A 72,089-nucleotide genomic window follows, 5' to 3' on the forward strand; every position below is an offset into this window, starting at 1 on the left:
ATCAACTCCAAAACCTCTATATCACTCCTGAAATCTAAACAAATTAGACCTGAAATCTCAGTCTTCAATATCAGTTCTGAAATCTTAATCAATCTTAGGGTTTTTATATCAGTCCTGAAAACTTGAAATCTCAATATCAGCCCCGAATTCTCTATATCAATTCTGAAATCTAAAAATTAGACCTGAAATCTCAGTAGAAATTCAAAATCAATTCTGAAATCTCAATCTTAGAATTTAGATATTAGTGCTAAAATCTCAGTCAATCCTAAATGTGAATAATAGTCCTGAAATATCAATATCAGGACAGAAAAATCAATCCCATTTCTGAAATGTCAACATAAGTCCTATAAGATCTTAATATCAGATCTGAAAGAAATATCAGCCACAAAATCTCCTTACAAGTCTTGAAATGTCAACACCAGTCCCAAAACTTCAATAAAAGAAGCCCATGAGGCAATTACATTATTGAACAAAGGCACATGGGAAACTTGGTAAAATGGACAAAAGAGGTCACGGAAACCAGACAAGGTTACCACACAATGGTATTTGGAGTTTCTTCACTGAAAACATTTGTTTCTGCTTAATTTCCATTTTATTCTTCTCCCAGCCTCACAGTCCCCACACATTCCTTCAGGAAACCACTGAATTAGCCCCGGCTACCCGGGGAGTCCGCTGTAACTAAATGGAGTTTCCTGGGAAGAATATTCATAGAGGAATCTCAGGGGCTAATTATAGCATTAAGCTCAAAATCCTTGAACTGGTTCCAGCACCCTGGGGGGTAGCGGGTAGGGGGTCAGTCCCAGATAGAGCGGTCCGGCCCTGGTGTGATGGGCAGGTGAGGTAGGTTTAGAGACCAGGGTAAATGTTTGTCTCCAACGAAGCGGAGAGGCCACAGCCCAGTCGACCTGCATGAGCCAAAGTGTGTGTGTATGGGGGGAGGAGGGGTTACTGATTTACGATGTTGCATTTGCTTCCTATTGAGCGCAATTACACAGTGCAAGAGCGCGTACAAGCAAGGCTTCGGACGCAGGTCGTACCATTCAACTGAGGGGCGGGGGATGTGTGTAACTGGTACGAGCAGGAGGAAGATTTATAGCTTTCCACTGGCTCTAAATCTCATCCTAGGTTCGCTTCCTAGCAAATATCCTCAGACCAGGAAGCAGCTCACGTAATTAAAGAGCAGTGTGAATGTAAATACGCCAATTATAGTCTCCATTCTCTCCTTTTTCATACTGCAGGACAGCTCTAATATAGCTCGTCTCAAATCAAGTACTAATGTAGTGTGCTGACCACTTCTAGTATGTTCACACTGGTGTCAAAGTTCTAGACTCTAACAGACAGTTAATGTCATAGCATTGTGTTAGCTCAAGGTGTGACCAGCAGCAGTCTTCACCAACTGAAAGGCTAATAGAATGCATTGAACAGTTAATGTTCACATAATAAAAAAGTTTTAATTGCAACCAATCCCTCACTGTAGTCGAGACTTAGGAAAAAAGATCATTTAGTCCTTAAACTGCAAGGGCTGACCAGGGCCCACACTACACACTCTCATTTTAGCTGAATCAAATGCCCGTAGGTTAACAGGTAAAGTTACCTTTTTGGCCTTATAGGGACTTAGTAGCTTATCTAAACTGAATTCTCTCGTTCCCAAGCTGTACTAAGTTGTGGCCTTGACTTTATCTTGTTCCCATGCCTAAGGTGTGGCCTCGAGTTAACTAGAAAAACTGAATTATCTTGTTTTTGTGTCCTACTAAGTTGTGGCCATTACCTAATTATTTTGTTCCCACACCATACCAAGTCATGGTCACAACTTAACTATCAAAATGAAAGGATCTTGTTCCAATGCCTTACTAAGTCATGTCCTCAAGTTAACAACAAAACTTGAATCATGTTGTTTTCCACGTACTAAGTCGTAGCCATGACTTGTCTTGCTCCTATGCTCTGTTAAATCGTGGCCACAACTTAACTATCAAAACTGAATTATCTTGATCCCACATTTTACAAAGTTGTGGCCATGATTTAACCGTCTTGTCCCCCTGTCTGTCTAGGGCTATGTTCAGACTGCAGGAAAATTGGATTTGTTTCTCAAATCAGATCTTCTGAGATGACTGTCCACACTGTTATTTGCAAGTGATCAGATCAGATTTATGTATCTAGACATCACCAGCCTATCTGCAGGGTTGCTGTGGTAACAGCTCAGGCATCAGTAACTACGTAGCTACGCTGGATGCAGATTTCAAATGCAGATGCAGGAGAGATGGAAGTGCATCATCTCACCTTCCAAACTCTTCAAAATTCTCTGGCATAAGCATGAATTTCGGCTGCTTTTCTTGGGTCTCAGCACTTACATCACTCTGGATTTGACATCGTCGTTGTTTGTTGTGTAGCGAATGTCTTTGAGATCCAATTTGAGGGGCCAGAGTGTCTAAGATGAATCTATAAAATTTGATTTCAAACCAAATTTTATGTGTTTTTTGCTGTCTATGCTATCACAAAATCAATCTGGATACAACCTGGACATGCCAAAAATCAGATTTGAACAAGTCCTAAGTCCTGGCCATGACTTAACTCTTAAAACTGAATCATCTTGTTCTCATGCCTTACCAAATCATGACTGTGACTTAATTATTGAAGCTTAATTATCTTGTTCCCAGGTCTTACTAAATAATGGCCTTGATTGTCCTCTTTCCCACACCTTAATAAGTTGTGCCCATGCATTAGCATCCCTTTCCCACACCTTAGTAAGTTGTTGCCATGAATTATTTTTATTAAGAAGGGGCTCTATAATAATGTTATATTTTTCAGCAAAATATTTCTAATGAAGAGGGTACATTTCTCTCAGAGAAACAATTTATTGCATTTTTCTTGCCTCCTATCAGCTGAAGAGCTGTATTTTTGCATGTGGCTGAGTGTGTGCGTTGGTGTGAGTGAGAAAATATATCCGTCAGTCCATTGTCAGTCAAGGGACATATATATAGTGTTGTTTGTGTGCTGTAGCTGTTCCTGTAAGCCGGTTCGGTGCTGCTGCAGCTCTCCTCTGCTGGCGGCTCTCTGCAAAATCCAACGAGCGGATCAAGGCTCTGCCTGAAAGTACAGAAACACGCTCATTCACACCAGCAAACAAGGGTGCTAATCTGCGTGACTGCAGCATGTCACACGTTCCTGACCCACGCAGCAGCACAAAAGGAAATGACATACGCTTTGACTGTCCAGAATAATCCACTGACTGTCTAATGACTTGAAGGTGATCCATAAGGAAACCCTATCAGTTTTTGCTCAATGCCCTTCTGTCGGAATTCAGGCACTATATTCATACTCTATACACAAGGTACTTCACTGTAGGCGTATTTCAGCCACAGGAACTTTTGCAGAAACTTTTAAGCATGTTTCCACAAGAAGAACCAGGCCCAATTCAAGCTCCTGAGGTGTAGTTTCAGGGATCTTTTTAGATTCTACTGACTGATGACCAGAAACTATGGGAGTGGAGCTTGAGGTGTTGGTAATAAGGGGTGTTAATAACTTGTTACACTAAGTTTTCATTATTGGAAAAAAACAAGGATTTTTATGACTCTGTGGAGAACTTGAATGGAGTTTAGTACTATGTAGTGATTTAAATAGTGTAGCAGGCATCGTCATGACGTTGCATGCCGGTGACTGGTTCAAATCCCTGCATAGATAGCAATGTTAGTGCTTTGGCTCCTTTTGGAAAAACTCAACACAACATTTGGTTTTATCTGGAACATAAAGGTTTTGTTCCTCATACTGTTTTAGATACCCTAATGCAAGGGTAATGAAGCACTGCATTTGGCATAATGGGTTGGGTGGACAGCAAAGCATATATTGTCTAGCTGTACTGGACAGGTCTAACTGGATGACAAGCTGTGATTCAGCATAAAACTGAAGTCAAACCAAACCCAGTGACAGCAGCGCTTGCAGACGAAGCAGAGTGAATTCCTCAACAAAAAAATGCCACACAAATACAAAACCACACTCAGAAACTATTCCCTATTTGCCCAACCTCAGTAAATGCAAGAAACCGGACGGACATGCTGTCTTTCTTCCCTTAAGTCTTGAGAAATATTCAAGGTTGGGTGGCATTAATAAATCAGAAAGCTGGAAATAAGTGTGAGGAGCAGCCACATATGAAGCTGGTGAGAGATATGATGATGACGATGGGTTCAAGGTGGCAGAGGTGGGGAGAAGATTCATGCTAAACGTGTGCAGACTGACAAAGAACGAGAGTATTCAGGCGCTCTGCGGGTGCTCCACTCAAATCACCCTCATAAATTTTCGATTAATGCCAGAGGAAAGGAGGCCTGCTTCTCTCTGCATCTACGAATACAATCTACGTTTGGCCAGTTCACATTTCTAATAAGCAGGAGGGGACGGTATGATGATATGTAATTGTCATCATGATTAATTTACATCACACTTCTCTGAGTGGATCATAGTTTGTCATCATTACTTCTAGAACACTAAACAACTACATTCACTGTAAAAAACACTTAAGACTTCATAAATTGCATAGTAACAAGTAGCTGATCAGATGTCAACCAATTTTGTTCCATGTTTAGTAGTTTATTTTTGCAAACTTTGAATAAATAAAATTAGTTTAGCTTTTTGAAAATGTGACACTACTATTTTGGTGCATTTTGTCTATTTCAAGTTGTCTGCATGCTGTAAAAATTGACTGTAAATTGACAACAACTTAATGGCAGCAGAGTTACTATAATTGACAGCTCTCATACTGTAATGTTTACAAAAAATGATGTTGTACAGTATGTACTGTATTTTAAAATGCATTAGCAACTTGTATTTATGCATGACCATGCATTGACAGCAGTATATTACTGTGATTCACAATATCCCTTTTTTCTGAATATATACGCACACACATTAGGAAATAAAAAGAGTTAAAACAGGAGTAAAATTACTCTTTGGCTCTTAATGAGTCAAATATCCTAACAAAAGAATTAATTTCAATTAATTTTCCAAAAACACAAACAGCTATTCCTTCAAAAGCGAACAGGCTAACAGGTCCTCTAATAATACTCACAGTTAGACTTTTAGTTGAATGATTTACTGAAGGATTAAAAATGGATTCTAAATTGCAATATATAAAGTAAAAATAAGAGGCATGCATGTCTTGCCAGCTCTGAAAGTCAGTGTGTAAGCTAGAGCTCTATGGTATTTCTTAGTGCTAACATGACATTGCAAATCCCATAGAGACTGAAGAAATCCCATAGAGGCCGGCAGAAAGTAGCATTACCATAGCAGTGATAATCAGATCAATTCAAAGAAAAATAGAACCTTACAGAGGGAAATTCCAATTTATAATGACGTAAAAAAATGCAGTCATCATAAAAAAGAGAAAGAGAAACAACAACCCATTTATGCCTAAACAGCATAATAAGAAGTAGCTGATTGTATATCAGTTTATTCATTCCAATTTGTTGGCAAACCCCCAAAAAACTCAATACATATATTGTGTATATCGTGTCTAGTGCAAATGTCTCATGACATCATATTTTTGCCACCCTTATCAAAACACAACACATCGTACTCACGATGTAAACAAGAGGACGTGCCCTGCTTTCGGCGTTTCAGGACGGCACTTAAACTACAGTAATGAATATTTAGGAGTTTTTTTTTTTAGCTAAGGCTGAGTTAGACACCTGTGGTTGCTTTAAGGGTGCCATTCCTGGAGCTTAATACAAGAGTGTTAGCAGGAGACAGAGAGAAAAAGATGGGGAGCGAGGGAGGAGGGCTGCTTTAGATCTGACTTCACTTTAAACCTCTGGAGATGTGATTCTGGTGGGAGGCAAAATACAAAAAAAAAAGTCAGAACAGCTTTTGTTTCCTTTAAAAAGTGAGAAGTACCTGTCAAATTGTACTTTGTATGAAAAAAGAGTGAGAAAGAGAGAGAGAAAAAGAGCATGAGAGAGAGATACTGGTGGACTTGAGCGGTTCGTTAGCAGCCGTCAGTAGCATGCAGCACGCCTCTCCCCGACTGCGTTTCTGCACTCCATACCTCGCTGATTGCCAGGTTTCAAAGAGCTCCTCTGCCATTTCTGTGCAAATTCCATTTCTATTAAAAAGTCATGCCGACAACAAAAAAACAAATGTGAAAGATAAGAAAGTGGCAGCTCTCGTCAATTAATGACTTGGTTTTACAGATGCTGCATTCAACCACAGTCCATTATTATTACCACGTACCTTTAAAATGCGTCAAAAAAGTCGAGATGTCAAGGAAAATTACAACTGTTCAAGAAAAAAACAATCCCATTTATGATGGATGAAAGAAAATGCAGTGCACCGCAATCCAGTAACTTAGCGGTTTCATTTTGTTGAAAAATGCATAATTAACATAATTTCTTTGTTGAAAGTTTGGCTATAAGAAGTGATTTGAGGTCAATCCAGAGATAATTATAATAAAAACCACCTGCATGGTACCGTGGTACTTATATTCTACTACACTTAATTTTGTCTGGATATATAATGCTGTACCATATTCTATATATCTATAGCTGGTGTTCTAAAAATTATTTAAGAAATAGACAACATGGGGCTCCTAACAACTACCCGCACAACCTGGTAGACCACCAAAAATGTCACCATCAGATAAAAAGGACGTATAGCTTTCATCTTTGAGAGAGAGGAGAAAATCAAGCTCCACTCTTGCTTCGGATCTGAAAAAAATTCAGAGGCGTCTTCCACTGTGAGAAGACATCTCAGTGCTATGGGTCTGGAAGGATGTGTAGCTGTCAAGAAGCCTCACTGAGAAAAGGATAGTAGAAAATTTGCAAATCAAACAAAGACACTGCTGTTGTTTTCAGAACAATGGCCTGTCCACCCCAGAGTCCAGACCTCAACATCGTTGAATGTGTTTGGGATTACTTGGATTGTGAGAAGCAGAAATTACAACTTCTAAGACTGAACTTTGGAGATGTGAGAAAATATTCCAGCAGATTTCTTTGAAAAAAAATACTATATTTAATTTTTTAAAAAATCTATTCATTTTTTTTTTTTTTTAATTTGTACTTAATGGCCATTTCTGAAAAAAAAGAAAAGTGGCCTCTAATTTTTCTATATTAGTGTATATAAATATTACAATAAAAAGTAAAATAAATGCAAATATTATGTTAAAATAAGAGTAAATAGTATAGTGTTGGTGAAAATACTATATATTACACAAGTGTATAGGAATAAATTTGAGCAAACAGTATGGCAGAATAAAACTACTGACCTGGTGATTGTTTGAAATGGTCTAGGAGCAATATTTAAAACCAATAACATATAAATATCATAAAAAAATAAGAATAAATAGTAATAAGTGTGTGAAAGAATATAGTAAATACTGTAGCATTCACCGTTATTAAATGGGATGCTTTATTAAAGGCTTTATTCGACCATACCCTCGCCGTACACATGCTCTAAGCCTAGCTACGTGTTGCTTCTTAGGCAATCAGTGATTGACTGACACAGTACTTCCTAATCTATCGGAACACAATAGGGCCAGCTCTGCTTTCACAATAAAAGTCAGTGTCAAAAGAGGCCAGAGAATAAATCCTAAAACTATCCTAAAAAAGCACATAGTATGAGAAATAAGAGGAAATACTGTAAAGAGTCCAGGAGTAAATACTTTACAGATATAATGGAAAAATAAGAGAAAATAAAAATGAACAGTCTAAATAGTAATAAGAGCAAAAATGATCATATTAGAACATGGGACTGAACGTACAGAGTATAATAGTAAATATACGAAATGTAAGACAATATAGGCAAATAAGCAACTGCAAGAGTAAAAGGGAAGATAATAAATAGTATACAACAAGAAGAGCAGCGGGGGGGGGGTTAATTATATCAGAATATGAGACTGCTATGAGTAAACATTATAGGAGTAAATAAGCCAGATGTATGACAAAAAAATAGCCAAAGCAGATTGACAGCTTCTTTAATTTCATCCCAGTTTAGTTAGAAGATGCAGCTGACAGGCCGGAAAGCAACCGATACGACTCAATATACCCATCATGTCAGCGCTGTGAAAGGAAGGCAAGTCCAGCTCATATTTACCCTCCACTTATTGCCTCCTTTGGGTCTTTTGTTGGCAAGTCTTACCAGAGAGTTGGTTCAAAGTGCAGAGATTGTAGAATATGAGATGCTTGGGTGCTTCATCCCCCTAAAAAAAACATTGTTTATGCTTGCAGTACAAATTTACTAAAGTATAGATGTCAGAGATAATGCAGCTGTGCAGTCGAAAGCTGTGCTCTTTCAACGAAAATTACGAAGTTCTGGAGGCTGCAATTACAATAACACTCTCAACAGGATGCCATCGTCTAAAATAATCGGTTCCGTGTGCGAGAGAGAAAATTGCATCCTGAAAGAAATTCATGATACTAACAACGGTGATGTTATTTCTGGTGTTTGATCCTGAATGGTCTGTGACCCGGAACATTGCTATGTGTACGCCCTTTTGACCTTTGTGAGATTAAGACCTTTAAAAGTCCTGACAGAGGTGCTGTAAATGTCACGCACAGTGGGTCCAGACACGGACGAAACCTAGTTTTCAACAAAGGAAGCCATGCTTTCGGCTGTAATTTAATCTGAAACCAGCCAGAAAGTCTACAGAAATAGAGTCAGGCTGGGCCGCAGTTGTCATTTCTGCTAATTACTTGCGGTAATAATGAAAAGACACCAGCAGAAAAGGAGGGATTTGCCAGTTCCTGCACAGTATGGGCTGACCTTCTCTACGCCGCCGAGAGGCTACTGAAGCGTTTCTTTGAGCGGAACATCTAAATCCTCTCTTCTCGCGCAGCTGATGGGGACGTTTTCGGACTCAGCCCACTGCACTCTGGATAATTCCGTTAGCCAAGCGGTTACGGCAAACTCCAATATGGAGGCTGTCGGTTTGTCTCATTCCAAAGGAACCTTAATCTCTGCTGCTCCAAAATAGCTGGGCCAATCAGTTTAGTGCACCAAGAGCCATCACTTAATCAGGAAATGAAAGTGGTCAGTGAGTGTTAATAATGTGAGTTGGAGATCACAAGGTGACCCTCAAGGTCATTCAAGTCTCTCCATTAGGCAAAATGCTGGCCAGCCATTCCTCCTGAGGAAACTCTGCTTAAACTTAATCAGACATGACTAAGGGCCAGATGTAGGTACGGGAGAAAGTACAGAGGGTAGTAAGCATGCATGCGGTCTTTTTGATGCACCTGAGTTTTTTGGTTAATTTACGAAGGCTTTAGCTAACCATGTAAATTGCAAAATTTGCTATAAAGGTGTAATTTTATTCTGCCTCAAAAATAGATTTTGAGAAACAATAGCAAGTTACTGTTTTTGAGGCACTGCTGCTCATTAATGCCTGGTTTTATGGGGTGAGAAAAAAAGTCCCAAGCAATACTGGCCACTTTAATATAGCCTAGGATACATAACACAAGTTTTAAAATGATTAATTAGGGCTTTGAAAAGGCTGGGTACCCTTATTTTCTGGGTGATTTCCATAGCTGTTTATGGTGACTAGGAGACAACAGCATAGCAAACATTGCAATTTTGAACCTGCAACAATTTGCTGCAGCTGTTTTCTCTACTGTTTGTGCTGACACAATAATAGAAATGGTAAATCACATTTATAATGGGGTCCAAAGGTCTGAGACCACTACTGAAAATGCTTCTATTTTGCATTTTGTTTTCTAATTTAACACCAAGTAGTTATAAATACAAAACCGTCTGAGGGAAAAGTACAAACTTTGAAATATGTGCATGAATTTGAAAGTTTCTTAGTATTTTGTTTGTCCTGCTTTTGCCTTAATGACAGCACTCAAGCTGACATGGACAAAAGCCTCCGATGAGTAGATCAAATCCACCTGAGAGTCATCTGAACATGTGCTTCACTGAATATTGACCTAGAAATAGAGCAGAATCTTCGAAATTTCTTGTCCCAATTTTCCTTGTTGTAACTTATGAAGAATTTTCAAAATACCAAAACTTTCTGTTGTGTATTTTCAGGTTTAAATGAAAAAAGAAATCTCAGATTTTCAGTGTGGTCTCTGACTTTACAACCCCACTGTAGGTAAAATGATGGGTTATCAGAATGTGGTATTTCTTGGAATTTACATTTAACAGGTAATTTTACTCCTGCCCTATGCTCAATTAATTAAAAAGCTCCACTACACATGGGTATGTTTGCTATTTTTCTTTACTGACTTACTTCCTTTGCGAATATGTTTTTGAAATCCCTTTGAGATTCGAATCTTTGGCTACTATAAGGTACTAGATGTTATCCAGATTCCAGTCAAAAAAATCAAATGATTGATTTCTTTGATGGGTTTGAAATCGGAAGAAAATCTCCTTTTCGAAAACAACTGTTGACTCTGACTGCCCCAAAATCTGCAGAGTAGAGCCAAACAGCGTCCACCTCAAATCAGAATTGGGGGGTAAAATTGGGGTAAATCTTATGTAATGAAATTCATCATAAATCAAACGGAATATGTAATCAGAAATTCATCATAAATCAAACGGAATGTGTAATCAGAATATTTCCAATATCTCAATCCAATTTTCTTGATCCTCCTACATTTTACCCAATCCTCCTTCAAATGCACATGCCACATAAACTGCATGTTCAAGTTGTGTGTGGGGGGGTGGGGGGGCATATTAAGAGTCCTCCTTTGCTGCAGTAACAAATTCTTCTGGGAATGCTTTTCACTTGATGTTGGAACATTGCTGCTGGGATTTGATTTCAGCCACAAGAGTATTAGTGAGGTCAGCATTGATGCTGGCTGATTAGGTGTTCAATGGAGCTGCATCACTCCAGCTCATCCCAAAGGTGCTTGATAGAGCTTCATTACTCCAGAGAACATTTCCAGTGGTGGGACGTTTTATGCTGCTGATGTCTGGCATTGCACATGGTGACCTTAGGCTTCACCACAGTGTCCCATTCCACTGACAATGCTCCTGGGCGTCTGGGTACTTTTGGACTGTGCAAAAGTTAGCCCACCCTTTTAAATTTCTAATTAAAACAGCCATTGAGTTCTTTATTTGTCAGGATAAGGATAAAAACAGAAAACATATTTACGATGAGATTATATAGAAGCCATAACAACTGAATATAATATCAAATCTTTCAGTATTTAGTGTGTCGGCTCCGGCTTTATTACAGCTTTCATTATTTCTTGCTTTTAGTTTTCGAACGAAATCTGCAGGGATATTTTCCACACCTCCAATATTTTTAGAAGTTGGGTGCACTTTCTGCTTCTCACAATCCAAGTAATCCCAAGCACATTCAGTGATGTTGAGGTCTGGACTCTGGGGTGGACAGCCCACTGTTTGATTTGCATTTTTTTTCTACATCCTTTCAGACTCACAGCACTGTGTTGTCTTCTCACAGTAAAAAAGAACACCTGTGGTTTTTGTCAGCAAGAGTGGAGCTTGATTTTCTCCTCTCTCAAAGATGAAAGATTTAAGTACTGCTTTGGTGGTCTACTGGGTCTTGCAGGTGGCTGGTAGGAATCTGATTTTCTTCATATCTTTTAATATTTTTTTTTTTTAACTTTTGAATTTCACAAGATTATTATCTCATATCTAACCTCCTCAGAAACATCTCCTGATAAATGAACAACTTGTAGTAATGGAAATTAACCCTCTGGAGTCTAAGGGCATTTTCTTAGGGTTTGCATATATTCTTAAATGCAACTTTAAAGACACATGCATACAACATGATACCCACATATTATATATCAAGGTTCAAAACAATCTCAGCTCTCTCTATAATGAAGCCCTCTTGACCTGGAGACCTGGACCTGAAAAACTGAAATCTGATTTCAGAAATTATTAATATCTCTTGTGAAAACAAATGAATAAAATAGTAGATAAATCTTATTCTTACAGCTACTTTTTCCAAAGCTGCAGCAACTTAGCCGCAAACGTTTTACACACCATTTCATGTCTGTTTCTGAGGTGACTGAATGAAAATTGAAAGGCTTCCAACAGGATGAGTAAGTTGGTAGTGATTTCCTGAGTGTCCACTAGTCAGTGTAATGCAAAATATAGATGGACACAGGAATCCACCAATTACAGGCGAGAGGCAGATAACAGACACACAAATCCACCAGTTGCACACAGTGAAAGACAGAAGGTGTGTATCTCAACCTGTCTTCATTGGCTCATAACTTTGGATGTGAGTCATGTATGAACTCATAATATGGTGGAATGGAAAGGGCAACTCTATGGATTCAGGAACTGTTTGAACTGTTTTTCTGCACTGTATTATCACAAAGATATAAATAGAAACGCAGAGCAACACTTAATTTGACGCGCTGGGGCGTTTGTTGACCCCAGAGAGTTAAATAAATGATAGATGGTCTCTGCCTTTTACACAATATAGGGCAGTTTTCCTATACCAAGAATATAAATAAGCCTAAGAGTTTTTAATGGTCAAACACTACTGATGTAGCAATTTAGTCCAAGATTCAGCTTAATCCATGTCTGAGAAACTGACCCACAGCATAGAAGCAGATGTCTGGCTTTAACAACAATGAGAACGGCTGCTTTGAAGAGACAGAGCCACACTATCCCTAAACTGCACAGTCTGGGAAGTCGATGTGAATGTGGCCAGTGCGGATGCACACAGACACACAATTAAAAACACTCGGGAGACTTTGGTGTTGATTGTTTCTGTGTGGCGGCATAGAGAATGGAAATCCCGCGCTCCAGATAAGACATCAATCTTCCTCAGTGGGACGCGCAAATAAATCTGATTAGGGGCAGAATCATTTCCCCTTCAGGATTGTTTTATCTCTCCTCTCCATGCCTCGGCAGCAGATAACTGTGAAAGCACCCGCCACACGCGCACACATACACCTCTGAGGTGGCATCGCAAGGCCCAATGATGTCATATTTGGCAAAGAGGAAACATGTCAATCAAAGGCAAAGCACCTGACAATTCGCGGCAAGAGAGAGAGAGAGACTGAGAAAGCAGGAGATTTGCTTTTCCACAAAATTCGCAGGCATTTGAATACAAACGACTTTAGTTCCTTAGAGTGGTCATCTCTGGATTTGATCAGATATTTCATTACGAATGCACATAATAAACACGCCTCTCTGCTGGTCGGCCCGCATTTTCATAAAAGCTCTCCGCGGAGGGGACACGCACACAGAGTCACGGGCAAGCTGTGTGTAGGCAACATTGCAGACTTTCAATACGGCATGCAAACAAAGTGACAAAGCAGACTTTTAAAAGCGACAAGATAAAGGACTAATTTGTTACAATTTTACCCCAGGGATGCTTATCTCTGAATTCAAATAAGGTTCAACGAGGGGAAAAAAAACGAAGCCACAGACAAAAACAGACAACAACAGTGGATGCTGAAGAGATAGGAGACAGAAAGGCAAAGCAAAGCATCGGAAGGCTCTGGGAAATACATGAGTAATGGTGCTGATACCTGATGGCCTGGTCACGCACCCTTTTTGCCATTTACCTTCACAGCAGAGGGAATAAATCAGCACAATAAAGCAATAAAAACAAGAAATTCACCAGTCGCTCTTATCTGACCGCAAAAAAAACAGAAGAAACCGACAGAAGTGAATATTCTCAGTAGGGGCTCGTCTGGAAATAAATAAACACACATATCATAAATCAGCAGAGACATAATCAAAACAAACCCTGGCTATTGTCTTTTTTTTTCGAACATCTAACAGCGGTTCGAGTAGAGACAGTACCACTTTAAACGAAAGAAAAAACAACAACTCAAAAAAATCGTAGTTTTCACATTTGCCTCGATTGTCTGCTAGTGATAGGATGAAAGAAGAGCGTTTTGCACTGCCACAAGGCTTCCGAGGTAGTGAATGAGTTTTGAAATGAAGCCGCCAATAGGGTCGTCCCTCAGATTAGCTGGATGATGCATTTTGACAATTACGGTTGAAGTAGAAGGAGGAAATGCTCTCCGTCTTGGAAAACACAAAACATGCTTTTTCTTACGCAAACAGAATTGTCACAGACGATGCTGGATTCCCCATTTTGTGGTCTTTCGCATTATTTTGGGAGGATGTTGGCATAAAGCAGTACAGCGGGGTATAACACGAGATCATTAGGGCACATTGACCGAGCGCAAAACTGCACTGCCAAGCATATTATGGCCATCTTCTCATGTGGAGTTTGATTCTGTTGCATGGTTCACTGGAGCGTTTCGAATAGTCCATCGTATACCTTTATGTCCCATATTAAAATGATTTCTGGGGACACAATTGGCAAGATGCATGGTTCAGATGTTGGCATGCCAGTTTGCTTTCAGCAGGACTAAATTCCAAACATCTCAAGCTCCAGCATTGCCATGTACTATCATCTGGTCCAAAATCTTTAGCAGATACCAGAAACCATGCAATAGTATTATCTACAGTACTGTGCAAAATTCAGAACCCACCATTCACTTACTTAATTTTCATTAAGAATGGCCATAGAGTACAAGTTATTCATTTTTTGCAGAAAACACTTTTTTTCAGTATTTAGTATGTCCACTCTTTGCAGATTCATAGTGCTGAGTCATCTTTTTACAGTGGAAGGATGGACAGAAACACCCATGGATCTTTTCAGATCTGAAGCAAGAGTAGAGCTTGATTTGTTCTCAAGTATCAAAGCTTTAAGTGCTGTTTATCTGATAGTGGTAGTTTTGATGGTCTATGAGGTCCTGCAGGTGGTTGTTAGGAGTCCTATTTTCTTACAATCTTTTAATTATTTTTTGAACTCCAGTTCTGGAAACTTTTCATTTTTCCTTCCTTCTTTTTCTTTGACTTTCCTCTTCCATATGCAAATGGATTATCTTACATCGCCTCAGAAATATCTCATAAAGAGTGAATAATGTGATTACTTAATGGCTGACTTGACAGGAAATTAAAAGGGACATTATGAAAAACTCACTTTTTCAGGGCTTGTGCACATACATTTGGAAATCTTGCCTACCATGCCTACCAACCCACAATCTGTGAAATAAGACAACCCAGTAATTTTTTTTATTTTTTTATTTTTGTGGGCTGCCTAGGTTGGAAAACACAGGATTCAACAAACCATTCAGATTTGGCTCCCTTTCCTACATCAAGTGCGGGCTCATTAGAATTATACCACCTCCGTCTGTGTATCTCCACCCACTGCTTGAGAACTACCTTTGCAAAGGTGCACCTTTTTTTCTCACTAGCGCCAGACTGGCTAACATTATGTGGAAACTATGCACTAAGCACAGGGAACTGCTCTGTTGTTGGCTGTACCTGAGTAGATAAAGTTTATTTTTGATGATATCATCGAAGCTACAGCTGACAAACCCTGTACATTGTGCTCACCACTTTGTGTCTGACACGGAGATGAAGTAAACGTCTTGTTTGTCAGCTTCTTCTTCGAATTGTCCTGGGAAAATTTGGACAAGAAGCTGGCAAACAGGAAGCCAATATATCTGACTGCTCTTTCAACCGGGGTCAGTACAACGTAGGGCTGGCAATAAAACTTTTACTAAAAGAGGGATCAATATCAACTGTCCGTGACAAAACTGCAGATGACGGGAATACAAGTATTAAAAAACTAATTATGCTATGTGTTTCTTTGGCAGTTTAGCACTAGCTAATGCTAACAGCTAAGGTAAAATATTAATGTAGATGTAATATTTTAGAAGGCTTTTTTTATTGCCATTACTTGCTTGCTCCACAATAACATGAGAGTAAAATGAGAGAATGGGTGTAGATGTCTCCAAAGTGCTTCTTGCTTTGGCAGCATGAAGCTGTACCCATGTTGGCATGCGGTGGAAGAGGGGGGTGGGGTCAGCAGTAGCTTATTATCATATAAAGGGATTTTACCCTTTTCTTTAGTGTGTTAAATAGCTTTTTGTGCATTTACCAGTCTGCAAAGTCACAAAGCTCAAAGTACACACCAGAAGGAGTAACTCTTTCCCACAGAAACTAATTTTCTAAACTGTCTCGAACACCTTGTTGGAATTCCAGGTCTTTTGCTTTGTTTCAAGATGACTCAATCTCATAACACAATTCTTATTGCCCACCTACTGGCAAGCTTGGCACACCCTAACAAAGGAGAGCTATGAAGTAAAAATGTACCGCTCTGAGATATCCTGGTCCAGTCTAGCTTGTGGAGGTGGATCAGGTCTACCAACTTGTTTCACCTGACATTCGAGATTAGGCTCTGGCTCAAACTGATACGGCAGAAACTATGCCATTGTAAAAACAGCCACAGCGGCACAGCGATGGAACACTGGAGCAGGATGCCACTCTGGTGGCTGACCAATCTAAACAGAGTGAGCAAGCTGACCAATCAAAGCACTCTGAGCTCATTCGGAGATAGGGCTTAAAGACAAAGACAGAGCATTTCAGACAGAGCGTGAATAGAGAGGTATAGAGTGAGGAAAAATGGTGTTTATGGAACATTGAAGCATAAATCTATTCTAGTAGACCCCAAAAATAAAACCATAAACATAAACAAAAATAAGCATTTTTGTCCCCTTTAAAGGAACAGGCACTCAAACCAGCTGTTCTGACCAGTGCTGTTTAGACAGGGTGAGAAGGGAGCTGTGGCGCTTGATCCTTGTGGTATTTTAACCACAGACCCCAGGGAACTGTGCTAAATTGTGGAGAAGGAGTATAATATGTCACCTTTAAAAAATGAAGGGTGCTCTCTGACTTTTGCACAGTACTGTACATAGATTTCTATGGACACAATTGCTGAGATGCACACTCAACATGGCAGGATGAAATGCTAAACATCTCAAGCCTTGCTATACTCTGTAGTCCGGGCCAAGATCTTTAGCAGATGCCATAATCCATCGAGTGCTCTCTGACTTTTGCACTGTACTGTACATAGATTTTTATGGACACAATTGCTGAGATAAACACTCGACTTGCAGGATGCAATGCCAAACATCTCAAGCCCAAGCCTTGCTATGCTCTGTAGTCTGGGCCAAGATCTTTAGCAGATGCCATAATCCATCTGGAACAGATTTCACTTGTGTTTTCCACATTCATTTAAGTGCTGATGCTAGAGCTAATCAAGAAACTTGGAATCCACTGAATTTGATTTACCTCTGTTCCACTGTATGGCCAAAAATAGATTACGGCTCATTCTGGCGCAAGTATTACTACATGTATGAAATTACTGTTGACATGTCACAAATTCCTGGCAGGGAAGCGAAGGCCATGAAGGTTTGTAAAGCTGTTAAAAGATCCATGTCCTACATAACTGCCAGCATAAACCCATATAAGTATGATAGTGCTTGTGCTCGAAATGTCATCATGCTTGCTTGAATAGGTACCCAATATAGCAAAATAAAGAAATGGCTAAATAAAGAAATAAATGGCTAAATAAATGTCCCCACTGGAAGAGATAAGCAGATTTAGTAGTCTTCTCAGAAGAGAGACATGGATATCGCTGGAGATGGCAAACCTCCTGATGTTTCAGAAAAAAAAAAAATACATCTGAAATATGTGATAAGGGCTCATCTGAAGCGAAACAGCTGCTGAGTTGCAGCAGAAAGGAAGACTGCTACCCTTGTAGAAATCCCTCATCTAGTTCTGGACTGGATGTGGTGACCAGCTGCTTAACTAGGATCTAGTAGGCCCCAGTCCTAAAACATAACATTCAACAACTACCTTTCCAGAAAGACAGAGATGGACAGAGATGACAGGAAAGAGACACAGAGAGATTCAAGGAGAACAGAGGTAGCGGTGATAACGTATCATTTATCAGTAGCTACAGCCTGGCCTCTTGTGAAGTATGAAAACACAACAGTAATGAAAAGCCTATCGATTGCCGTCTCTTCCCGTTAAACAAATCTCCCTGTACTTTCAACAGGTTCGGACACAAATTCTGTCACCTGGAGAGACAGGAGCACTGCTGATGAACAAGCGCAACAAGGTGCAATGCTGGAAACACATACAGGCTTCAAAAAATGTAGTTATATTATAACTGAAGCTTGAGGGGAGGAACATGCCTGAAACTCCTCCATCTTCCAATCTAATGCCCTATAAATTCGCATCCTCACCTTGCGTTCCCGTGATGAAGGGTTCGCAATACCCACCACCACCCATCTCCTCCCTGTCCCTCAGTCCTACATCAGTCCTACTACAGCTATGAGGGGGTCTGGCCTTCTAGCCACAGGCAGAAGCTGCCCAGAACTCCAGCCCAAGTTCTCAGAGTTCTCCCCCTCCCTCAATCTTCCCTCAGTCTTCTCTCATACTACCACCACCATGTTGAACGATCTGAACTCACATACACACTTTATAGTTATAAAAGACGTTAACCTGTGTTATGGGCATACAATGCCTAATAGAGATATGACTCATATTCTATGACTGTTACATTTGTGACATTAGCTGACAAATACCTCATTGACTGAACTGAACAAAGTAATGGACTGAATTAATTCCAAATTAGTAAAATACAGCATTGCCCAAAAGGTTAAATGGTGTTTTTTCAAGCAATTAAACAAAGTTCAAACCATTTGCTTAGGTGCATTTTTCACGTATCTCATCCACACAATTATTTAAAAAAGAGAAAAAGGTAAAATTGTGATGATGTGAAAATGACACAGTTCAATGCATCACTTTTTTCAGTATATAACTGCAATTTTCATAAGATTTTATTTGCTACTATAACACATTTAAAACACACTAAGTTTTTTTCATTCTGCAACAGACATATTGCAACCAATGTTTTTTTTTTTGGCCATTTCAAAAAGACCAATCATGTCAGTAGATCATGAGTTGGGAATCCAAGACAGCATAATTGGCCTTGTTTTCTCTGGGTGGGGAGGATGGCCAACCCCCTGCCCCATCCCTCACCCTGATGCTTGCCAGTGTGGGCATCTGTTAGCTGACCTAACAGAATTGGCAGTTAGTGTTCTCCTCCAAGCATGTTGAGCTGTCCAAGCATGTTGTATTAGAGGCAGTGTCTTGGAGAAAGCACATGCTAGCCTTCAGCCTCCCAGCTTGGTAGCACTGTGCGATAGGGGTAAACTAAGTTAGCAGGGGGAATCGGAAGTGCCTCAATTGGGGAGATGTACAATTTCAGAGATATTATTTTTCTTATTATTTCATATACAGTGGAACATACTCAAGTTGATCTCTAGCAAGGGGGCAATTTACATTATAGTTCTAATAACATCTCCAGCTGAACTGTATATGTGTTGACCTTAGGCCTGACACTGACCCCAGGCTCCATAATACCCCAGACAGAGCCAATAATTACAGCTTCCTGAACACATTCTCTCCTCAGCTCAGATAGACAGACATGACTAGTGAGGCTGGTGTTCATTTCAGCTGGAGAAATTGAGGGGGCAGGAAAGAGACTGAGAGAGAGAGAGAGAGAGAGAGAGAGAGAGAGAATGAGAGGGGCCATTAGACAACACAGACACAGAGAGAGGCAAGACAGACGAAGACTTCCGACACCCATCTCACCTGGCAGTGGCCCCGCTGCATTTTTAAATTAAAGATAGTGAGATAGCGAGGGGGGAACCCAGAGTTAGGAGCATGGGTGGTTTATCGGGCGATCTGCAGCACATCTGGAGGTGAAGGGGCCCCCGCAATCCTGTTCCTGTTATTACGGCACTGTCCTGTTTCATCAGTGCGTGTTTCAGTGAAGAGACTTACTGCAGTAAGGTAAACACTCATTACTTTCAGATCCTCCAGTTCAGTTTTTATCAACTCGCCTGAACGAGGCTGTGCTTCTATAAACACAGATATGGACTATCAGCAGTGGTTAAACCACCAAAGAGCATGAAGCAGAGAAAAACAAAGTAGAATCAGCCTACCCTATAAAAGGCTTTTATGCTGAGAAAAGGGTTTAGTCTGTAGATGTTGGCTTCTTTCACAAGAATTTATTGTGGCTAATAAAAATTCATTCAATGCAGAGGAAAACGATTACTTCTTCACTTCTTCTGGTCACCAACGTGAAATGCTATCCACTTACATGCCCAGTGCTTTGCTTTTCCTTCCCAAAATCACATCAACGCAATTGAAATCAAATTCAATTAAACAACAAAGGCCATTTAATTTGGACCGAGCAAGCTGTCTCCTGGCACACTTCTGATGTGTTTTTCTGAGAACGGAATCTTCGGCTGGTGCTTGAAAACATCTCAAACGCCTGTTTCTTGGGCAGAACAAAGAACGTGACACAGAACTGCTGACCAGACATGCGATCAGTGTTATTCTCACACAGTATGCTCACAAAAATAACAAGTGACAGCCTGAGAAAAAAAAAATAAAAATAAATATTCAATTCACAAATCAAGAGGACACATATGCAGGCAGATGGACTGAGCTGTAGAAGGCAGTGGACGTACAAGGCACCATGTTCCAAAAACATGTTGAAATAAGCACTTGGTAAAGCTAGTCAGGCAGCAAATGCAGGATTAGAGTGTTTCTGCGGGGAGCTGGGCAAGAGATCCTGGCTGAAATAACACGATAAACAGGCAATAACAAGACACCTCAGCTATGGGGAGTATTACAGGTTATATTAAACACAAAACAGCAGGAACTGGATCAGCTCCTCAAGGGAGTGGACTTCACTATCAGACAATAAGGCTCCAGTGAGTGACTGGCCTAGAAAGCTCCACATTCGCCAAAAGGTTACTAAATTTGGACAGAACACAAAGCTGATGATCACTGACAGGTGTAGTATCACTAGCAACCAAAATCAGGAGTTGCTTGATCTAGTATGAGGCCCAAAGGAAAGTCTACATTGAGGGTGTGCAATGTAGCAAAATATAACATCACCATGCTTGAAGGCATTGTCACAATATGTATAACTATAATTCATTTTTCTCAAGTTGAGCAAAACATTAGTGTCAAGCTAATTAAAATTGGCATACTGGGCTGATATTCAATCAGCTTCTTGTTACTATACAGTTTATGGAGTTTCTATTCTTGTTCTTTATAAGCTCTCTATAATTGTTTTTTTTTATGATCAGTGCTCAAGCATTATTGATGATATACTCTGTACAAGGTTTATGTTAGCTGGTAAATACAGGTATTCAGAATAAACTGTGCAAGATCGGCAAATTAAAATCCTACTAGACATAAAACATTCATCCAAATAGCATATAAAACTCTGTGAACATGGGGAAGAGACTGTTTTAGAGGGTCCAATCACCCCTACCCCACGCTACTTGCCCACAACTCCTTCTGTCAAAAAATGCTCATTTGTAATGCACGTAGAAAACAGTAGAAAGAAAACAAGTGTTGTTGTTAATTGTAGCTGTTAAATGTAAATGTAGCCAATAGCCAGGCTAATAGTAACCACGGCAGGTTATGCTATATGTCCTCATACATTTATGCTTTATGCTTTAAAATCTACATAGACTTCATTTTAACTTTAATTTATGAGTGGCATATCATGTTTACAATAATCTGAGGTTTATAAAACACAATTGCTGATCATCTATTGTGAGAAAAAAGCCAACAAGCAGAGTTATGGAATAAATGAAGGTTGAGAGGTGGACCATGTTTGAAGCCCCGACTTCCAATTTAACGTCCTATAAATTTACTATCTCTGTCTTCTAGTTTTTGACTCATATCCTCCCTATTCCACAGTTATATCTGTAAGTCCTACTACTGTTCATCAAAAAAAGGGAGGGGGTCCAACCTTCTAGCTAAAAGCAGAACTCCAGCCCAATTTCTAAGAGTTCTGTCCTCTTTAGTCAAACAGTCTCTTCTCAGAAAATGACCATAAGGCATTGTCTGAACTTGAAAAATATGTTCTTGTTAGCAAAGAGGTTTTATTTTAGGCTATTTGAGAATGTGAAACGGTTAATGTTTGAACTAGCCTGTCATATGAACATATTTATGTGCAACAACCAATATATTACTGGCATTTGACCCATTCGTCTGGCAATCCTGACCTATTCCTGGCCACTGCGAGTGGCACTACAGCTTTTTAATGGAAACTTTGGCTTAAAAAAGACGCATATCATGTTGTCCACCCCTAGTCTACAGACTACAATCAAATGCTAATCACTACACTGAATTAACTATTGAAGCTGACAAGAAGTTCAGACCATCTTTCTAACAAAGGCCCAGTTTTTTAATGATACTTGCATTTGGTTAGAGAAATCAGTGGAGGAGATCCTGATTACTGAACAAAGATGCTTGTTTCAGATGTTGTCCTTGAAGATGTGAGTGCATTGGACACTATAAGCTAGAAAGTTGTAGAACGAGGAGAGTGCAAAAACACAAGAGCCGGTTGAAAAAAGACAGCCCGCTGAGTAAAGCATCAAAACACTACTCCTCAGAAGTGCTGCTCTTGCTGTAGCAGAAACGCACACAGCATCCACAGTGACCCCTGATGGGAGTGCTAGCACAAAGGGTAACAGCAGACTTTATTAGCCGGCTTGTGTAGACAGACACAAGTGTCGGACCCTGCACTCAATCATAGTGAATAGCATAAGATCTGACATCAGTGCAAGGAACAGTACATGATGTGCGTCAGCTTTCAGATGGAGCGCATAGCAAATGTAGAAAATACCAAGAATGAGCAGTCGTCTTCATAACAGTCATGGAAGGCACTGAAATATCCACCTTGGTTATCCTCACTCATCTCATATCACCCTTTTACACTAGACACAATATAATGTGTTTCTTTGAAGCACTTGATTGAGTCAATGGTTTTAGGCTGACCAGTTAAAGCAAGAGATGGACAACGGAGATGGACCTGACTTATCAGCACATCACATGGCTTCTCTTGCAAAATTATTTTAGAATCAATTAATAAGTACCACTGGAAAGACTCTGGAATGTTACCAACAGTCAGACTGACATTAACCAGACAATCTGTGATCAAAATGTCAAGATACATAAATTAAGTTCTACCGCTGGACATTGTTGCTGGACTTTACTACTGGTAACAAAACATGCAACAATTTATCAGAACACGATAAATGATTAACCTTACCAATTGTTTGATAGTTTGACCCTTCCAACCATCCATAGTTTCAGTCTGAAGCCCAGCTGCTGATGCACTGCTGCTATGGTTGCACAATTATAGCCCTCTCGTTCAAATACAGCTTTTAAATGGCAAATTCCATTGCCATTTCAGTGCTGTGAATTTGTTTATCACCGAAGCACCACAAGTCTGAAGAATCATTTGCAAGCAACACAGATGGATGATGCCAGCAAAATCAGTAATATCAGTAATGTCAGCATCCTAAGTGGCCTACACTGGACAGTCATCGAGAAAGAACTATGGATATATTAACAAGCAGCAAACTAGCAAAAACATAGTAAAAAGATTTCCCTTGAAACAAGATGTACCATAGCAACATAAGAGCAAGGGGTCTACAATAGGGGATGAACATGTTGTATCCAGCCAGTGTTGCTCTCATTGACATGCTCTTGTTGGTGTTTCATATTCATCCTGCATTTACTTGGTTCATATTACTGAAGTTAATATGTTCTGACAAAGCTTATTCTACAAAATGCAGAGCTTTTGTAATGGAAAATATGTATTTCTTTATGGTCAAATTAGAGCAAATAAGAAAAAAAAATGCAATAATTCAAGACACTGCTGTGTGGGTGGCAGCCTGTTACAGGAGCTGCAGTTACTTTGTAATTGCATATTTCTTCTTTGCTTGCTGTAGTTGAATCTATCTAAATCGAAGATCTCTTGCCAACAAGATGAAGAAGCTAATAACACCAATAAGAAGCCTGTGGGAATAATATGTGCTTCACTGGTTGGTTGAATCGACAGGTTCTCAAGGTTAGCAATGCTAGAGTGTTTCCAGATGATGTGTATGGATTCAAAGCATGGGAGGGCAATAAAATGAGAGGATTTGGTATGACGCTTTTGTGAACCATTGATGGAGTTATCCAAGTCACAATAAATAACAGCTCTGCACCCCAGACACTAAGCTACTAGCAATTAGTCTGTGGACAAAATAGCTATCTTGGGAGTTCATGCTGTTATTACTATGTGAGGCACATGCATGTTAGTTGAGGTTCCTCATTCTGCTGACACAACCTTATTCACGCCAGAGCAATAAGATTTTGAACTAATGCCAAAGATGCATATAGTTCCTTACTATTCCCATTTCTTGAGAGAGCTGACCACAGCTTTGTTTTTCATGCCTCTGTTCCTACAAGAACCAATGACCACCAAGACAGTGGGGAGATGGTGAGTTGAGGCTAGCAGTGGGCTTTATAGGAATCTAATGGGGATGATAGTGATGAGGTTTGGGGTTGGAGAAAGGTTCTCCAATGAAAAACCTTGGGCCATTGAGGACCTTCCTGAAGCAAATGTTTTGGGCATATTACAATACATCTTTAAACTGAGCCTCAGAGGAGAAAGTTTCCTAAAGCTATTTGAAATGTCTTGCTCGGTGCATTTCACGTGATGAAGACTCTTGGACACCAGTAGTGGTCTCAAACACTGGTTCTGGAGAGCTACCTTCCTGCAGAGCTTAGCTCCAACCACAGTTTGCTACACCTGTTCCAGCTAATCAACTCTTCCCAAGTCCCTGATTGACTGGATCAGATGTAATAGAGTTAAGAAAGGGGTGGGGTAGCTTATTAGATATAGGTTGGAACTAAACCCGGCAGGAAGGTAACTCTTCAGGACCAGAGTTGGGAACCACTGGACTACAGTTACTAGGTGAGAAGTATGGGTTCCCAGAGAGGACTGTACTTTGATCATTCCTGTTACCTTCCACACTTTGAACTTTAACTCTGAGGCATGTCTTCTGTAGAACTCAATCCTGAATCAAAAAGTACATTGGGAATGCCTGGACAATAAGCTGGGGTGTGCTGTTAGTATGGATGCCCTGCATTAGAAAGGTCAAAGCTGACTCTATTTTGTTCAGGTCCTTTGACATCTTATTTAAAACACTTACATATTCCGTGAATCAGGAAGGCAGCATCAAGATAGGAGATGCAAATGGCCTATATAAGGACAGTATATACTCATGTTCACTGTATGAATGTCTCCTCTATATATATTGCAGCATTTATATCCTGTAAAATTTGCTCAATTCTACATTTTTATATTTGCACATTTCCATTGCTGCATCTATTGCTACTGTATTTACTCATTTTCTGTGGTGGTTTCTGTACATTTACAAAGCCTGCATGACTGAGTAAATAAGACAATTTTTTCTGACTTACATTGCATTGCAATTTATTGTGAATCATTGCCTATTTCTTACTTTAGTATACAAAGGCTGGAAATAGTGTCACATCAGATACTATTCACTCATACAATGTTCTTTTGATCTTTTACTTGAAGATTTTGCATTTATCTAGATCTTTTAATGTCCAGTTTGGATCAGATTTCCATTGTAATGTAGATTATTCAGACATTACACAACAAACTATCTGTAGATAGAGAATAGATACAGTAATAAAACAAATAAATGAAAAGAAACAGATCTGATTTAGTTTTGGATCACACCTGTAGTGACACACAGACCATCTCAGGGAAGATGCTGGTTGTCTTAGAGCAGACAATTTAATGGCTTACTACTTCTTATTATCTCTGACGTATGTCAGGGCTAATATGCAAATCCGCTAATGTGTAAGAACAGTAACAACACAACATCAAATGAGCAAACAAGCCCATCTCATAACCCAATTAGCACAGCTTGTGACAGCTATTGGAGATCTTTATAGGAAAATCATTGACAGCTATTACTGAAACATCCACCAGGATTGCAGCAAGAGATGTGAAATCCCACTAGGTGGATTGGGATCGGAGCCAATCCCAGCATTTTTTCACGAATCGAGTTTTGGCCTCCCTCTGTTTACTTTTTTTGTTTCACAAATTAACCACTATGGTGCATTTTCAAAGTGGTCTAAAATGCCTGCAGTGTGGAACAGTTTTACTGTGAAGTACATTTTAGAAACATGGACAAAATACACTCCATCCATGTTTTCACTCATGAGTTATGTCTGGTTGAAACCAAAATTGGGGAATGTTCCACCTTATTGGCTGCATGATGCTCTTGGTTTTAAATTGCCATTAGTAGAAACAGCTCATTTAAATCTGGGAGAAATCACAGTCTATTCCTAACACTACAAATTGGGTATTTCACAGAGATAGTCTACAAAACCAATTGATATAAATTCAGAGTATGTACCACTATACACGCAGCGAAAATGAAGTGATGTTACTGTGCAATTTTAAAGCAATTGGTAACCAATTCATCAAGGACATCAATGAAATTGACATATAAGGTCATATTAAATAGACCATGAAAAAGCACGGTAAAAAAACAAAACCAGGACAGATTGTCACATTATTTACATATTAAAAATAATATAGTGACTGTAGTGTGAGTTAGCAGCCACACATATCTTACCTAAATGATTGGCTGTATTATTTATGGATATAAAGATATTGGATTGGATTGGTAGCGACCGATCAGATGGGGGGGCAAAAACTTGCATTCAGTTCCATGCAAGATCAATCCTGGTGGTACAAGTGAATTTCAGCTCAGCCACTGGCCTGAAATCTAAACCAAAAAAAAAATTCAAATGGAATTCAGCTGAATCCTAATGTGCTGTGATGGAAGACTTTGACCTTCACGTTCTGACAACTCACTATCAAAATATAAGAACAAGCCTCTGAGTATTAAAAAAGTGTCAGTCATTTAAGGAACTGGTAAAATCTTTACTAACCAGGCAGATTTACAGACGAATTAGAATATCTCATTGATGTCAGGACTTGCTGATATGAAAAGTGGAGAAGCGACATTTTTAAGGCTTTGTGAGAAGAAGAGTTTTGTGAAGAAAAAGGCTTTGGAGGAGGAGCAGCTCGTTTTAATGACTTACATTTGGAATTAACAAAAAAAAACATTCTAATATTTCTTCATTTGTCTTGCATCCAAGAAATGCAGCAGTGAATTTATTTTTTTTTGGTTCACAAGATGCTCAAACAGATTAAATTCCCTGGCTGGGTGTGCCCATTTCTACACGTTTGAGTAATGAAGCTTTTGGGCGTTTTGCTACAGGAATTAGCGGATTAGGGCCTTAAAGCCTCAAATCCCTCGGTTCCTTCTCTTTCGCTCTCTCGCTTTCTTCGAGCCATGTCTCCATGTCTGAGGCCACACCTTTTGTCTATGATCACAAACAAAAAGAGGGAGAAAGACATCCCTGCCGAACTTGCCCTTCCTCCCACCCCGCGCTGTTTGGAAATGCCATTAGCAGCTTGCTAGACAGTGATGAGGAGTGACAGCCAGTGACTCCTCTGGTCAAGAAAGCAGCCTGGAGCCATAAGTGTGTCACCAGCCGTCTCTCATGCCATTGCCTTTTCCTCTGCCTCCTAGGACTCACCTTTGTTCCAGCTCCTTGAAAGCGGAACAGCTAATTGTGGGAGTTAGACAGAGAAGCGTGGACTGGGGTGGGAGTGGCCGGGCAGCCGTGGTCGCCTGACTAGCGCTGTTGCTAATGCCAGTTTCTCACTCTCTCGCACTGAAACACTCACGCGTACTCATGGCTGGCTGGATAGCGATGCTTCACTTGTCAAACACACTGAAATTAGGGGAATTGTGCTCACCTCCCTCTCTTCACTGGAAGCGACAATTTTTTTGTGTTCATAGCTATTGTCAAGGAAATTAAGGCTAAGTGAAATCCATGCAGACATTCCAGCATGGAGGCTGGCTAATATGATAAGACAGTGACTACAAGGCCTGGAAAGGACCGATAGTGAGAATTCAGCGTATATCAAACACCTCAGGGTTTGATTACTGCGTTGTCAAATAACACCTCCACACAGAACTGCAGACAGGAATAGCAAATAATGTAGAGACTGAACTAAAACATTCGTGTCTTAGCATCAGCATCTAGACAAGTGCTGTTTTTTTAATCACAGCCAAGACCAACCCGCATCATGCTTTAGCATCTCACTTGACCAACAGCTTAAACCTTATGGTATGTGTCCAATGTGGAATTCTGTCTCTGCTTCCTTTGCCATTTGAGGGGTGAGTCCGCTTACAATGCAGGACGCAAATGAACCTGTCAATCAGTGTGGATTTCAGATCATTTTCAAAGTAAATTTTGTCTTAAGTATTCTACTTTTGTAAACTATAAAGGTAGGAATAGTTCAGTATATTGCTGTTGTCGGAAGAAAACCTCGTATCTCCAAAATGGTAACTTTACAGGAGAAGGAAAAAACCTACTTCACTTTGAATGTAATCAATGGAACCAGACTTTTTTCTAAGTCATTTTGAGCCATTTCTTATGGTCCATTCATCATGAAATTTACAAACAATGGTAAGGGCAACAGGTATTTTCAAATTATGTGAAAAAATTACAAAAATGGACATACAAGGTTTTCTTCCAACAACAGCCATATGTTGGCTGGCTACACAGGCCAAAAAAAATGTGCAGTGCTGTCTTTTAACTCATTAAGACCACCAACAATGATGAACCCAGATTTTCCTCCTCTGTCTTTCAGATGGAACTGTGTGGGCACATCCTTGTTGTGTACAGATAACAGAAAGTTGCTTTTGGTCAGCTCTGCATGGCTTCCGTGTGTAATTTGCACAAGTTAAAGCCAGCTCAGCTTTTTTTGAGTCATGTTCACACTGCTTGCTATCCCACTGTACCTAATGCATTTTTTTCCGGCTACTACCCATTGAAAACAAAAAGGACGGCGTATTTGCGCGCAGTGACACATACTATCAGATGTTGCGGTTATTGCCAGTAAGAATATAATACTTTATTATCACACTTGGAAAGTACCAGACTACATCCTGCTCTTATAAAGCACCACAAACCATTTGACCCACTTGAGATTTTTTGGCCTGCTAAATGTGAGCGAGTGAGTTACAAATCACATGAGGCGTTTCACATCTAATAAAGTTGGTAAACATATGACAGATGCAACGCGGATACAGATTACATTATAAACATAGAATGACCGCTAGCAAGACTACATCAAAAGCCCTCACAAACAAAATGCAATTTAGCAGACGGTGAAAACAGTATTTTATCAGTTTTGCAAACTTTTCCGCAGCTGACATGAACTCTCTCCACCAATCACTGTTGTCTCTGTGGTTGGCACAGTAACAGCCAGGCTGACCAGATGGTTGTGTCTCAAATGTCAAAAGGTTTGTCCTCTGATTCACCTCGTGTGGCGTTCGTTTCCAAGAGCAGCTTAAACTGGGCCACAAACATGAGCAATAGGCAACAACTCAAAGTTTTAGCTACTGAACGAGGGTATGAAACTTTCTGAGCTGATTTCACTTTTCCAAAATGGAGAACAGCCCATCCAATGGCACTCTATGCTATGACAATCTTCCTCACCTTAAGATATGATATATTATAGGTGGAATCCCATCTAAAATATATTGTATTGGTTGACTAAACAGTGCAGTTTTCTTTTTTTGCTGCGATTAAAGATGTCTTTTTGAAATGTTTCTTGTTGAAAGTACAAATGGCATTTAAAAATAATTTTGTAAATACACTCTATTAAAATACATTCCATCAATGTTACTGAAGAAAAAAAAGGTTAGTTCAATTGAGGGACCTCCAAATAAGGGTTAAAACATCCTTTTATGGCTACTGTGAAAAGAGGTTGAAGTAACACTTCCACCCCTCTGTATAATACATCGCTATCCAAAGAAAAAACATGTATCTCCATTTTTGTTGACCTTTATTTTTCCGCATCATTTGAACATGATGTTCCTCCCTTATATTGTGTGAAAAATGCACTTGGAATAAAATCTCTTTACCTTAACATACATTACAATTTACAGGGAGAATCACTTGAAAGAGGCCCTGAATATTCTGTAATAACTCTCTCTAGGATGAAGCAATCTGAATGAAACAACATGCAATGTGCTCCTCAGTATATGGAGCCTCGAACAAGCCTAGCTGCCCCTGCGTCGGAGCGATGAGGTAGGCGCAGGACAGCCGCCACAACTTTTAGCCTCCGGGTGCACACCCCCATTCCCCTTCACTCAGTCACTCAACATCTCATTAGGATGGTGGTGTACAGTATTGAGCAGTGCATCAAGGTATATGTCTTATTTTTTTGGTTCAGATTGTTTCATCCTAATGGGAGTTACAGCAGAATATTTGGGGCCTCTTTTGAGTGAATGTCCCTGTATAAAGGTTATGCTATCTTCTGTGAAGTTACTATTTTGAAGATAAGTGTTTTTCCTTGGGCAGCAATGACATAATTGTCACTCTACAACTAGCAGCTCATTGAAACAAGCAGAGAAATTCTATAAACAGTGAAATTTCTAACCTTTGAATACAGACCATATTTGTGCATGTAAGTGGAATATTTTATTGTGATTTAAAATTGAAGAGACGTTATATTAGTCGGGGCAAAAACAAACCCTAAAAAGTCAGGAGTGTATAAACATTGATACAAATGTAAATATAGCCAGTTGCTAAAGTCACTGAGTAAAGAAATATGCAATAACATGACAACATATGAAAAAGTACTGAAAGAAGTAAACACAGTCTTGAATTCTAAGGGCTAATGTGACAGACTGAACTTTTACAAAAGAAGAGCTTATTGCTCTACTGCTGTCACTTGAGTGCACTAGCATCAAAACATCTCAAGGCTAAATGAATGCTTCCCTCTTAACCCACGCTACAATGAAACCGCAGGTATACGTGCAAGACAGAAAAAAAAAAATACATGAGAAAAGCAGAACAGACACGAAAGAGGAGACAAAGGAACACTTCACCATGCACCTCGCATCTCTCTCTCTCTCTCTCTCTCTCTCTCTCTCTGCCTCTCAGCTGTTTCTGAGCCTGCCGCCTCTAATGCAGGAGGACGACTAATGTATGCCATTGATTAGCGTAATAGAAACTGAAAGGTAAGCCATGCTAGTTAAAGGAACACTGGAGCTTATACAGGCAACACAGAGGGCTTATGGGAGGCGGGATCTGAAGCCATTTATCAAACAAGTAATGCAGGCTCCCTTTTGCTCTTCTGCGTGTGTGTATGGGTCCCATTTTTGTATCCTTTAAATTGGAAAGAATGATTTTTTCTTTATTTTCACAGGACTGTACATTTTTAGGGCCTTCAAAGAGGATATTTGAGTTTTGGAGAGAAATGAAGTGCACATGTTCTCACTGTTTGACAGCTGTGAACTTCACTAATAGAAAAATTACACTCACAAAGTGAAGATTGAAGAAGCGGTTCTCCACCATCGCAGGTCAAAGTCTTGTGAAAATCTTAAGGCGGCATCAAGAGGCTTTGTTTGCTTTGCTTTACACAATTAAGTATTTATGATGCAAATCTAACAACACTGAATTTGTCTGAAGCAGTGAAATTCTGTCAGAGGTGCAGATTGTAAGCACTGCTGAGATTTATAGTCTTTTTTTAAGGAAAGAAGATCATTTTTGTGATGATTTTGACATTTGTTGACAAAAACAAAGAGAAAAATGTTGCAAGTGCAGAACTTGTTCATATAGAATGTACATCCTCTGTAAATGTAATTAACTTAATTACTAACACTGTGATTATGTACATAACTATGTAATTACATTCCGAATGTAATTACATTTAAAAATGATACTCAGTTTTTGAGGGTCAGATTAACTTTTAACTACAGCACCTTCACCTCAGTTACTATATATATATATATATATATATATATACATATATATGTATTACAAATATATGTAATTATATATATATATATATATATATATATATATATATATATATATATATGAAATATATATATATATATATATATATATATCAACTAGAAATGGTTGAATTGTTATTGTTATACATAGGGCCCTACTGATCATTCATATTCTTCATTAACTCTAAATTAAATATATGACACGTTCACATCTCTTGACCATGCTGCATTCTCTTTATTAAGCTGCCGTTCAGTAGCCACTTGTAACTGAAGGCAATGTCAAAGAAAAAAAAAAAGAAAAGTTTTAAACTAGCCTAATGAGTACAATCCTTGGGGCAGTAGAAGGAAGTAATATGTGGTGATGAGTCATATTTCCAAGCATTTTTTTTTCCCATTTGGATGGCTTTTCTTTTGAAAAAAGCCCATTTTCAGCCCACACTGCTTTGTCCCAATCATGCAAGAAGATGCACTGTTCTTGAAAAGTGGTTCAGTTTCCCAATATAATTTGTTCAAAAATTCTATAACAGCTTTTAAGGAACTGAAGTTATGCAACTCCTCATATGTATCCATATAAGGGTGGATACATAAAAAGGTAAAAAATAACATAATTGTATGATGTGATGCAAAATATTTTGACAATATGTATAGCAATAGTTTTTCAGAAGTTCACAAACAAGAATTCACATTTGCAAAAATGTACCATTTCAGAAACAATAGATAAGAAAATCATACTAGTGGAGAAAGATCAGGGCTATATTTTGGGGGGCCCTGAGTGATTCCCTGGCCCACAACACTCCAACTACAATCATATTTTTTGTATGCAAGAACAGTCCAAGAATTAATTAATCTCTGTACTTTTAAACAACCAACGAACCAACCAACCAAACAAACAAATAAATAAATAAATAAATACTTCCTGTTAGTATCCAGTCAGATAGTTGTTGCTGTTCAATTACTACACACTGGCTGTTGTTGTTTACAGGTTGTCTCAAATTTGTCTAAACATATCATTTTTATGATGCATACAGTTGTCCAGTGCTCTCAAAGCACTGATGACACCCATGAATAGCTTCAATCAACAGTACAGAGACAGTCCTGATGTCTATTTACCACCCTCTTATTCATAATGCCAATATTTTAAACCTGATCTGCAATATGATATATTCATTATTTATACCTCTAAAAAAGGGTGTCAACCTCATTTTAGGTAATTAGCCACATCACACTCCAAAAAGTGGGCAGCAACAGTTTAGTAGGCCAATCACACATTAACAACTCCTCATAAATGTATTTCTTTTATCGTTGTTTACCTGAGAGATACATTCTGAATGAGCTAACTAATTCAACAAAAATCACCTGCAAAACAGATCAGATGATTAGACTAAAGTTGGTGCAACATTTAATCTAAAACATTTTCAGCTGCAGCAATGAAATGAAAACAGCATCACCCTCTAGATGATGAGTTTGGTCTTTCACAGTTCCAGACTTTGGTTCTCCACTTTCCAGATGATAAGCATGGTCGTCTACTGTTCTAGACTTTGGTCTTCCATCCTCCAGATGGTGAATTTGGTCTTCCACCATTCTGGACTTTGGTCTTCTGCCCTCCAGATGATGAGTTTGGTCTTTCACAGTTCTAGCCTTTGGTCTTCCACTCTTCAGATGATGAATTTGGTCTTCCACAGTTTCAGACTTTGGTCTTCCATCATACAGATGATGAATTTGCTCTTCCACAGTTCTGGACTTTGGTCTTCCGCCCTCCAGATTATGAGTTTGGTCTTCTACAGTTCCAGACTTTGGTCCACCCTCCTCCAGAAGGTTGAGTTTGGTCTTTTACAGAGTTTAATCCAAAACTTTTTCAGCTTCAGGAATAAAATAAAAACAGCACCACCCTCTAGTTGATCATGATCTACATGCTCCTCAGTAACACCTTGACATCTCTTAGTCTAATAATTCTGACTAATGTTCCACCGTCGCCGTCCTTACTACAGGTTTGTTATGAGACGTTTTGCTGGAGGGTTTTCATTCACTTGTCGAAAGAAGTGGTTCTTAGAGACAGTTGCTAAGCAGCCATATGTTGTGAGCTGTGTCAATCATTATTTTGCAAGCAGTCATTGCAGCCCACAAGACAATATTCAAATAGAAAATGGATTCTAAATGTATCTGGTGGGCTGAATAAAGACCATATTTGGGCTGCTCAAGGTCCACAGGCCATATGTCTGACAATCCTGCTTGAAAATCTACCCACGTGCATAAACATTTAGGTTAATGTTAGATGCTAGTGGGAGGAGTGGCATGATGTAAATGATAGCGAATAAACAAGCAAATCACACTGTCATTTTTTAATTCATTTAAAGGAATTTTTGAATGAGGGCCTTTAAAGGGCACAGCCTTTAAAATCTTTATTACACTACTGCATAAATACCATAGTGCCTGCTGTATCAATGACTTTGTCAACTTCGTTATTGCCCATCTGCAGTACTGGAAGTTGTTTAAGTGCCATGTACTGAAAGCACCTTTCCTGTTTACCATGCTTCAAGTAGAAGCTGAAGACAAATTTCACTGTGAAAAACAATAAAACTCATTTAATCCAATCATCCACTTAAGATGTGTGCAACCTGCCATTTGGCGCACCGTCAGTACACTTCCTGAGCAGTTTAGTGTCCAGGGGAAAGGCTTCTAGGTGCAGCTCTAAATTTAACTAGGTTAAATTTATCAGGATAAATCAGTCCTGCTGCTGCAGTGCGCTCTTGGTAATTAGGCGGCCCGAGCATTGAGCTTGAGCACCGCGTGGGACACCTCGGTGAAACACCCCTACGCTCTTCCCCGCCTGCGCGATGGCATCTTGAGTAAGCGCCGGTGAGTCAGGACCTCGATATAAAGTGTCATCCAAATGAGTGTGCAGACGCTTGGCAAGAAAGCAGATGATTCGCCAGGCACTCAATACACACAGCTCTCGGAGGACTGTAGGCCAGAAATAGGCCTTATACACACCGAGCACACGGTGAGATTTAAATTGGATGGCTGTTTAAGCCTCCGATAGCACCAAGCTGGAAAGCGTGGACAGGGACTTTTCACAGGTGAGGACAGCATCCATACATGGTTTTTGGCTGACCTAAGGATATTGCAGGCTGGATTCGTGAGTTAGCAAGCCAGCTGACTGCCGGTTCAACTTAAGGCGGTCATAAATTGAGCTGAGCAGAGTAACTTTGGGCTCAAGTCAATGTGACAGTGCAGGCAGATGGGGGATTTTTTCTCTGATCAAAATGCATTAAGGGGTCACAACAAATGGGTTCGTATCATTACAGAAGAGTCACGGAACAACATTTATCGCAGAGCTGTTTTCTAAAGCCGCTTTTCAGAAGTTCCGCCCCCGGCCCATCTCTTGTGAAGTTCATAAGAAAAACACTTTGAAAAATGGAACAAACAAGCAGCCAGATTGTGAATGTAGTCACCTATGTGTCATTTGGGGGAGCTTTTCTACCCCCATACGCATTTAAACTCGACAGGTTCGCTTTCTAATCCATGTTTCTGACACACAGTAGTCCAAGACAGGAACAGTTTGCTCTTAAAGATACATTTTTTTTGGAGCAATATAATAGAAGAACTACTTTGAGGTCATTAAATAACCTTTCAATAGATGAACAGCAGGATCTTTCACCAGATGATTCTTTAAAGACTCATTTTTATAAGAGATTTGCAAATGTGAAAAACATTTAAAAAGTTTAAAGAAGCTTCCAGGTTCTATACCAATTCAAGTTTTTTTCCTAGAATGTCAAGCCAAGAAACACTGACTGATCTTAATGCTGAAAAGATTTTGCAACAAAGAGCAAAACATTTTAATCAAAAGGCTCTTGAAGAACGATTTTTTATAAAAGACATCTGTAAATGTGAAGAACTTTCCAATAATGCAAAGATTCTATACTAATTCAAGTATTTTACCTATAATGTCAAGCCAAGAAACACTGATTGATCTTAATGCTGCAGTAATTTTAAGACAAATAGCAGCATCTTTCAAATGAGGGTGTTTAGGACCATTTTTTAAAGAAGTGATTAGAAAATGTGACGCACCTTCCACATAATGCAAAGATTCTATACTAACTCAAGTCTTTTTCTTCTAGAATGTCAAGCCAACAAACACTGATTGATCTTAATGCTGCAAAGATTTTGCAACAATGAACAAAACCTTGAAGAACCATTTTTACAAATTAAATTTGCAAATGTGAAGAATTAGGTTAAGATTCTATACCAATTCAAATTTGTTTTCCTATAATGTTAAGCAAAGAAACACTGGTTGATCTTAACACTGCAACAAGTTTCAATGGTTCATTCTTTAAAAACCTAATTTTTGTAAGAGATTTGCAAATATGAAGAAGTTTTAAAAGTTTGAAGAAGCTTTCACATGATGTAAAGGTTCTATTCCAATTCAAAGGTTTTTCCTAGAATATCAAACCAAAAAATGCTGGTTGATCTTAACTTTGGAGTGATTTTGCAACAAAAAGCAGAACCTTTCAACCAAACGACTCTTGAAAAATGATTTTTATAATGGAGATCAGCAAATGCGAAGCAACTTTCACATGATGTAAAGATTTTACACTAATTCAAGTATGTTTTCCTCCTAGAATGTGAGGCCAAGAACTATTTAAGAACCTTTGTATTTTAAGAGTAGCTTGTACAGGAGCTTCTCAGCACTCGGGGTCATGCTAGATCATGATGTTGTGTCTCTTATTGATTGAACTTCAGACTCTGAAGCTCTTATCTATTCAATAAAAGAGATAACATCTCCCTTGTAATCTATACAGTGATCTATTCTATAAAGGGCATGTAGCCTTCAGCACTGAAAAAAGTGATGCACTGAATTTATTTCATTGAAATGTTTACATCATTTCCAGGTGAATAAAATAGATTACAACAACATAGTTATCAAGATAGTTATAACCAGAAGTTGACAAACTGAAAGACCACACTGTGCCAATGTAACAGGCCTAAATTTTATTCATGTGGAAAGTTTGCAAACCAGCAAAGAGTTTGCTGATGTTCTCAGAACTGTGGACTGACCATCCCAGAGACCAGATCTTAGCACCATTGAATATGTTTGGGATAACTTGGATTATGTGACGTGGAAAATGTAACTTCTAAGACGGAACTTTAGAGGTGTAGAACAATATCCCTGCAGAGTTCTTTGAAAAACTCAAAGCAAGACGAGAATAAAGAATCGAAGCTATGATACAGTCAAAGCGTGGACACGCTAAATACTGACAGGTGTGAAATTATATTTAGCTGTTGAGGTTTATGTATCATTTTGTGGTAAAATGAAACAAAAGAAATGTGGTAAAAAAGATGGCTTATTAAAGATGGTTCTTCAAGGGTTCGTTAGTAAAGAAAACAGAACTATGAACCCTCAAAGAACCCTTTGCATAGTTAAATGTTTCTTTATATGGTTAAATCATTCTCCAGCTTGATGGAGAACCTATACAGAACCTTTATGAAAAGAATTCTATATAGCATCAAAAAGAGAACGCTTTTCAAAAATTTCTATATAGAACCATCTAGAGCACATTCTTCATCAATCTGAAGAACTCTGTCATGATGCAAAGAACCCTTCAATCAGGCAAAGGGTTCATTCAGTGTTCATGATCCAATATAGGACATAATCCACATAATGTCTTTACTAAAGAACCCTTGAGGAACCATCTTTTTTAAGAGTGTAGATAGATAAACAGAATTAAGTCAATCAAGCAAGCAAGAAAGCCTCTAATGACAGTTTCATTTTAATGATAACTGAGTGATAAGTATTTCCACTAAGTACAGTTTTTAACACATTAGAGACCTTTTTTTCTAGCACAATTGATTGAATAGCACAATAATAATTACTTGGATCACTCTGAACGATAAATAAGAGTCCAAACACTTCAGTATTTCTGCTCTGTGCATATATTTGGTGCAAAGAACTATTTTTTTTTTGTATTCAAATGTTCCTGCTCTGAACATCCTCTATCCCCGTGAGACTGCTTTTTGAATAGGCAGTGTCAGAAGCAAGCCATTTCTCAAAACGGTACGATTTGTACCGAAAATACATCCGACACATTTGATTTCACTTAAGCAGATACGTTCATAATGTGGCAAATTCCTCTCACTCAATCTCAAGAGTTGAAGATGGTTTTTTTTCACCACCCCCATCCAGAGCACTAAAAATATCCTGTCTTAATCCAGCCACGAGGAGCCTCTCGGCACATCAGTGGCTGAGGGAATGTTGACATACAGTGCTGCTCTCGCATACAGTGTTTCATTTAGTCGGTTTGTATATAAAAATGGCCCTGAATTTTAATTGGACTCAATTAGACGTGATGAAGATGAAGCCATCAATCTTACAGACTTAATATGCGGAGACTCACAGTTGCCCCTTCATCACAGATTGGCCTGCTTATCTTAAAGGAAAATGCTAGTATGCTAATATGGCTAACAGTGACTGGCAGCTGTTAGCCACCAATTCGCATGATGCCACTTGCATTGTGTTAATTTATGGATGATCATTTTCAAGTATTGTTAGCAAGATTAGCATTTTCTCACTGGACTGTTCTGAACTGTTCTGAACTGAACTGTTCCTCTCTAAAGAACGACATTGATCCATTTGTCAAAAGTGCTGCAGCTCAATGCTACACTCTTAAAAAAAAAAACAAAAAAAAACGTGGTTCTTCAAGAATTCTTTAGTATATAGAACCATAAACACCCATTTACATGCTTAAATGGTTCTTTGCATGGTGAATTAATTCTTCAGATTGATGTGGGGTATGTGGTCTTTTTGTAAAAGGTTCTACATAGCACCAAAAAGGGTTCTTCCATCACAACAAGCTTGGCATTGTAACTAAAGCAGCACCCTTTTTTTTGGTGCTATATAGAACCATATACAACACATTCTCCATCAATCTGAACAACAATTTCACCATGCAGAGAACATTATAAGCATGTAAATGGTGTTCATGGTTCTATATAGAACCATTGTCTTTACTGAAGAGCCCTTGAAGAACCATTTAGTTCAACAAAACTATTCACATGCTCAAATGTTTTGTTGCATGGTGAAATGATTCTTCAGATTGATGGAGACTGTGTTGTATATGGTTCTATATAGCACCAAAAAGGGTTCTGATACTGTTGCAATGTCAAGCTTGTAACAACAGAAGAACCCATATAGAAATATTTTCAAAATGGTTCTATAGAACCAAATACAACACATTCTACAACTATCTAAAGAACGATTTCACCATGCAAAGAACCAGTTAAGCATGCAAATTGTGCTTTTGAGTGCTCATGGTTCTATATAGAATCATTGTCTTTACTTAGCAACCCTTGAAGAACCATCTTTTTAAAGAATGTATAACAAACAGTAAAAATGTTAAAACTACTTGAAGAAAAAAAAATGCTGCAAAGCTTTTAAATATACATAAGCAAGTCAATCTCATGAAGCACAAACGCAGAGATTCAATAAGGGTGATAGCGAGCGGGAACGCAGGGGAGCTGCATTTTCTTCACTGCATTTACGACATCCATTAAAATCCATAATCTGTGCTTCCAGTACTAGCCGTCCTGTCCTTATTAATTATATGAGCACATAGTCTTAAATCTATTCCCCCTCAACCTTGCTGCGTATTACGGCCTTGCCAGGAAATGCTGCGGCTGCTGCTTTACTCTGAGCTAGTGATTTCAGCCATGACGGCCAAGTTTCTCACAAGATTTTACCAAGAGCTCGCTACCAAGAAAACAAGATGCAGCACTGTATCACTCTGTCAGGAAACAAAAACGGAGGAAAATAAGCTGCCTTACCTCCTCACTGCCTAACAATTAGACACCATTCACAATTACCTTTGTTAGTACTAAAGCTGTGAGTACTAAAGCAGTTCACAGTGTAAACTGCACACTTAAAAATGATGGTTCTTCAAGGGTTCTTTAGTAAAGAAAATGGCTCTATATAGGACCATGAACTTTTAAAGAACCTTTCCATACTAAAAGTGAAAACGTTCTTCAGATTGATGGAGAATTTACTCTAGATGGTTCTATATAGTTTTTGAAAAGGGTTCTATACAGCACCAAAAAGGGTTCTTGTATTGTTACGATGTCAGGCTTGTTACAATAGAAGAATGACTCTATACAGAACCATTTTCTTTACCAAAGAACCCTTAAAAAAACATCAGTTCAAGTGTGCAGTTTATTAGGCTTACAGTTATTGGCCATTTTATCAGAAACAACTAATACATACTGCGCTAAAGTCACCCTTCATTTATTTAATTTATTGCCATTAAGTGCAAGTTTTTCATTTTTCAGTGTCAGGAAAGCATGTATTTAACAGGAAATTACTCAGAAGCCTCAATAACTACATATAATAAAACAACTGAAATCATGTCAGTAAAGCAATGTTAAACTAAAACTATTGGAGTATAAAATAAAATCTAAATACAAATTCAGTTTTATTCACTGTTTGCATTTATTACAGATTACATCCTTTTTTTTATGAGACTCACTTTCAGTTTTTCAAAGAAACCTGCAAGGATATTTTTCCATTCTTTTTGTTAACATCTCCATTCTAGGGGGCTAAAAATTCCAACAACTGACAAAAGTAAATTTGTATTTAGAATTTAGATTTTATTGTATACTCAAATAGTTTTAGTTTAAGTTTGCTTTACTGACATGATTATGTAAGAGCAGAAACTCACAATCCAAAATACTATATCACAGCACTACAATGGAGAGGAGTATCCAGAGTTCTTTGTGCTGTTCATCTCTTATTTTTCTTATTTTTCATTAGTAATTTTCATTTAAAAAGTTTTTTTTTTTCTTTTTTTGTGTGTGTTTTAACATGTTATTCTCATGCTAACAGTTGGGTTTGGATCCACCTTTTTAATGCTTTTGTAATGCTAACCATAATAATGTTAAGCATTCAGATTCACCAGTTCAGTTTGTATTACTGTCTTACAGTGAAAGACAGAGTGCCCTTTTTTGAGCTGTCCAGTGACACAAACATGTAAGGTTTAGCCCTGTGATCAGGAGGAGAGTTCCAATGATGAGCATTCCGGTTCGGCAATCAGATCAATTGGCCCAGCTCACCAATAAGAACTGGCTCTTTCAACTTCCAAAAGGCATTGTCAGTTTTTTGCTTCCCAAAATTAGCCAAGTTAGCAACATTATCTATAATAACCTTAACCTTAGATTGGCAAAATACAGGCAAATTCAACAACCAGTCATCAACAAAAAAAGGCAGTCAAAAAAAAAAAAAGCTCGGAAATGCAGATTTTCACCAAGCTGATTGAATTCATTCTGATTATAGATTAAGACTGAAGTGTTTACATGCACACTCTACTCAAGAATCTGATGTAAATCCTGTTTACATAAACACTACAAGTGTGCTTGTATTTTTTTTCATAATTGCTTTAAAATGATGGGAGAAAATGTACTTCACAAGCACATCATATGCATTCTGAGATACATAAGCTGGATGCCAGTCCCACCGCTGATGACATGAAAGTGTGTAGTAAAGACTGGTGGGAGGGAGTTTTACTTAAGGAATTCACAGATTTTGAGTGGAAGGAAAATTTGCACATGACGTGGCAGTCATTTGTGATTTTATGCACAGTGAAAGATTATCTAGCCCCCACAGAACAAACTGTAAGAGCCCCTATACCAGTATAGCCATCCATCCTGCTAACTAAGTCTTTTATAGATTGAAGCATAAACTTTGTACAGTTTCTGACTCTATAATGTTGAACATTATAAACCTCTGTTATGACATAAATGTACATGCTCAGAACATGCTTAAACTTTATGATTAGGAATGTAATCAGATACAGGAGTTTACATGGCTACTATTGTTCTATTTACCTCATTCAATCAGATGGAAATTGCATTCAGAATGGCCTCAATCAGACTAGTCTATTCTGATTGAGGTGTGCACATGGACTGACTGAACAATTAGTCAGATTATTAACGAATTATCTGGCTGCATGTTAACATGGCTAATGGGGCAAAGCCAGAATGCTCCAAGGAAATATAGGAAGAGGTCCTTTGATTTTCAGCTACAGCACCTTAAGAGGTACTCATTTGTTTTGTATTAATTTTTAAAAGAATTAAAAAAAAAAAAACAAACAAAAAAACCAACCAAACAAACACCAATAGTGATAATACCATGGGTCATTAATATTGACTGTTATTATCAGCCACCCAATATATTGGTTGGGCCCCACATTCTGTACAATTACTGGCAAACTTCACCTTGTTACTACATCTTGCAGGTGCAAAGATTTTAGCTGTGTCTTTTTTCTGGGCTGTCATCCTAGCCCTGCATCAGTGGTCAGTTTCTAACCACAGGAAATCTGCTGGCTGGTTCTCAAGCCAGCAGTGACATTGAAGTGTTTAAAAGCCCCAGCAACATGGCTGTGCTTGATACACGCATACCATACACACTACTATGTCAGTAGTGCTGAGAATGGTCCACCAGCCAAATAATGAATGGTCCACCACCCAAATAATACCAGTGTTCCTACAGTCATCTCTTTCCACTGATGGAGGGTGTAGAGGGGGCTACAGATGGGCTACAGTCTGCAGCCTACAATATGCACCTATATGGTAGATGTTAATGCTAATAAAATAGCCAATGAGTGTAGATGTGAGGTAGGTGGACCTAATAAATTGAAATCTCAGTTTAAATTGGTGCACAGCTTCAAGGTTAAAGAGCAAACTCTATTTCCATATGCAACCAGAACACGTAAACCCACTATGGGATTCTTACTCGGAGAGATCAATGAATGATCAATGGTGCAGCACTGATGGGGTGTGACCCCTAGGTTGCCCTGATAACAACTTGCAATGAGCTCAAACAGCAAAGCAAATCCAGGCAACAATTGCTAATCCAATGCCAGATAATTGTGTTGTGCTGTGTCAGTGACACATTGTTGAAAAAGCGTTAAATATGTTCCCAAATCATGTGTCCCTAATGTGTTTTTATTGTTTTTTCCCTCTCCTCTCAGAACAGGGTGAGCAGATGTTGTTGGTTGGCCGTTCTGTCCCCCAGCGTCTGTGCTGCATGAGTTGCCCAGTGTTGACTCAGTCGAATTGCCTGCCTAAGGCGCGAGCGTCCAGACACATGGACATAATGAGCAAAGGTCAGTAGGCCTCGCTCCCCGTCAACAGCATCACTTCAAGAGGATGGGCGCTGGCAGCTCCACACACTGTCCACCCTCGAAATGCCCTTGCCCATTAGAGAGCTCCGAGCACCTCCAGCCAGCCCATGGTGATTTCTAATTTCAACTTGGACAACCAGAAACACAGTAAGGCACCAATTTATACCCAGACACACCTACACAGAAGACTGGCACATGTCAACAAGTACCCGAATTCATACTCATGCGAGATTTTACACAACCAGTTGTCATTAATAACTTTGTAGTTACACATTAACAATGCATGTAACAACAATGTAACAGCTGGGGATGTATTCACATATAGATTACAATAGTATAGCTTGTATAAATACACAAAGCTCTTTTTACTTAAGTAATTACAGAAGTATATTAAGTACATCTCTTGTGTAATTATAACAGGGTGAGGGTAATTACATTTGTATTAACTGCTGTTTTTTACAACAATACTTTTCTTTTTGCTCCAGGAGATGTGTAGGAATCTACAGTATGGCTTAAATCCAGACCTTGGATTACCATGCGCAACCCAAGCTAGCTAAATGCGAGGAAAGTTGCCACTTCCTGTGCAGATGTACATCATGTAAGTAATTACACAGCTCCTATGACAAAATAGTGAGAAGTCACTTCTACTTTATATTAAGTATCTGTAATAACTGTGTAGTTACACATTAACAATACATGCAACAACGATGTAACTACTGGTGATGTATTCACAGCTGCTAATGGATTACAGTAGTACAACTTACCTAATGGCACATCTTCAAAGTTCAGTTTTTACTCTTATGTAGTTACACATGTGTAATAAACTGAACTGTTGTTATGACAAAAAGACATTTCTGATAGCTACTACAGTTAGCTACATGTTAGGATAGTTGGTGATTCATGGGTGTTAGTTCTCTCATAGATAGATAATTACAGAAAATTTAAAAAATCTTGTTGGAAAAACAATATATCACACAAATGTAATTACCTACAGCCTATTACACAAATGTAATTACATATGCTGTTACAACTGTCTGGGTACACGTATGCAACTATTTGAGAAAAAAAAACTGATGTTGATGCACATTTTTAATTACATTAGCTGTACCACTGTAATCAATATGTAATGCTGAATACATCACCATTAATTACATTGCTGTACATGCTTTATTAATGTGTAAGTACACAGTTATTAGAGCCACTACGTAGAGAAATTTCTTTAAATCAATGGAAATTGAGTGTTACAGACACCAATGAAAAGTATTTTATCTGAAGATTGATATTGGGAGCTACATAAAGTCCTACATGAACAACTATTTCTGGTGTATATTTGCATATGTATAAATAGGATTTGTATGCAATGCTTTGCATGTACATAAAAGAGATTGGCTTTATCTTTTTGAACTACACAATATCAAAGACTTTAATTTCATTTTAGCTTTTTTTTTTTGTTCACTTCAAGGGTAATGAGTGTCATTTTTGATCATCTTCTCCTCACACAGACTTGTGTGGGCTCCTTTCTTATAAGCCTCCCAAGTTAAATATGACTGCTTGACCTTCATGCGCCCGTGTGTCTGAATCATTGGATTGTCCTCACCCTCCTTTGTCGAAGTAATCTGCCGAGCCAATCTTAATTCAGACACCGCTTGCTCATAATCATGAAAGCAAACACCATTATATAGCAACCATCCAATAAGGCAGACCGGTTAATACAAAAGTGATGGATTCTCATCTATCTGGTCTCCTTCACATTCAGCCCATTCACAATACGACAGATGGACATGATATGACTTTGTTTAATTCTTTAAACCCTAAAAGGCCACATGCAAGGTCACATTTCAAGTCCTCATTTTCATATTTAACATTACTTACATGTAAACTCTTAAGTTGCTATTTGTTTATATATCATAAAGCATGGTGTAATATTATATTATCTGGAAATAAGCTGTTGAATGTGTGGTTTCTAAATTGCTAAATAAATGCTGTCAATACAGAATCGAATTATGCATGTAATTACAATTCAATAGCAAAAAAATCAATGATAATAACTCTTTAAAGAGTTAGTTGCATAGTAATTACTGAATATTTCATAACAGCTGAATAATCTTCAGATTAATCTTAAGTCTTATGTGGCACCTGAAAATGCAAGGGTCTACATGTGGGGCCACATATCAATTCCTCACTCTCATAATTACTTCACTTATACATTAGTTACATAGTAATTACCATGTAATGTATTATACAGTACGTTAGAGTACCAGCCTCATGACCAGAAGGTCAATGGAGCTGACGGGACATGACTGAAGTGCCCTTGAGCAAGGTTCCTCAGCCCTAAGTGCTCCCTAGGTGCTGTGGATAGGGCTGCCCACTGCTCCAGGCAAGTGTGCTTACTGCCCCCTAGTGTGTGTGGCTGTGGTTGTGTTTTACTGCATGGATGGGTTAAATTCAGAGGTCAAATTTCTCTGTGTGTGCAAGCACAATTGGTCAGTGGTTCTGAATTCTAATTGTATGTCATGTTTTTAGCTGTGTGTTTCTACCTGTGGGGTAGCCTACCATTCCATGCCATAGTTAAAGAACCACTTTTGTCATCTTAAAGAACCTTGCAAGTGAGTTTTCCATCTATTAAAAAGTTCTGTAGGGACCCAAAAGTTATTCTTCTACAGCATGATGCCAAAGAACCCTTCCTCATACCTTTATTTTTAAGAGTTTGGGATGCATATTTAGGCAGGGGCTTTCAAGCTCCAGAGAAAGTTGAATGCTTTTCTGCTACTCTGACACACCTCATTTAACTCCATCATTAGCTGATGAGCTGAATCAGGTGTGATTGCGCTGGGAAACACTAACATGTGCTGTACTGTGCCCCTCCTGGACTGCTTAGGCTAACCTGGAGTTTGAGTCACGATGGAGGTCCCTAGTGGCAGCCTTCAGTAACTCCTACTGCCTTGCATACAAATGGCATCGCTTAGGAAGCTGCCTGGGAAAACTGAGAGGCTTCTGAAAAGGCCCAGAGGAGAGGCGTAATAAGCCAGGATTGAGCACCTCCAGCTTTCAACGCACCTCTCTAGCGTTGACTGATGGCCAATTAAACAGTTAGAGGCTTATCGATCACGGGAGAATGAGGAGGATCCCCAAACATCCTTAAATATGCCGTGCGAGGCCCCCGCAGATGGGCCGAGAGCGCGAGGAGCGCTGATGCACATTTTTCATCTTTATACCCGCAATTTTCCGTTTTCAATCCTATGGAGCAACAACAGTTGGAGGAGAAAAAAAAGAGAAAACAAACAAAGCTCAAATGGTTGCATGGTGGTACAGGGAAAACGAGTTCCAAGCCCATTTATTAAGTGCTCCAGCAGATGGTTTGCTCTTGCGACAGTACGAATCTTACATAGATCTTAGGCAAGCATGCTGTGAGCACAGCCAAAGGCACCATGGGAAATGTAGTCTTATCTCTGAAAGCAGCTCAGCCGAGGCCTTCGAGCGCAAGATGTGAAGCTTTCTGAAGGTCAACGACACATGCTCTATCCATGGTGAACGAAGGCGCCCCTAGAGAATGAGTGCAACTCACTACAGCCCTGATGAGCAAAGCCCTTAGCCACCCACCGCTCCTCCAAAGGGCTGGCAGCACTGGGGTTTGCATAGGCTAGTGAACTAGTTGTCGAGTCAGCTAATGTATCCACTAGTGGGAGCTGTGGGCGGATGTCTGCTGGTCAGAGACATTGCTTGACTTTACCATGAACTATGGAAGCAACAGAAGCAGTTTTATTCAGTAGGGAAGTCCAGAAAGCATTTTTTTTGGGATAAACACAAAGCAAAACATACTTCATTATGTGAAATATGTCAATATTTTAGTAGCAATTAAACCTTAGGCGTCTACTAATTATTATTATTATACTACATGTATTCAAACATGATTAATCACACAGTTATGCAATGAATTACATTTACATTTGATTTACATTCTGTATCAGCAGATTGGAGTCTTTCCATTTGTTTTGGTATCAGCAAATGACAGATGAACCTAAGGTCAACATACTCAATGCTAAGCACTGGCTAGAGTACTGGGCTGAGGAAGCAGTGAAACTGGAGTGATGGAGCTCCATCCAGTCTGTGAACCAGAACTGGTCATCCAACATCAGTACCTGATCTCACAAATACTCTCATACCTGGATGCAATCAAATTTTCACAGCCATATTCCAACAGTGTGAAGCCAACCCAGAAGAGTAGAGGCTGTTGCTGCAGCAAAGGGAGAATAAAGCCCTATATCCTTAACTTCAGAAGAAAATGTAGTGTCTACAAACTTTGAGACATACAGTGTACATAAGACTAAGTTAACCAACTCAAATTCAAGCATCCATTACTATCCACTAGTAGCAAACGTCTGCTAAAATCCTTTTTTATTATGTCCAGAAAACCCTTTTTGTCTTTAATTGTGAAAAATAACACAAAGTCAACTAGTTAATTGCTTTTTTTTAACAACTAGTCAGCTAGTAACTCTTGTTAGCAAGTGTCTGAGTTAGTATAAGCATGTTACTGGAGTCAAGACTAGAGGTTTGCTACCCAACCCAAAAAATTCCTAAATTTGGCCTTGGATCAGGCTCAGGTTTGCTATCTAATGAGTTCATAAAATAATATACCTATATAATTCAGAATCACTCCTTAAATCTATACCCTCAGGTCAGTTTTGACTCGAGTTTGGGTTTCAGATTTAGTAGCACCAGATGGGCCTTGTCAGTTTTGGTCTCAGTTTGAGCCCTGTAGTCTAGATGGGTCCCCTGTTTGAAGCTGGGCCCATTTTAGCGAGCCGATCGCCCCAAACTCCCCAGTGGCGGGAAGCTTTCAAAGGGCCCTGCATCAGGAGATATGTGTAATTGAAGCAAAAGGGCATATTGTGACAGAGATTTACTGCCTGTGCTGTACCTCCTCAGACTCTGTAAAAGCCCCCCCCCAGAGTTTCATCCCACTCTCTCTCCATCCCTCTTGCTCTCTGTCATTGCCTCCCCCTCTCCTGCCCCGCCGCCATTTGCATGTGGTAGAGAGAGCGGCGGACGTATTAAGCATTGTGCAAGATAAGGAGCGCCCACATTTGTCATCAAATGGAGCGTGCTCTCAGATCATTGTAACCTCGGCCCGCTGTTGACTTGCACTGTTTACCTTTTTCTCGTCTCCGCAGAAGCCGTGCACTCCTCCTCATGAATCAAACTGAAAGACGAGCGCCATGTCCCATTCATATGAGGGCTGCACAGGCTTTTCATTGTGCATCGATAATTTTGTTGTTATTATCAGTTTGATATTGGTTTACAACCAATAATTTACACTCGGTGGGCTTTTATTTCAAATGGAGAATAGTGAATAACACCACACACGAGAGAGCAGGTTCTATTCCCGGTCGGGGCAGGAATGGCACTACCATAAGAAGATACATTCACCTAAAATTGCAAGTGGCTGTGGATATATGTGAAATATTAATATATGTAACAAGTTTACAGTAACTATCATGGCTATGTTAGGCTTGGGGCAATTGATAATAATAATTTAAGTCAACTACTCAGTCAATAATGCTACTGTCATGTCTGCAACACTTTACTCTGTTGATAAGGCTACATAACACCTATATAAGCTCAACATGATAACTGATATACTTTTTTGGGTGTAGTGACATACATAGCATACCAACTGACTTTATAGCTTAGTGTATATGACAGTGACATAATGCTAATGAATGCTAATGCTAAAGTCTTATAAATGATAAATAGAAACTAAGAGAAAAGGCTTACTTTTGGTCAGCCAGCCTGTCTTGGCTAGCTATGTCACATTATTAGCATTATGACAACTTAGTGTCAGAAAAAATAGATGTAATGTCAACTTGATATCAAATAGAACCTCTATGTCAAATGAAACATATTGGACTGGGTGTTTATAAAGGTCAAATGGCATGAAGGGCTTATGTAGGTATCATGTACCATAATGAACACTGCCCTCCAGTGTTCCTGTTTTCCCTGTGAAACATGGATGTTGACTTAACTGCTATTATAGTAGATAGTTCAATCAAAATTGTTAAAAAAGAAAATATAATATAGCTCAGCCTAATAACAATAGTAGTAACAGAAACAGTTTACTTAGCATTGTGAGCTTTAGCCACTTTAACACCTTAATAGGCCAGGGCCCATGGGAAGGCCCAACATTTTATTAGAGATTTCTATAAACTAAGAATAGCTCAACCAGTTTACATTAAAGTTACAGAACAAAAGCCTTAGTATGTAATAAGCCTGAGATTTTAAGGCGGTAATACGAAGTGATTTATAGGCTGTAAAAGTGTGACCAATAACACAAACATGTTTTTTTCTGATTTAAGCTGGCATCTTCACGGCATACTTGAGGTTCTAAAACAGGTTATTGCTGAAAAATGAACAATTTGTGGGAAATATCTAATTGTAATTTATCTGTGACTCAATTTGTGATTGATTTCAGGCTTTTTTTTGGCCTTGAAGACCAGCACATCCACTTTTCCTGAGGCTTGAATGCTAAATTTATAGTTTCAGACTGTCAGTTAGTTGTGGTTGCTTTTGATTGCTGAGACAATAATGTTAATAATGTAGGCTACAATAATAATTGCAGCTCTTGTAATTTGAAAATTGCACTCTTTCAAATTGTGATTTCCATATAAAAGTGGTTCATCTTTCAGCCGTATAACCTTGACTGAGAAGCTCCCTTAGTTTGAAGGTAATAACAGCCTCTCAGCTAATACCTGTGGCACCTATTATACTCTTATTATATTTTTTGGAAAGTGGCTCTTAGTTGCTTACAACCACTCCCCCCACCCCACACCCCCACGATAGTATTGTCAGTCGGCCATGGGTGGGGGATGTGATTGGACGATGGGACATTATATATGATCTCACAAGCTTAGGACTACAATGTAAACCGGTTTTAACAGGCAATGATCAGTTATTGGTATCAGCTCTGAATTTCAATACAATTTCTTATTTTATATGAGAAGGAATCCATTTCATAGCAGCACTGGGACTGACAAATGAACAGGTTATGGTTATTATGAGAATGAGAATGTGCTGAAATATAAAGGTTAAATGAAACAGAAATATATTATGTCTAGTTTACTCTGTAATTTAATCAAATCCCAATTCCGAGAGATTAAATAACAGCGGTCCCTTAGCAAGAAGAGAAATCTGATAAATTCCTCTTTTTTTTGCCATTTCTCTCTTTTTTTCCGAAGCGTAATTTCCCCCTTGCTTGATACTTCTGGCTCTTGAACATCATGCTAATTCACCGGTTGGTATCAAGGGTGTAAAAATAAATAATTATATGATAAATTCCTTTTCCCCATCAGCGCTTGCATGCAGCTCTTTGCATGCATCATTTGAATTCACCGCTCACAACTAGGGGGAACGAAAATCTCTACCCTCTTTTTTTTTTGCCTCCTCTCCATGAAATTAACATCGCCACGTGAAAGACCTTGCCCGTACGAAGGAAGAGTGCGGTTAATAATTTGCCATGCATTAGCTCTGGGATGAAGAGGAGAAGATTTTGAGTTCTTCTGACCACAAGGCATCTTCACCCAATAAATTATGGTAATAGTGGCTTCCCCTGCCTGCTCTCATTACACCAAGAATCAATGGACAATGACAAGTGCTTTGCTGAGGCAAAAACTCCGGGATGATTCCTGCCGTAATAATGCAAAAGCTCGCAGAACTGCGCAGTGCATGCCTCAAGTGGCTTTGTACAGAGGTGCTTAACCAAACAAGGCTGCCCGTTGCATAATAGAATAGAGATCAGCAGTATCAGCGGATAACCACGTACATGTTTACCGCCCAGCAGAAGTTTAGGGATAAATACCTGCCAAGATTTCATTAACAGAAGGCACATATGTGGTAATACTTTTGGTATATTTTGCGACACGTTCATCAAAGTACCATACTTGGTATGAGAAGGAGGTTTTGCCTAAATAATATAAAAGGGTGCCTTTTTGAGGCTTCTTTAGTAAAGGGAATAGTTCTATTAAGAACCATGTCATGTATTATTGGTTGTTTGAGTGATTGAAGGGTTTTCAAATCAAATCAAATTATTGTTACATCACATTTATACCGAAGCGAAGGTGCATTGTAGTACTTAAAAATGTATAGAAAAAATATACACATTAGATTCTAAATATACACATTAATATATACCAGTATTGAACAAAAAATGTGTTTTAAATAGTTCTAAAATGACTAAAAGGTAAAGAGAAAATGGGACTCATAACAAGACCTGGCAGACCACCAAAACTGTCCCAATGGGACTCATAACAAGACCTGGCAGACCACCAAAACTGTCCCAACAGGACTCATAACAAGTCCCGGTAGACCACCAAAACTGTCCCCACCAAATAAACAGCACTTAAAGCTTTCATCTTTGAGAGAGAGGAGAAAATCAAGCTCCACTCTTCCTTCAGATCTGAAAAAATTCACAGGTGTTTCTGACCATCTTTCCACTGTGAGAAGAGGGCTCAGCGCTATGGGTCTGAAAGGATGTGTAGCTGTTAAGAAGCCGTTAGCGAGAAAAAGGAAAGAAGAAAATTTGTAAATCAAACAAAGAAGCTGCTACTGTTCTCAGAAAAAATGGACTGTCCACCCCAGAGCCAAGGCCTCAACTTCACTAAACATTTTTGGGATTACTTGCAGACAATGTAACCAACTTCTAAGACTGAACTTCGGAGGTGTCTAACTAAGAACTGAAAAGTTTAATATATTTGTTGATGAGCTGTTCACATGCATAAATACCTATACATAATAATGATGAGGTCAGACACCAAATACTAAGTTAGCAGAACTATAACTTGTGTCTTAAATAATTTTTATAGTATACCTTATACATAATACAATATGCCCTCCATATATGCCTGCACATACAGTATACACTCATAAAAAAGATGATAATTCAAGGGTTCTTTATTAAAGAAAAAGGTTCTATATAGAACCATGAACACTCTAAGAAACCTTTGCATGATTAACAGTTTGTTGACGGAGAATGCGTTGCATAAGGTTATATGTAGAACCTTTTCGATGAGTTCTATATAGCACCAAAAAGAGTTCTTATATTGTTACGATGTCAAGCTTGTGCCAATAGTAGAACCCTTTCATGGTCCAAAGAACCCTTTAATCATGCAAAGCGTTCTTAGAATGTTCTTAGAATCATTTCTTTACCAAAAAACCCTTTAAGAACCATCTTTTTTTAAGTGTGTATGTAACAATAACAACCCATTTTTTTTCTATATAACCTAAAAGAAATGATTTCACTTTTAAAATGAATCATGTAGCTTCTATAAAAAGCACTTTACAAAGGTTGGACCATTCTTTTTGTGGTAAAAATGGCACACAGCAAAAGGACAAATCTGTGCTTTTGTACCAAAGGAAGTGTGGCTGTAGTAGGCTGCTTGTTAGTGTGTGAGGAAGGTGAGGATGAGGATGCTGCTCCACCATCCTCCTCCATGCTCCTCTAAAGACTGTGGCATAGCTGAAAGGAACATGACAGACAGATTTGAACCCCGGATCCTTCGCTAGGGAACTGAGCCGCAGCCTGTGACAAACGCATCCACACTCCATCACTCACTCCGAGACGTTCTCCTGCCTTCTCGCTCTCTCTCACACATATATACAGTGCATCGTTAACATTTGTCTGAATTTTGATAGAAAGGCTAGTTTGTCTTCAGTCTCAGATGCTGAGCCTTCACAAGGTTTATCCTCACGAATGTGACAAATAATGGTGCATCTTTAAATAAAATCATGAAAATGTGGTGTTTTCTGTTAGAATAGAAATTAACCTGAATGATTTAAGTAATTTAAAATAGATTTTAACAATTTCCAATTTAAGTGACCAAATTTTCAATACTGAAAGACCGGAAGGTTGCTGGTTCGATCCCCTGAGCCGACAGTACGTGACTGAAGTGCCCTTGAGCAAGGCACCCAACCCCCAACTGCTCCCTGGGCGCTGTGGATAGGGCTACCCACCGCTCCGGGCAGGTGTGCTCACTGTCCCCTAGCATGTGTGTGTGTGTGTGTGTTCACTAGTGTGCATGTATGTGGGAGTTTCACTGCACGGATGGGTTAAATGCGGAGGTCTAATTCCTCTGTGTGCAAACACCATAGGCTAATTGTTCTGAATTCTAAAAATCTGTTAATATTGCTTTTTTCCCAAGCTTTTCCTTTCTATAATCTGTATACCTTTATCAGGCTATTTTAAAGCTAATTATTATGTAGTGAAAAATTTTGCATGTTTATCTCATAACTGTAAACGCTTAAGTTTATCTTTTTACTTATTGTTTTAAACATAATACTTTGTTGTTTTGGTTCACTTCCTTATATAAGCATTACATTTAAGATATTCAACAAGAAAACTAATACAAACTAATTTTCTCATTAAAGAACACAAAACAAATGACACATATCAGTAATGACAAACAGACATGTGGGTGCACTGTAGACAAAGATTCACAAACTTGCTCTAGAAGAGTGGTTCTCAAGCTGGGGTTTGCGAGCCATTGGGGATTATAATCTAATTTTGCAGGGTTACAGTATGGCTGTTAAAACAATATACAAGTAGCGACATTCAGCCACGTACTGTCAAATACGGGTAACGTAAAGGTACATTATTGCTCACCGATGTAAAACCAATGCAGATCTACCCTAAAATATAACATTGGTCCAACAGTGTACCTTACACTTTTGAAAAAGAGGTTTCTTCAAGTGTTCTTTAGTAACGACAATGGTTCTAGTTAGAACTATAAACATTCAGGGACAGGGAGCTTTGTACCTTATCATCGCACAGAAGAAAGAAGATAGTGTTCATGGAGTCAATGAGATTAAAAAATATAATTGCAGTTAATTATGTCCCTTAACTAAAAGTGCTAAGATGTACCCTTGATGGTATCACCCCAGTGATGTGAGGCGTGCCACGCCTGCATCAGTTTGGTACTTTTTTTCTGAGTGTGTGCGGCTAACTTTAGCCTACTGAAGACTCTCCAGGACATTTATCGCTAGCATTGTGCAACAAAGTGCATACCATTTCATCTAGTGCAGCCGAAGCTGGAGATACCTGAAGGTCTGATCACGAAATCCTGCAGTCTCTGCCAAGTCTGAGTGACTTCTTGCTTCTGTACTCATTCCTTCTAAATCAAGAACAAGATATTCTATAATTTGAAGACTTAAGGTGAAACAAAGCTTCTTGCTATACTAGACAAGTCTCAATTTCCTCAGACTATGGACAGCATGAAAGGCCTTTGTGATGGCTGTAGCTGATCTTCAAATTCCTGTCACACTTAACGAGTTTCCTCTCCCATAATGCTCATTGCTGTTCTTATTCCTTACTGGATTCACCCTACAAAATATTACTGCAAATATCGTTGAAAAATGGTCCACAGACTGGGTACATCATCATAGTCTCAGGACTACTTACTACACGAGTGGTTGTGATGGACAGGACAATCATTTGTTGCTGACTTGAGAGTGAAGCTGATCCGAAAAATCTGCCTACAACATCAGGTTGCCTTGTAATAACACCATCGTTGAGCTTCTAAAGTAGACCTGTTGCTTTGTTCTACAGATGCACCAATATGAGAATCTTGGGCTGAGTCTGATATACAATATTGTTATTGACATATCTGCCAATGCTGATTCATAAACTTTAATGTAGTGTGGAAATTGGCATACTTGCCTGGATTAGCATTGCAGGCAAACACAATTTTTATTTCTATAAAAAAGGGTTACAAATGCAGTAAAATTAATAAAATACAAGATATTGTAGCATAGTAGCCTAGCATTGCCTAAACAAGAGCTACCCAAAGTGGAGTCCAAAGTTGGCCTATGAGGTGTGACAAGAAATTACTCTAATCCCACCCACTCACCCAAAACGAGAACGAATGTATTTATATATATTTATTGTATTTAAATATATTTAGATTATACCACATATAAGCTCTTCTTTTCTCTTTATTTTTTTTAATTACTTTACTAACAAAGCAGTGTAATGTTAAGAAATATGTACTTTAAAACTATTTTAAAAAGGCAAACACTCTTAAAAAAGATGGTTCAAGGGTTCCTTGGGAAAGGCAGTGGTTCTATATAGAACCATGGACACTCAAAGAACCATTTGCATGCTTAAACAGTTCTTTGCATGGTCAATCGGTTCTTCAGAAGCCCCAGTAGGTTCTTCCATTGTTAGAAGCTTGACATTGTAACAACATTTTTGGTGCTGTATGGAACCATTTTCAAAAAGGTTCTATGTACATGTACACACACAACATATTCTCAATCAAAGAACCATTTCACCAAAGAATCACTTAAGCATGTGAATGTTCATGGCTCTGTATAGAACCATCACCTTTACAAAAGAACCTTCAAAGAACCACCTTTTTAGCAATGTATCTTCTTTATTTATATTTTGCTTTGTCTTTTTGGCCCTCAGACTGCAAACATTGCCCACAAGGCCAATGTTTGGTCATCCTTGGCCTAAACATTCTGCTCTTTTGGAGTACAATAGATACACCATCAAAAATTCCCTTGAAATATTGGTCAAATCTAAACATCTCTCCAATAGCGATCATTTTAAAGTAATTATCTGCCTGTATGATTCTGATCATTGAGCATCCCTGCTTTGTTCCCCAGAAAGTCACGCATGCCAACTTACATTTCTTTTGTGGAGGGTGGGGTCGCGGCTCAAAAAGGTTGAGAACCACTGCCCTACAGCACCGGCGGGAATGGCGCTCCTCCATGATAAAGACTGGCAGGGCGACCTTTATTTCTGACCGGATTAGCTTTCAGAGGAAAGACGAGATGCCTTTGATACTGAAAAACGCCATGTCAGCGCACTCTGGAATGATCCAGAACGAACCCTTCATACAAATGCACATGCTTCCCGCTATCCTCCCATCAAACTGTTATAAACCTTTACCTTGTTAGGCATTTGAAGCCAGAGAAAAAGAAATCGCTCTGATCTCTGACTCTTAATTGAGTTCGCTTTGATAGCGCCAGACGAAAAAGCAGGAGGGTCCTTGACGGCTGGAAGAAGATCTTGCTCAGTTTTACCATAAAACCTTGTAATCTGGCTCCAAAATCCTGACTTTAAACACACATGCAAAACCGCCTGGCAAATAGTACACTTATTTACATGGAGAGTCCCAGGAGCATGGCTATTTATTTAATCTTAATGTATTCATAATTATTCTCTAATTAATGCGCGAGAAAGGCCCTCTAAATACATCACCTAGTGTGCCGGTGTCCTCAAGCACGAGAGGCAAACGGAACTTTTACTGCAGCCGGCCAGCACAATGTAAATGAAGTGTGAAACAGTGCCAGACTAAGGACAGCACATGTATGAGTGTGTGTGTTTCCCATTTTCTTTCAAGCTCCCAGGCTGATGACTGCATTATGACCACCAGCAGCAAAGCAAGGGAGTATTTCAGATGAATGGTCCCCTTTTATGCCTTTTTCTGCCTCTCGGACACAACTTACTGTACTGACCAATATATGTGTGAGTCAGCGGAGAAGCACCAGCTCAGCTTCAGGAAATAACCCACACGACTCAGCCTTTTTCTCCATGTATTTCACAAAGCAGGGTTTCTTAATATGGTGAACAAGTTAACCCAAAGGGGAGGATTGTATGGTGGAAATGTCCTCTACCACTGCTTCTGATGGATAGGCTTGACTTTTGGATTAATTTTGCCTATTTGCCAGGAAAATCCTGCTTTGAGAAACACCGTCCAGGTATACAGGCACATACATGAGCAAACAAACAAATAAAAACAGTTGTTTCATTTTGAGAGCAATTACTTCTCAATAGAATCCACTTCGTTTTGGGGTTCATCCATAAAAATGTGAGATCACTACTGGACACGTTATCAGCCGGAAGGGTATTTCACAAAGGTTTTTAGTAAAGTGGACATCTTAAACCAGAGGTGAAGACCATAGCCATGTCCTCTACCTCTTCTAGAACTGTAAATCCTCACTTCTGGCATATGTCATCCAGCTAAGTGAGAAGTCCTGCTTTGTGAAATAACCTTCTGGAGAACCTTGACTTGCTGACCTCAGGGTACACAGAGTGCACAGACCACCAGTTTAGACCAAGATTAATGTTCAATCTCAACCAAGAAGGATTTTCAATTAGAAATGACCTCAAACATTACGTTTATGCCTAATTTATGCTCAGAAAATCATTCCGAAACTTCCCAAGCAGGGATTACTGAATAACACAAGTAGCTATGCTCCAAGTTTATGGACAAAAAGCAAACTGGACGGTTCAGAGCTTTTAAAAAAAACTCTTTTCCTGATTCGCTGAGGAAAATCAAAGATGCTGAAAGAGCTGAATGAGCTCTCCTTTGTTATGGCTGTTCCAGAAACCTCTTCAAGCATCGGCGGACGAACAAATAAAACCAATGGTCACCAACCACTACTGGAGATCTACCCAGCACAGTTTATCTTTTACCCGATCCAGCTTATTATCACCTTTGGATATCCGTGATTAGCCACATCAGGTGTGCAAGATTGCACTGCGAGAAGGTGGAAGTCTAATAGTAAGGTCAGTGACCACTGATCCAGCCTAAAAATCCTAAAATCCTTGCATCAACAACGCTCTAACGAATTTGCTTATGCTCAAAATTACTCTCCAGGCAGCCGCCAGGGCAGCAGCCCAGCTTACTCTGCCGACCTGTCAGAATCCTGCAGATGCAGCAGGAAACAGGCTGAGGGGTGAAAACGGCAACGTGGTCGTACAGCGCTTCCTCCAGGAGCCATGCGTATGCTCTCGTCAGCCTCTAGCAGAGAAAAAAGCCTTCACATGGCGAGAAATCAACAACCGTGCCGTTCCCTGGCATTAGATAGACCTTAATAGCCACATTAGTATTAGACCTATAGACAAAGACATATATTCTCTTTATTGTATCACACCTGACTCCATCGCTTATTGTGCCACAGTCAAATGCTTCCCTGTACACAAACTTATATTTCCACACTATTACCATCATCCTATGCTGCAAAACTGCACTCAGGCATAGGTATTGGCACCCTTCATATGCACTGGAGACCACTCATGCACCATATTGCACATAAAACAAACAAAAAAACTAGCTGCCACAGACTCCAGTGAAAGTTGATGTTGACATAGACAGTGCAATGCAAAAAAAGAAAAAAATATAGCCTTGCTGGACACACACGGGTCCGGTCAAACAGTAAGAGAGTGGACAAGGAGTAGTGTTGGGGGGCGTGGGGAGGGGGGGTTAGTTATGGACTCACCGACGCAGGAGAAGACGAGGCACGCGAGCACGAGGCTGCATCTCCAGCGGACAAAGGGACGCAGGTGCAACGGCATCGTCCCTTTCGTTGCGTTTCCAATACACACAAACACACAGACGCGCGCGCGCACAAATGAAACGGTCTTCGGGGCTGAAGTTGCCTTCTGCAGCAGCTCGCGGCTGGAGAGTCAGTGGGAGCTCCGCATGGGAACGGCTCGTGTCTCCTCGGCTCTTCTGCGCGTCGCCTCGGCAGCAGCAGCAGCAGCAGCGCGGGAACAGCCTCTCGCGCCCCGCCGCGTCCGCGTTGCTCAGTAACGGAGCGAGAGAGCCAAGGAGCTGCTGGAGAAACGCACCCAATCCCTCTCTCTCTCTCTCTCTCTCTCTCTCTCTGTCTGACTCTCTCTCTCTACTCCCTATTCTCCTTCTCTTTATATCTCCCTCTGCTCTTTCTTTCTCTCTCTTCTCTTTCTCGCTCTCCCTGTTTATCTCGCTCTCTGTTTCTGTTTCTCCCTCTCTTCCTCCTCTACCTGACTCTCTCGGTCTCTGCCTCTCCTCCGCCTCTCTCTCTCTCTCTCTCTCTCTCTCTCTCTCTCTCTCTCTCTCTCAGTTTCACTTCATACGCCGCGCGCAAAGTGATGCTCCGTTATCTTTAATTGTTGTTTTTTTTTCCCTTTTTTTAGTTGTTGTTGTTTTGTCTGTCTCTCCCGTCCAGCGCGCGCTCCTGCAGGGCGGTTCAGGCTCGTGCGGCTTCGCGAACGCATCTGCACGCGCAGCAGCAGCGCGGAGGGTGAAACGCTGCGCGAGAGAGTGAGGGAAAACCCGGAGAGGAGCGCGAGGCACGGAGCGGAGCGCGGAGGGCCGGCAAAAAGGACTACAATAATAATAATAATAATAATAATAATAATAATAATAATAATAATACGTCCCCATAATGGCTTACATGCTCTAGAAGCCCACTGTCCAGAAAAAAAAAGCAGAAAGGACAAGGGGTCAAAAGTGAGCACGATCATTTTGTCATATATATATATATATGACAAAATGATCGTGCTCACTTTTGACCCCTTGTCCTTTCTGCTTATATATATATATATATATATATATATATATATATATATATATATATATATATATATATATGCACAAGTTAGTGTTTTGTGAAGTTATATCGTAGTAACTACAACAAAAACAAAAAAACAAAACACGTCATTAAACAATAAACAGTGCTTTTATATGGTAATTTCTTGTTGCATTGTCTTAATTAATAAGAATAGCTTTTTCATCAGGAAGACGACTTTTAAATATGATGCATTCAGAATATCATTTACATTTTTAATATTTAAACTTCATTCACAATGTTTTACTGTTCTACAGTTGTGTGCCAAAATGTGGACACCCTTGGTCAAATGTCATACTTTGTTGATGTTCTAAATGAAAATAAGTTAACACATCCTCCACAGAGGACACACTTCTGCACATTTTAATGCACAAATACTGTTTATGTGGTGAATTTCACATATTGGGGGGAAAAACACAAACATAAAATGTACATTTCATGTGTCCAATGCAATAAACTCAGCAAATCCATAGAAACTTTGCACTAGAACGTGCAGAAAATTGCCATACTTACGTTTCCCCTGTAGAGATGTCTTGACTTATTTTTTCTTTGAAAATCAACAGAATGTGTCATTTGACCAGGGGTGTTCAAACTTTTGCACAAAACTCTAAAAGTTGTAGGATAGTTGCATCATATTAGAACCATTTCATATGTCTATCTGCAACATTATTGAAATTCTAAAATGAAAACTAAAACATTTTGTTTTTCAGGTTTATTTTGTCTGTAAGAGGACAATGGGGTGGTTACTCACGTCCCCTACCTCCCTCTGCAGTGGTCTGAGTCATTCAACCCCTCCTGCAGTACAGTCACTAGCCTCCTTTTTTTCCACAGAAACAAATCATCACTTTGATAAGAACACCTCAGATAATCTCTGAAAAGGAAATTTTACAGTGGAAGGAAAAACATCATTAATTTGAATCTACATTATGACAAGAGGTTTATTCTAAGCAATTAGGGACCACTTCTACTGGTCTACACATCCTGAATTTTTCAGACAATGGAACTGCTTAAAAAAAGAGAGACCACATTCCTTAATTTTCAAGTCACAATGGCCATTAAATACTTCCAGGGGATTTTTCTACAGAGAAGAATCAGGTGTGGATATAAAATAGCTGCAATCTAGCCATGTTCGATTCCCCACTTGGGCAACTTCACTACACCAAGACTCCTAATACTACATTCACCAAACACAACGCATGAACTCATTTTTAGATAAAATCCTAGCGCTGATTTCAAAGGTTATAAAAAAAATGCTGTATTGTTTTTATTTTCTGAATTTAGATTACTGTATTACACTGTAAAACATTTCTGTAGTTTTCACAGCATTATTACTATATAATGAACAAATGCTTACTCTACAGCCTGTATACAGCATGTTGCTGTAGATCTGCAATGCATCATGGTCAAAATTCTTTGGCATGTGAGTTCTACAGTAAATATATATTTTATTGTGAATACAGTAATTTTACTGTAGGTACGTTTTGAATTATTTCCAAGGCAGATTTTTCTAGTTTTTGTTATCATGAAGACAGAGGTGGACCCGACATCATTATATCCTCCATAATGTTTACAGTTACACAGATAATGCGAGTATAGTGTTTTGCTAATGGCAACCTGTTTTTGCTTCATACATTTTTGTTGCAAGATCTTACTGACAAGATTCCACGCTTTCTTCAGCCTTTGACCTCAACAAGGTAACTTAGCTCATTATTTAGCACAGTTTTGTGATGTAAAGTCACCAGTGTGTAAATTTAAGAGTGCATTGGGAGAGAGAACCTTCTTTAGCTAGTAATCAAACTAGCTAGTGTGTATAATATTACAATATAAACTATTTTTACATGAAAGTTTCATGGATGTTATCTGGTGTCATCTAGTTGATGAGGTCATCAGTCTGGCGTAGATGTAACATTAATGGATAAGCATTAAATTGGAGTGATGTGTGTGTGATCGTGTGTGTTGGTGCACTAGCTAGCTTGCTCCTTTTGGAAAAGCTCATCACTCGTTTTTCTCTTGCTAGCTACCGTGAGGCATGGATTCCACGTTCCGAAGTGGGCCAAGGCAAAATTCACATCACAACAGGTAAGACGTTTAAACAACATCATCATGTGTTTTCTGAGGTTGATGGCTGGACAGATGACAACAGCAACAAAGTAGATTTTTTGTAGTCTAACTTGAGCATACAGGGGTGTCATTCATGTCACTTGGAAACATAATGTATTCCACTGTATTAAGATTTTTGACTTTCAGAAGTAAAGATGAGGAGGGGTTCACCACTCTGTGAAAGACTGCATGAGCAAATACTGCAACAATTTAAGAATAAGGTTCTCAATGTTAAATAGCAAAGAACTTTTGTTTTTAATCATCTACAGTACATAATATCATTAAAAGAATCAGATAATCTGGAGAAATCTTTGTATGTAAGGGACAAGGCCAAAAACCAGCATTTGCTGGCCATGATCTTTGGGCCCTCAGACGACATTGCATTAAGAACAGACATGAGACAGACACCGTTTTTGCTGCATCCACAAATGCAAACTCTAAAACGCAAAACAGGATCAAGGAATGCTGCCACCTTCTCTGGGCCTGAGCTCATTTAAAATGGACAGAGGGGAAGTGGAAAAGTGTCCCATAGTCCAATGAATCAACATTTGAAATTCTTTTTGGAAATCATGGTCACTGTGTCCTCCAGGCTAAAGACCACTCAGCTTGTTATCAGTGAACCATTTAAAAGCCAGTATTCATGATGGTGCAGGGGGGCATTAGTGCACATGGCATGTGTGACTGGCACATCTGTGAAGGCACCATTAATCCTGAATGATATATACATGTTTCGGCCACATATGCTGCCATCCAGATGACGTCTTTTTCAGGAAAGGCCTTGATTATTTCAGCAAGACAATGTCAAACCACATTCTGCATGTGTTACAACAACATTGCTCTATATTAAAAGAGTCCAGGTGCTAAACTGGTTTGCCTGAAGTCCAGACCTGTCACCACTGAAAACATTTGGCACATTATGAAATAAAAAATACGACAAAGGAGACCCCGAACTGTTGAGCAGCTGAAATCAATTATCAAACAATTACAAGAAAGCATTTCACTTCAAAACTACAGCTGTTGGTCTCCTCAGTTCCCAAACACTTACAGAGTGTTGTTAAAAGAAGAGGTGAAGAAACACGGTAGTAAACATGCCACCATCCCAAATGTTTTGGTATGTGTTGTTGGCATCAAATTCAAAATGTGCATTTATTTTTCACAAAACAATAAAATTTCTCAGTTTCAACATTTGATATGTTGTCTTTGTAGTATTTTCCTTTACAAAATATGGTTGCATGTTTTGCACATCATTGCATCCTATTTTTATATACATTCTGCTCAGCGTCCCAACTTTTTTGGAAGTGTTTTGTAATTAAAAATACAATGTAATTCATTTTTCTGTTATGTGATAATTTTTAACAGTATTGCACAACAACAATAGCTCTAGACTCTTATGTTTTAAATTGGCGGATCTCTCCTGCTTGTTTCCATGCTGTTGTCTGCTCAGACTTGAAAATAATGTGAGACATTTTAGCAGCTCTTGCTGCATAAGTGCAGGATATTGCAGATGCTCCCATCAGCCTTTATCTGATGGTGTTCAGGCTTCATGACACATATATGTAATTCACACTAGCTGAAGGCTCCTTCTAATTTGTGCTCAGGGAAAAGGGCATGTCTTTTTTAGTGTAGAAAGGTGTGTTGATGGAGAGATTATTGCTTCTTTTTGTGCCCGTGTTCTGTTCCTGAGTGTTGCCATGCCAGTATGAACCTGCATGATGGACGTATCTGCACAAGTGTGGTGACTCCCAGTTTGTTGATAGAAGCAGGGAAAGGCTGGATGACATGATCAAATTAGAGCATCTGAAAGGTGGCATTTGGACATAATGTATCACTTTTGAAGCGCGTTCTTCTTAACTGGCGGTTCAGAGAGATTGTGGATTGCTTGGAAGTACATGCCATCTGAATATGAATGGGTCAACAGAAAGGTGTGGATGTGCAATAGCTATAACCTAGCCATGTTAAATACCCCACTCAGGTAACCAGACTACACTAACAAGCGTCTTTGGGCAAGACTCCTAATGTTATATTCATACATCACTGTAACATGATTAAATAATATGCCACTCTGGGTAAAAGCATGTGCCACATGCATAAATGTAAATAAAGTATGCACTCATTTTTGAGCAGATATAATACTAGTGCTGTTTATTGTACAGTCATACACAAAGGTTTCAATTACCATTATCAAAATACATGTTTTGTTGATTGTCTAAGTGATAATAAGTTTACACATCCTATACAAGGAACAGACATAACTGTATAGAAAGAAATGTTTTGATTACAAATTACATCTAATTACAAATTACATAACTGTTTACAAATTATGTGAGTAAAAATGCAAACAATAATCTTAAATGGTTTAAAGGCTATATATTTGAGTACAAAATTCTTCTACTGACATATAAAGCTCTGAATGGCCTTGCTCCTCAGTACCTCAGTGACCTTATTTCCTATTATCAACCGACACGCCCACTTAGATCACAAGGTGCGGGCTCATTATTAGTACCCAGAATAAATAAAGTTACATCAGGGGGAAGAGCCTTTTCATACAAAGCCCCCCAGCTTTGGAATAGCCTACCAGTCTGTGTTCGGGACTCAGACGCAGCCTCCATCTTTAAGTCTAGGCTAAAAACTTACCTGTTTAGTCGAGACTTTGGTTAATTTGTTTTTCTAACTATGTCCCTCTCATCCCCCCTCCCCCCTACCCCCCCTTCCCCCTCCCCCTCTCTTTCCCTGAGCTGAGCGGCTGCCTGTCCTAAGAGGGTCTGACCTGAGATGCGGCCGGTGCACTGCACAGTGGTGTTAAACTGTATCCACTATACTGTTTTGTGTCTGTCCTCTTATCCGGTGTCGACCAGAGGAGGATGGGTTCCCCTTTTGAGTCTGGTTCCTCTCAAGGTTTCTTCCTCCTGTTGAGGGAGTTTTTCCTTGCCACTGTCGCCAAGTCTTGCTCACTGGGGGCTTGGACCTGGATTCTTTGTAAAGCTGCTTTGTGACAACATCTGTTGTAAAAGGCGCTATATAAATAAATTTGACTTGACTTGACTTGACTATATAATGAAATGAACATTTTAAAAGCATGCCAGATATACAAACATTTACAACTGCTTCAAAACAATTCAATTCTGTATTTTATGCACCATAATTTTGTGCCTATAGACCACTGAGCATATCAATAGGTGGGACGAGGCATGAGCCTTTATGTGAAGTAAATGGCCCAAAACAGTACTAACAGTGTTGCCAGATTGGCCACAAAATTGGGTGTATTTTCTTAAGACTGAATTGGAAAAAGTGCTTTGACAGATGGACAAAATGTAGGCAGATTTTCTTGTGTTTTTAATTATTTCAGCAGGTTGTAAAAAATGTGTTTAGATTAATAAACTTCATTGCTTTAAAATTCAGCTAACATTAGGTCATGTCTCATATTTCCCCACATTCAGTTCATCTTTTTTAAGATACAGTCATGTGCAAAAGTTTGGGCACCCTCAGTCATGTTGATGTTATATGTGAAAATAGGTTATCACATCCTCCACAGTGCATTTTAATGCACAATTACTGTCTACTTGCTGAATTCAACATTTTGTGGAATGTATATATATATATATATATATATATATATATATATATATATATATATATATATATATATATATATAATGTGGCTTGTACAAAAGTTAAAAGACAATGTTTTATATTTCCCTATCTGTTATACTCAGCATATCAATAGAAATTGTCCATTACAATTTTCAACAAATGTAGAAAACCAATAAAATAAAGCAGTAAGCCATAAGAGGCTGTGTGTTACTGAGATTTTATCATGGGTAAGGATGTTATTAGGCATGATGTGAAGCAGAGCTTCTATAAAATGATGGCCAACACAAAATCTGATAAAATACACAATTTTTAAGAAAATAATTTGTTATTTATAATAATCAACATGAAGAAGTATTCCGCCAAGAAATGTAGTTCCTTTAGGCATTGCTGCCAAGCAACCATAGACAGCAGAATAAGGAGAAGAACATTCAGTTTCCCATCACTGTATACTGCAGTAATTTCATGAACTTTTTACATATTTGACGTGTAATAATAAACATATCATAACATAGCACTATTTAATGCAACAACCTTCCCTTTTGTAATACCTTTTAGTCACCAAATTACCACTGTGAGTCTTATTTAGCCATTATTTTACCAAATTATTAAGTTAAAGGCACCTCTGTTCCAATGCTGGGGCTGAATTTAGGATCATTCAAGATTTAGCCACCTCTACACAGCACTATCTGGCTGTAGAACCTACAATTTCAAAACTTACACAGTACACTATTTATGGAGTGCAGAGCCATTTGAGATTCAGCCTGGGTTTGATGCTGCTTAAGGCAGATCTGACTGAAACATAGACATCTGAAGTGTGGCAAAATCACTGTAACGCACAGCTTCTTGAGGCTTATTGCTTATATAAACAGCAACAATATATACAATTACATATCATAAAATAGATAGTTCCGGTCTGAAAGCTAAGTGGTTGAGCTGATTTTGAAACCATTGTAAAATGTATGATATACTCACCCCTATGACCACCTCACAACAACTGAACTCTGTATTACTGCGCCACATCACAAAAAATCCTGAGTGTGTAAGCCATTCAAGTGACATTCTTTAGACTTTTATTTTGCCATTTCATAGTGAATCATATTTAAATTAGGTTTTTGATGTTAATGAAGAAGCTGATTAGCATGTTTGCTGTATTTTAGCCTGTTAGCTAGCTCAAAAGTCTAGTTCTAGTTAAGAAAAGAAGTTGTCAGCCCCTCAGTTTAAACAAAAATGGGTTCCTTCATCGATGGTCCATATGAGCAGCAGAGTCAAAGATGAATCTTTAAACAGCCCGATGATTTTTGTGATATGAGGCAGTAATACAGAGTTCAGTTGTTGCGAGGTGGTCATAGGGGTGAGTATATCATATATTTTACAGTGGTTTCAAACTCAGCTCAGCCAATCAGCTTTTCAGACTGGAACTATCCATTTTATAATATGTAATTGTATATGTTGTTGCTGTTTATATAAACAATAAGCCTCAAGAGGCTGTGCATTACAGTGATTTTACCATGGGTAAGACGATTTACTTGTGATACAATCACTGTAACACACTGACTTATATGGCTTGTTGCTTTAAACTAATTTGATTACATTTGGACTTCTGATCCAGCTGGCTTATCTGGTTTCATAATTGGTTAATTAGTTTCATGAAGTTCAGAATGTGTGACAACACAGCCCTCCCCATTCCTTCTATCATAGCATCATTCATAGTGACATTCATAGTGACACTGTGCTCAGATTACATAGCAATAGAGGTTACATGTAGTAGTTACTACCCAACATTGTCTGTGCACTGAACCACCTCCTGAAAAATCGTAATCATATAATCATCGCGAGTTGCAGAAATGGAACCCATCTGTAGTGTTCAGTTTTGTATTTTGGGGTTTGTCGCAGTCCAAATGTGGCAATTTAATTCGTATGGTACCCCGTTTCTCCAGGGAAAGGAATCCGACAGCTGGCACAGACTGATCTGTCCATTACGACAGAACACATCAATATTCAGTATCTCATAATGATTAATGATACGGCTTAAAATGGTTTGTAATCATCACCGCAAGGTCAGATGGGGCCCACAGTGCCTATTTCAAGCCATCCCACCACTCTACCAAGACCAAAGCCATTGATCATAAGCTGACTTAGTTGGAGTAATTCATTATCAATAAATACATACCCTTGTGATTTGTCATCAAGTAAAGACTCAGAAATGTAGCAACACTTCAATCGATGCCTGCATTGGGCTGAAAGTTTTCCTGGTCATTTTGAACTTTTTCAGTTAAGCGAGTGCAATAGATCTTTGTGAGTTGGCAGTATTTACCTTTTCCCTAAGCCTTTCACCTGTGCGCTACAAAGCAGCCAGGCAAATGATTCTCAACATCTGCTGTGTTTGGTCCAAGATAAACCCTTAAATGCAGAAGTGTGGTAATTCTGAGTCAGCAGCCTTTTCATTTAGCAAATATGGGAATCTCAAAGAAGACTACTTTGTCAGTTATTCATTTGAAAAAAAAAAAAATTATATATATTAATGTTTATTTTCTTTTTACGATCAAACTGGATCCAATCTGCTCAAACCTTTGCATCATCTACAGTTCTTTCCTGGAAGAACTGTGTTACGTCAATGTGTGGGGCAGTGCTCATAAGCCTATAAAGCACCTATATAAGCTTATCTTCACAACTGACATAGACCTACATAAGCATTAATAAAGGCTTATTATTATTGATAAAAAATCAACATCACCTGGCATGGATGTTATATCAACTTGATATCAAAGTTGGCATATGCAACCTGTACACCTATTGTAATAAGTGTTTATAAAAGTTTATGTAGGTTTATGTCATGATAAGCCTATGTAGGTGTCATATAGCCCTATTTATACTGCCTTATAATAAAGTGGGTAACACCTATCTATGAATACTATGTCTATGAATCTATGTTATTTATGAATACTATGTCTATGGGCATCTATAAACATATTCATAACACATATACATAATGCATTCATAAGGCTATAAATATTATAAAAATGTATTACATTATCCAGCCATGTTTAATATGCATTATGAATTGTTAACATAAGGTATTATAAGTAGCGTTTATAATGTGTTATAATGTCAGAGCCAATAAAGGCAGTCCCAGCTGGTAGAGTGCATAATCACTAACAAACCTGCCTACTCATAAACACACACAAAATTTATTTGGCATTATGGGTATAGATTATTATTCATGGGCATATTACATTATTACCCCATTATAAGAGCTTATAAGTTGTATTCCTAGGCTCTAAGTAAAGTGAGACATATAAGTTTATTTACAGCATGGTAGTTCCAAAGTTATGTTTCACACCCATGGGTGTTGTTAGGCCTGGGGCTTTGAGGCTTAAATCCTGAATATTTTGATGTCAGCTCCGAATATGTTGCCCAGCCCAGAGTAATCAATACACTCCTCTTTCCTAAAGCACTGGTCTCACTTTCAAAATTATATTACATCACAGCAACCCAAGTAACCATCAGGCCCCTTCCATTTTTATAAATATTTATAGCCATGGTTATGATGCTGTATTGAACTCTATATTGAACTCATAATTTCCTGATTTCCTGACAGTTGCTCCACTCTGGAGGTGCAATGTTACTTAAATGTCCAAGAAAGAATGAAAAGGTTCATAGTTCTTTGTTGATTGTGCTTGGATTTCTGTGCTGAAATGAACTGTGTTAAAAATGATTGTTATTTAATATTTCGATGTGTTTTCATTGTTTATTTTTGTAAATTCACAGCTCCAGAGTGGCACAGCTGTCTAACTGCATAGTTAGAAGCCCACCCCCACCCCACCTCAGCACATCAATTAGTAGATTTAAAAAACAAGTTAATACATCCTCTACAGAGAAGATAACTTCATGCACGATTAGGGTTTATTTGAATCTGACGTAATGGAAAAAACTAATAAATAAAATGTGGCCTGTGGAAAAATTATGACACAATTTATATTACAGTTTATTTTTTCCAATATGTGGAACTCAGCAAATAAAAAGAAATTGTGCATCAAAATTTGCAGAAAGAAATGCCATATTTACGGGGAAGTGTTAATTTATTTTGACCAAGAAAACCAATGAAACATGTACTTTGACCAGGGGTGCTTAAATTTTTGCATAAGACTGTATAATATTGGCCCAATTTTACACCTTAAATGTGTTTTGGAGGTGCGCTACGTTCACTTTTCCAGGATAACGGGGCATATTTGTGCCATAACTCCTTTTTATGTAGAAAAAAAAAAAAATCCTGATCTCAGGTTGAGATACGTGGAGTCGATGTAACTTAAAAGTGCAATTTGTAAGATCTTTAGTTTAAAACATTTCAAATTGAAACAAAATTATCAACAGAATGTGAAGAAATGACAATTTTGACATTATCTCAAAGAAATCTATCTATCGTGTTGCAGAGATATATTCTGAAGTTAGCATGCTAACCAGCTAGCCCCGGCCCGTCCTGTCCCATAATGCAACTTTGCACCACAAGAGATGATAGTGAGTCATTGTAGCATCAAGTCTGCCTTCAGTCCGACATGAGAGGATGAAGAAGTAGCGCAGTCCCAAGGGCGTATTCTAACCTCTTTGTCAATCATGTTGAAGGCACCGTCCCCACTTTGCATTTAAGTACAGGTAGCTCATAAAAGAATGCAATGATGGCTGAAGCTGTTGGAAGGCAACCACTATTACCACCGCTACCCGTTCCTGGCAAGAAACCATGTTCGAAGGTAAAGAGAAGAAGTGACTTAAATAGAAACAAACAAGAGTGGATACTGGTGTTGCTTTCCACTGCTGGGATCTTGGCGAGTGAAGAGATAAAGTTTGATGTTGAACTTTGATGCTAAACTGTAAAGTTTCTTCTAGACAGGTAAGGAGGTGGAGGAGCGAAGAGGGAGGAGGATTGTGTGTTTCTGTGTTTCTTATGATTGTGGTGGACGCCAGAACTTTCTGGTGAGGTGTTGCTCCCTATTTATTTGGAGTGTGGAGTATGAATTCATCATCTTATATACACTGATCAGGCATAACATTATGACCAGCGCTCATTGTCCATTTTATCAGCTCCACTTACTATGTAGGTGCACTTTGTAGTTCTACAGTTACAGACTGTAGTCCATCTGTTTCTCTCCATACTTTGTTTGCCCCCTTTTGCCCTGTTCTTCAGTGGTCAGGACCCTCATGGACCCTCACAGAGCAGGTACTATTTGGGTGGTGGATCATTCTCAGCACTGCACGAACACTGACGTTGTGGTGGTGTGTTAGTGTGTGTTGTGCTGGTACGAGTGGATCAGACACAGCAGTGCTGCTGGAGTTTTTCAACACTGTGTCCACTCACTGCCCACTCTATTAGACACTCCTACCTTGTCAGTCCACCTTGTAGATGTAAAGTCAGAGACAATAGCTCATCTGCTGCTGCACAGTTTGTGTTGGTCATCCTCTAGTCCTTCATCAGTGGTCACAGGATGCTGCCCACAGGACGCTGTTGGCTGGATATTTTTGGTTACTGGACTATTCTCAGTCCAGCAGTGACATTGAGGTGTTGAGCAGCACTGCTGTGTCTGATCCACTCAGACCAGCGCAACACACATTAACACACCACCACACATCAGTGTTGCTGCAGGGCTGAGAATCATCCACCACCCAAAGAGTACCTGCTCTGTGAGGGTCCATGAGGGTCCTGACCACTGAAGAACAGGGCAAAAGGGGGCAAACAAAGTATGGAGAGAAACAGATGGACTACAGTCTGTAACTGTAGAACTACAAAGTGCACCTATATAGTAAGTGGAGCTGATAAAATGGACAATGAGCGTAGAAACAAGGAGGTGGTCATAATGTTATGCCTGATCGGTGTACAGTTCCTTTAAACAATTCATTGCAATTTAGTATGATGCAATTAGGTTACCTAGCTAAAGGTACCCAAGATGTACCCTTGATGTCACCACCTGAGTGGTGTTAGGGGTACCACCCCAGCTACAGTTTACTACCTTCGTTTCTGAGAGTGTTGAGTGCTTAGTGAAACAGAAACAAAAGTGCTTTGCTGAAAAACAAACAAAGTGTCTTTCAGTAGAAAGAAAACTTAAGAGAAGCTTGCGGGGTCGTCTTGACATCACTCCTGAAAAAGTGGAGCTGCTTCTTGCTGCCGCCGAGGGTAAATGTCTCCATTTACCGTACATGATAAGATACTGTAATGCATCATTTACTGTATTTCCCTCTGGCATTTGGCATTATGTTGTAGTTCTCTTTGTGCAGTAATTGGTCCTTCATCTCTGCCATCACCCAAGTGTGGAGGAGACAAACTAGCAGTTTATCATTTGATGTGAGTGATTAAATATTAAATGTAGACAGATGACGTTAAATTACTTTTTAAAGCCATTAAGAGCCAGCTCAGTCATGAATGCTGCCGTAAAGGTCAACGTCGAGTCTAGTTTGATGGGAGAACTACAAATTGCTGGGAGAATAGAGCTCATGATGTCATGCGCTGAGTTCTTAGGAAGAAGGACGCAAATCCAAACGGCTCCGACGGGATCTCTGAATCAGCCCATTTGTGCTGGAAGTGTTTCTGACTCAATTGGTCAGAAATCAAATGTACACAAATTTCTCCTTACTGCAAATGTAATCGATTAGCTGAGACATGTTTGGTGTCTAAAGTTTGCGTTTTAGGCTAATTTTGCTAACGGCTACCGGAAGCTTGCACTCACACTCCTAAATCATGCTTGACTCAAACTGTGAGCTAAATTTGGAACACTGACATCAGCATAACATCACACTTTCTGGAAATATTATGCTTTCAAACTCTGGGAGGCTGGAGTGCAGGGATACATAGTGTTAGCACCGTAATACTTGCTATAAGAAAGTTAGAAATTGCGCATCAGACAATGCTAAATTTACAAACGAGGTATTTTTCTGCAAAATCAGAAATGTTTGGGTAGTCCGGTACATTACCACTGATCTCTTACTGTTGCAGATACATGCAAATAGTGCCTTTTGGCCATGAACCACAAACCAGTAAGAGGCGTTCAGCAAAGTCTGCAAAATCTCAATGTATGTAAGGAGAGACCGCGACCCAGAAGGATAAGCGGTTTAGATGATGGATGGATGGATGGATGTAAGGAGAGTCTTCAGCAGAATATTCTAAAATCTACAGCTGCAACAAGCAGAATTACACCTCAAAGAAGTGTATCTGAGGTAATCATTGTTTAATCTTTCTCTTTGCTGTGCTAACTCACTGTCATGATATGTAGCTAAG

The sequence above is a fragment of the Colossoma macropomum genome, unplaced genomic scaffold (assembly GCF_904425465.1).
Source record: "Colossoma macropomum unplaced genomic scaffold, Colossoma_macropomum, whole genome shotgun sequence".
NCBI lineage: Eukaryota > Metazoa > Chordata > Actinopteri > Characiformes > Serrasalmidae > Colossoma > Colossoma macropomum.